Genomic DNA, 72,089 nt, shown 5'->3' with positions numbered 1-72,089 from the left:
GCTCCAAAAATGACAGACGTCAGCAACATCATTGATACAACTCCAGCGGTTAAATTGACAAAATGTAAAAATAATATTTAAAAATTAAGCGACAATCGCTTTTAGTGCCTAAAAAGATAAATATTCAAGTACTTAATTCGAGTTATCCACTAATTACCCACTGAAGCTAAGCAGGGTTGAGCCTGGTCAGGAACTCGATGGGAGACCTCCTGAGGAAAACTAAAGGCATATAGGTAATATACTATCAGTGAAATCGAAGAAAGAACAAGTGTGACAGCAATTTCAACAAAATCTGTCCAAAAAGAGTTCATTGCGGTGGTTTGAAACAGCATTCCAGCGCAAACTCTCAGGTGAACTTCGTACTGGGTGTAAAACATCTTCATACTGCCATTGGTCTACATCATTGTTTGGTGCTCCACCTACTACTACACCTATTTTGTCACCAACATCTTTTTTGTTTGATTTCTTTATTCAGTCAAGATCACTCAACATAAACACAATGGAGTGCAGAGTTGCCAAGCTGGTGCAAACTTAGTCTAATCTGTATGAACATACACAGACACATTTTCCAAGACCATGCCATTTGATTTTTTTAATTTATGCCTATAAATTATGATTGTAAAACATTAAAAACATACATTAACAGAGGATATCTGGTGCATATTATGGCCACATGTATCATGTTAGCATTAGAGCCATGAATGCAAAATATAAACGTCATGTTACACCTTTACTGCTTATATATAATTTTAAAACACCATTATGTTGTTAGAATGTGTCATGTAGTCAACAATAATACATTTGTCACATTGGTTAATGTTTTACATATACTTTGTTGTCAGGAGAGCCCCTACAAAAATCTAGAGTTGCTGCAAAATTACTGCAAACTGGCTGCAAATTCGCCACTCATTATTGTCACATTCAAATGAGCTTGTTATTTAGTTATTTGTTATTTGGCGTCAATGAAGAGTTTTTCGCAAAGCTCATTTGCATGTGAAAATGAATGAGTGATGAATATGCGGCAACAAGTTTATGGCAACTCTACTGTAGATTTTGTAAAGAAGTGTGCATCTTATATTTAAATTGGTGGCTCCAGTAGCGTAGACGTAGACCGAATGTTCCCAATCAGTATACTGTTGTTCAGCTGTTTTGACCTTTCTAGCTCTGATAGAAGAATGAAGAAGAATTGCTGTTCTATCAGGAAGACTTGCAGACTTGAGTGAGATTTACGTTGACATTTATTTGATGAATATAAAACAGAAAAGTAATGTCTCTCATTGGCGTAGGCCCTGTCTGGTTGTACTCAGAACATCATATCCTGCCCAAGATAGGAGGCAGGGGTGAGGATCCTACCCTTGTGCAGGACGGTACTCAACTTGGGGTGGTGGAGGTTGCTGTGTTAGCACACTGAAACAGCAATGTGATAGATTGTGAGCAGATTTATAAAGCAATGGCTTATATGTGATTGGCTGGGAATTACCCAGCTAATGGTGCGATGATGTACAGCTGCTAGTCTTCCCGCTAGAACTACGCTGCGCTTATTTTGAGAGTATTGCAGCCTAAAGGTTGCTGTTGGAAGAGGTGTTAGATGCATAGAAGGAGGCATAGGTCTATTTGTGCAGGAAAGAATGATAATGACTTAAGTTAAATACAACACATATTTAGTGATTATTGCAACTGGGTAAATGGGATTGCAGGTTGTTTGTGTGTAAATGTTCAGGACAAATTGTGAATTTAACCCTTAGTGTTAGTATACTGAAAAACTCTAAATAATTGTGAGAAATGTTTCAAATATTATGAGACACAAAAGCTAAAAATGTACAATAATTCATACATTTCATAAGAAACTCACTGTACTTATTGGATGTAAATTTCCAGTAAAACTGGAAAAACTTGAGGATTAAACAACAAGCTTGTCATGGTGATATGCATATTTCAAGTGTGCGCTCTTGTTACCTTATCAACAACCACTTTGTGAACGCTCCTTGCCAGTGCTCTGAAGTGTTGCACTAATTTGAGTGACCACAGGAAGTCCCGCCCCTCGTGTTTAACTTGATAGAATGCAGTATAATTGTAGTTACAAGAACAGCCCGTGGTTACCACACATCAGCTGCTGTGTCAACAGACCAGGCTTCCAGACTTCCGCTTTCTCAGAAATGTCATGTTCATGAAGCACGCTGACTGGTATTTACACCACTGAGGTGGACAATCGCACACACTGCCTCACAGAACAGTTCCACACAAAAATCCTGTATTACAGCTGTGGGGGTGGGGGCGGGGGGTGAGTGGTTACAATGACACCCGGGATGGAGAGGATTGATGACCTTGGTGTGCTCACATATTAAGTTTGTACATTTGTACAGAGATGATATCACCTCTAAAAAAAAAGACGACTAATAAAAGGACTGACCTTGAATCTGCCTCGTTGTCTCCTGACTCCTCCATCGCTCCAATCAAACCAGTTCACAGTATGTAATACATGTCTGCAAATTCTAGGCAAAGTGGGACTACTTTGAAGATGCTAAAATATAACACAGTTTTGCACTTACAATGAATTTTAACTGCAGTACTGATATAGTGCACTACAGTACAATTGCTGGACAGTGAAGTATCTGCATTCCACACTAGTTTAACTGCAGTACTTTGCAAAAGAATAGCATTTACAAAGTTTGACACATTGTTAATTTTTTTTAACATGATTAATGTAATTACCAATTTGACATTAGATTCTGGCATTCTATTCTATTCTGTGTGAGATCTATCTAAACACTAGTTGCAATGTAAAAGGGGGACCTTACACCCCACAAACATACACAGCATCAAAGTGATGGAGAAAGGACCTCTTAACAGTAATTTTTTTGTACACAACAAACACAGATGCAGCAAACTAAAGATTCACTCACACGACTCGGTGGAGTGACGTAGCCAGTGTTTCCTCGGCTCCTCGTTGCACTTTTGTTTTACCGGACTATTCAAATAAAGTATAATATTGAAGGCAGTATTAGCGCTAAAAGCAAAGCCCTATTTGGACAGTCATTGTTTTTAGAGTGATGTCTGTGTAACAAAATTTGTATGGCTCCTCTATGATAAAACTCATGCATTCGGATAACAATTCATTCAGAGTGGAAAAGTGAGCTCAGCAATCCCACGAACTAGGAAATTTGCTTCTCACGTGGTCAGTCGCATGTAATATTTGTAATATTTGTATTAGAGGTTGTAGAGTTTAGCTGACATGTTGGTTAGTTCACCCACTGGTCAGCATGTTGAGTTGGTGCCTAATAGTCAAGGATCACATTAATTCAGGTGCGGTTGTTCCATATAGTGACATCATGAGAAACATTCCTTAGTCCACAAACTGTGTTCTGTGTATTTTGTGACAATACATTTTCAAATATAGGCTATACAAATATATTTGGAATATTGCTAAAGTGTAAATAGAGTGAAAAAAGTGCTTTTTGCTCATGCTTTCGTTTCTCACATGCTGATCTCTCTCTCTCTCTCTCTCTCTCTCTCTCTCTCGAGCACACACTCAAATTTCTTTGTAAGGGAAGTCTTGTTTAACTGAGTAGATCTTCATACCATAGAGTTCCCACAAAATAATGCCATAGATGCCTTCTTCATCACTGCCAAACCACAGGATACATTTCCAGATTTTCTAAAGTATCCCAATACTGTTTTATGGTGTGAGAAACCACTCCAAACGATTCAGACCATTCGTAAACTGGTCGAATGACTCTGCCTGACTTGCCAGTCGGTTCAGGGCATTTTGCTTGTAGATCAATTCATTAAATAGAACTAACTCAAATGAGTGATTCATTCACAAATCTGACATCACTTGTTTGGATTCTACTCAGGCAACACAGCCCCCGCCCTTGTGATTTTATCAATGTTCTGGGGAGGGTGCCGCTACATGTTGTGGGAGCAGTTTGTTCATCACAGCTTCAAAACATGTTGAAATTGGTTTGGTAGACCAAGAAATGGTGCCATGGTTTGACAAAAAAGTATCTTTCTTTTGTGTTGCCTATAATAATAATAATAATAATAATAATAATAATATTAATAATAATAATAAAATCAATGCTTTTGGACAATTGAACATCATCATACTATCTGAATATTTCTATAATAAAAATAATAGGGTATTATGCTGAGAGCATGTTCTTTTTTTATTTTTACTATGATTATGTGTAGTAACATTTGTAGGAAATGCTAGCTGGCATTAGTTAGTGTGCAATGTTTAATGCTTGCTGTGTTGACAGCTTTGTTGATTATAATGGATGCAATCTAATTTTATTGTGTCCTTGCTCACTCTCAGCGTAGACAATGCAACTCTGAAAATGTTTTAATATAAAATATAAAAGGCATTTGAGACAACCACCCCAAGAGCAATTTTATGGGATCGATTTATGGGGTCTCATTTGCTTTGGGTATACATTGTGTCAGATGAATGTTTGTGTGTGTGTGTTTACTTAGCTATAATTTAGTGATAAATCTATTCCAAGAAGTTAGTTAGATCTGACAAAACCTGCCATTGAGGAGTTCGGGTTAGTCTGTAAACTTTATAATAAGCTTTACATAATAAATTGATGGAATGTCCTCATTTAAATGAAAACAAATACATTTGTGCTTGATAAGTATGTGTGTGTGTGTGTTTCATTACTGTAAATTGGAAAATAACTTGTACACATTGTTTTCCATTATTCTGGTAAGACACATAGAACCACACACATTCATAAGCACACATTCATCTGAGTAGAATGCTTTTTAACTTTTTCACACTTGTCAGTGCGTTGCAGTACCAGTAAACCAAACGTTAAGATTTCCTCTCATGGAAACCCTCTAAATGATATGAGGCTTGTCTTGAGTGGTCTCAGTATCCCTGCCTTGATGCTTTCACGTTCTGAATCAATCTGCAGACCAAAAAAAAAAGACCCTGAGAGCTTGTACTGTACTACAGACCACACACACACTCTCGGTCTGTATCATTTCCACAAATGCGGTCAGGTTTCTTTTCCATTGTGTGAGTGTGTGAATTAAGTGTTTATTTTTTACTTCAGGTCTCTCTGTGCCACTATAATATTTCATCTACTGTAACTTCCTATCAGTTTTCCTGGAATCACACACAAGGCAAGCAACAGGTGTTTCAAATTGCTGCACTTCAGAATTTAAGCAGGGCATAAACAACCACAAACAGCATAAAGTCAGTCCAGTGAACACAAAGCCACAAAACAAACATGAGGGATATATTCTTACCTCTTACCAGGATTGAGATGTTAAGAGGGCATGCAAGGACAGGGGCAAATGAATGAAAGATGGTTTCCCAGAAGAACAGCACTGGTAAAGCTACATTAAAACTGTAACATTAAGCTGTAAGCTACTCATAATTTGAAGTAGTTCATCAACCACAGTCAAGCAACTATTTAAAAAAGTAGTTATGGACACTAAGCTGCAAAAAGAAAAGCTAACTAGATTGAAGTTATTGAAGGGGGCAATATCTTTTTAAATACATATATAACAATCAGATTATGTCATTTTGTTTTGCAGTTAGAGAGTGCAACAGTTGACTTTCTGAAATGTATGTATAGGTGCCCAAATTACCACACTTTTACAGCAGTACTGAAAATGTCTAGGTTACGGATGTAACCTCCGTTCCCTGATGGAGGGAACGAGACGTTGTGTCAAAGAAGCGAAACTAGGGTTCTCTCTTGAGTGCCGAATATACCTTTGATCTATAAAAAAGGCCAATGAGAAATTGGCAGACAGAATTTGCATGTCCCGCCCCCGGACATACGGGTATAAAGGCGGGGAAATATGTCTGTTTCATTCAGGATTTTTCTGAGGAGCCGACAATGGTCCGGCCGCAACAGTGGCTCGTTCCCTCCATCAGGGAACGGAGGTTACATCCGTAACCTAGACGTTCCCTGTCTGTCGCTCACTTCGACGTTGTGTCGAAGAAGCGACACTAGGGGTCCAATTTAAATCACACCATGCGCTGAGCCATGTACGTGTACTGCTGACACAGGAGCGGGCAGGTATTTAACGTACCAAAGCGACCAGCTGTATCAGGCTGCACGTACCCTTCCCCCCCATAAAGTCGTCGAAAGCCTTCTGGTTCTTTACCCTTGACAGGGTAACAAGGCGACGCTGCCAAGTCTGGGAACAGGCCGAGACTAGCTGGGCCTCTTTTCTCTCTATGTATCTCGCATAGAGTCAATGGCTGGGGCCCTTAAACGCATCGGGGAAGGAGGTCTTACCCAGTTTCCTATTCTTTCAGGGGGAAAGACCCTGCGGAGACCACATCTGCCCAGAGAGGGTGAGGTAAGAGTGGTGACATACACCACATGGGCTTTTAGGTCACATGTGGGAAGTGGCGCGGTGGTAGATCTCGCCTCTTCGGAGGGAGGAGTTGCTACAGACACGGCGACCGGGGGGCAGTGGGAACTGCCAAAGGGAGATGCGGGTCTGCTCATAAGGGGACTGTACCATGGAAAATACACACCAGGGGGAAGTCCACGTAGGAGCCCTGACCTGTGAAGCACCTATTCCAGTACAGGGTAGATTTGAGTACCCGCAGTGGATTGGGTCAGCAAATTCCTCCGCTGAATTGCGGCACGGCCTGGGTGCGATAGGCCAATGAAATGGCGTCCACCACCCATAGGGAGAGCCTCTGTTTGGAGACAGCGTTCCCTTTCCGCTGTCCACCAAAGCAAACAAAGAGCTGCTCAGAACGCCTAAAGCGCTGCGTGCAGTCCAAGTAGGTACACAAAGCACGTACTGGACGCAGCAACGAAGGGCCTGGGTCTGCCCCTCCCGGGACAGCGTAGTACTGTAAACTGCAGGAATACTGCATTCAAATTACCACACTTGTACTGCAGTACTGAAAACTGCAGGAATACTGCATTCAAATTATCACACTTGAACTGCAGAACTGAAAACTGCAGGAATACCACAGTTCTCCTGTTGTTCTCTAGCACTCTGCACTCCTACACTTATTATATTTTCTGTACTTCCACAATGCGGGTTATTAATAATCAGCAATTTATTGACATCCAATTTATAAAAAGGTTTAAAAGCTTTTAAAGTTGTGGCTGGCCATTAAGACACCTGAGCATCAGCAACACAATATTTCAAATTAAACATTCACTAACAAATATAAAAGTATAAAATAAACATTAAAAAGTTAAAACATGAAAAAGTTAAACATTAAAAGTTAAACATAAAAAAGTTAAAGGCATCCTTTTTCCCAAATGATCAGAGCAAGTGGCATGAACATGTGATACAGTACATGCAGTGCACATTATAGTACATGACCTCTACATACTAAAGTACTGTACTGTAAAGAACACCCATCATTGGCAATATTGTTTAAAATATTTAATTGCATGATTTTTTATATTTAATCACAGAATTTGAAAATGCTGAAACATTACTCTATAGTATATACGTCTTATTTGTCAAGATGTATATTAATATGCATGTGAAGAAATGTTGGAAATGATTCACAATAATAAAGTTACCTTCCCGCTCCACCACACTGAGTGAGAGGTCTTACGTAGAAGAAAAATTTAAAAAAGGGGTTGCGCTAACCTAACTTTTCCCGATATTTTCCACATTATCTCTACTGTATGTGATATATGTGGGGCTTTTCTCTCCCTCCCTTGACAGAGTGTGTGTGTGTTTGAGTCTGTGTGTTTGAGTGTGTGCTGGAGAGAGAGAGAGAGAGAGAGAGAGAGAGAGAGAGAGAGAGAGAGAGAGAGAGAGCTCAACTGATTATGCGCTCTCATGATGATGAATACTTTATGAATGCAAAGTTTATATATATATGATTATGTAAAAATTGTGGTTAATAGCCAATTTCCCATTCAAGAACACTTCCTATAATCCTGAAGAGAACTCAACCAATCAGAGAAAGCGCTGCAAAAGCATTGCAAATGCTATAAATGAATTATTTTACATAAGATATAACATTTTTTAGTTTTTTTTAGTTATAACTTCAAATGTATCATTGTTGTCATTTCTTTTGGTCATTTTATTTTATTTTGAGTTTAATTGCAAAGTGCAGTTTTATTTATATTTTATAAGTGCATTTCTGACATTGCTCAATTTTAACATCCCCACCCCACCACCCATAATAAACTTAAATATATTGTTTTTATACTCATATTCAATTACTATTTTTCATATTTCTTTTGTAATTAAATTTACTTTCGGTCAATAAAGTACTCTACTTTTTAGTGCATTATAGCACAAATCAATAGAAAGGTTGTGATGTTGTTGGAGCTGGTTGGTTCAGATTGAAAACTGTTTTAAATACCTGAAAATTGGGAAAAAGAATGGCTTCTATTAGAGTAATTGGATTAAACTTGAACATTTAAACATTTATGATTTTATTTATGATTTATATGATCAAAAACACTGTGAGAAAGTGCAGTATTTCATTTTAATATTTCCCTTTTAAAGAGAAGTAAAATACAATTGTGGCGAGCAGGGCGTGGCCAAGCGGCATCTGGGCAGAGCCCTGGTCACCACATAGTGTAACAATTCAAAGATAGAAAGGAGAAAGCTGGGATCTGCTTGACAACATATAGACATTTATTTCTTAAACATAATAGAAAACAACTTCACACACTGCTTCCCCGCAGACATGCCGAACACACACGCAGTTTAATGTGTCTCCTCTCCTTAAATACTCCCACCGCCCCTCACTGGAACGCAAGACCGGTGTGGCACACAGGTGGAACTCATTCGCCACTTATCTTCCCAGCCTCGCTCTGCCCCAACCATAAGGGGTTCAGTGCAGCGACTCAGTGATACATTTTGAACTGTTTCCCAGAAATGAACTATACAACAAACCGATTCACTAAAATGAATCAAACTTCCCAATATAACAGTACTTCTGTCAAAAAGACTCGCAGACTTGAGTGAAATTTAAGATTACATTTATTTGATGAATATAAAACTGATAATTGTCTCTCTTTGGCGTAGGCCCTGTCTGGCGGCCCGAAGAAGTTGTACTCGGAACGTCATATCCTGCCCGAGATAGGAGGCAGGTGTGAAGAGCCTACCCCTGTGCAGGACGGGACTCAACTTGCGGTGGTGGGGTGTGGAGGTTGCAGTGTTAGCACACTGAAACAGCAATGTGATAGATTGTGAGCAGACTTATAAAGCAATGGCTTACATGTGATTGGCTGGAAATTACCCAGCTAATGGTGCGATGATGTACAGCTGCTAGTCTTCCCACTAGAACTATGCTGCGCTTACATATACAGAGAGAGACATTCGGGTTGTGTCACGTTACACTGAGTAGTGTCACTGCTGTTATTTAGTTCCTTCCCAATGCAGAGGAAGACATTCATAATGGTGTGAGAGAGTACAGCTGTTAAAGACAGTCAAGACCGGCTGTGAGTGAATGTAAAAGTGAGGTAGTGAAGCAGGTTTCTCTCTCTGCAATGATTCAAAGAAGTGATCAATACTACTGAGAAGAGTGACTTATTTGTGTTATGATGAAACCCTTCCGATGATCACAATCCGTGCTCACCTAATTGAGTCATAGAGTTACGTAATGTTTCTTTGTTCTCAATTCATTTATTTGTCATTTACATAAAGAGTTGTTCCATATACTTTAATACTGTAAGGGTCAATGATGTGTGCTCTTTTACTGTCAAGATCTATAATAAATAAATAAAAAATGCAGTTCACACAAAACAATGACTTGAATACACCTCTTCTATGATTTTTCTTTTTAATTTTTTTTCATCTCAGACAATCACATTTGTCAATGACCCATAAGTAATATTTGAGATATATTAATAAGTACAACCGCATGATCCACCGTTTTCCTGAACGTGGAAATATTCCACGATTCGACTGTTTTCAGTTTCCGGTCTCCAGAGTTTTCACTCACATCTGAGCATATTCTTAGCGGGTATTGTAACGTGTAAGGCATTACATTTATAAAAATTGAAAAAAAAAAAACAATTGGGCTGTATATTGCCAATACTTCATAGAGTTGAGATGACCATTTTTATTGACAGTTCCTCACATGTGTATGTAGATAACATGAAGCAATGTTCCGAGGTTAGTTACTGATGTTATGTTATGACAGCAACAACAGAAGCCAGATCAGCCTGAAATACATTTTTACTCCAAAAAAAAAACAAAAACACATATGGTTGTTGTTCTCTGTCTGGATCAATTGTTTCAGTAGTTTCTACATTGCACATTGAGACAAGAAACAGAAATAAAATCATCATGGCACCACCCAGTGATCGCTCAGGAAAACTGTGGATCCAACGGTTAGTAGTAATGGACATTTCAGACACAATATTGACCGTTATTTAATTTATTTTTATTGTCTTTTGTCAGTCACACTCTGAGTAAAACATTTGCTATGAGACAGAACTCTCTGACAGGAAATGACAGAGGCCTGACCACATACTAACACTTACACACTCACCGATATATCATCACACTTCAATAAAGCGGGCCGATCTTTAGAGGAAATGTGAACCGGTGTCAAAGGGGTTTTAATCTGTGTTGGTACAAGTAAATAAAACTGATGTAGTTAAGACAAGTGTGAGGAAGATGATAGTGTATGGGAAAAGAAAAGATGTGTGTTCATGAGTGTTTAGATGCACATGTTTAGAAGAAATGTGTTTCATGTCTTACCAGACTGACCTTACAGTGAAATCGGAAACAGTAGGTTGACTTTTCTTTGCTGAAATCGGTCTGTGCTTACTGAAATGTGAAATGTCCACAGAGGGGCGCCAGAAACTAGTTGTTTTCAGCTATACTGACTGTAAACGGTGAAGAGGAATGCATATTTTATAAACTGAGCCCCCAACAGAAACCCCAAACTTAAACCCAGTAAAAAAGTAATGTTAGAGGGACAAATGTGTTGAAAAAAAAATTATCTATTGGAAATTCCCTTTAATTACGGGGTTCAGGCCCCCAGAACCAACCCATAATTCAAAGCATGAGAATTGGTTTTCTTAGCATTACCATGCAGCATTATTGCACAGGAACATATACAGCCCACTTACTGCAGTAGTTTCACCCACACATCATATGTCGGACTCTGTAGGCGTTGAGTACCCCTGCACAAAAACAACACTTGTCAAAATGACACTCTCCTGACAGTCATATCAGTCATTCTGTGTTCGTGTAACCCTTTACCTGGAAATACTTTTAACCCATCTGCCATTGAAAGCTTCTCTGAAGACTTCAAATAAATTCAAAGGCTTTCCCACAGATTTTATCAGCCTCTTATCACGGTCGCTCAAACTGAACTAGTGACTTTGTTATAGAGAAATAGTTTCGAACAAACTTACTCCCACACATAGAAACTCTAAAACTCACCTTTCAAACATACCCAAGTACAGTACGCGCGCACACACACACACACACACACACACACACACACACACACACACACACATACACACACACACACACACACATACACACACACACACACACACACACACACCTTTCCAGTTGTGCTCCATTCAGAGGAACATAGATACGTCATTCATTATCTGTTCATATTGGCCCTTTTCCCTGGAAACGGCTACTGATATTTATGTTCTTTTTTTCATTGCTCTTCCCATCTGGAGATAAAGCCTCCAATTCAAAGCTATCAGTGTGTATTTAAATCAATTTGAATAATTCCATTGAATTGAAGACATTCAAATTGTTACCCAATTATTACACAGTGTGAAATACACGCTGTGATCCAATGTAAAACAGTAAAACACAAGATAAGCATTTGTGATGGGCAAGTCTGTGTGATGGGGGGCTGTTGAGGAAGGCTCTGGATGTGTTTGACATGGTCACACTGCATTTATATATGATTGTCACTCCTCTTTTGAGTCTAGCTCTATTCACACAGAGTTTTGTTTATATTGGGAGTGACAACTGCATTCTACAACCCAATTCACTCTCGATAAATTCAGGTTGCGACAACCAAATCTTCAGTAATTGCACCGAACTGAACAAGTTGTTAATGTAGTGGCGTCCTTACTTGATTATATTGTTTAAAAGCAAAAAAAGGTTTGTATCATGGTAGTAAACTATTCAGGGCAAACTTTTATAAAGGTGAATGGTAGACCACCACAGCAAATATTATTTTTGGGTTGCCAATCGCTCCAACAACAAAAGAAAACATTCAAAGTTTCCACAACTTTCTCAAGACAAAACAAGATTGGTGGATTGCGGCAGTCAGAAGAGAGAAAGATCTCATATTTGCTGTCATTCCCTCAGCAGCTGTATTAGAAACCTCATAGCAGCTGTGTTTGAGGTCTGCAATCTGACAGGACCTGAGAATAATATTTTCAAGTATAACTTTGGGTTTGTAATTAATGAGAAAATAATCCAGCTTACCTAACTTGTTTCGCATATGCACACTCACTCACAGGCACACACAAACAGATGTGTTTTGGTGTGTCTGCTGTATTTTTCCATTATTTTCCTATTTAAACAGGCGCTGGATGGACGTCTTTGACTGTTGCACCGCGTCTTGCTGTTTCTTCAGCATCTTGCGAAGTACTGGCACATTTTTTAGATACCGTCTCAATTTAAAAAGAACTACAAGTTTCAAAAACACATGTCGAGACACAAGTAGCAGTTCAATTTGTTTTGTTTCGCTAGCTTTTCTTAGCGCAGCTGTCAAAAATATTTGACATTCTGAACAAGTTCAGGCTGCAAATAGGACTTCATGTTTGGGTTTCATTTTAACGCCCAAGCAGATCTCTAAGCTGTGGTAATGAGATTTTTAAATTCCAAGGTAATATAATACAAAGTATAATGTTATAAATCAACGCTAATTGATTAAAAAGTAAAAAATAGTGCAAGATTTATGCCGCATATTAATCTATCAAAAGGTTCCATGAAAGAGGAGTCTCAGCGAGTATTGATACTGACTATCACACCTAGAGTCACGAGTTCGAATCCAGGGTGTGCTGAGTGACTCCAGCCAGGTCTCCTAAGCAACCAAATTAGCCTGGTTGCTAGGAAGGATAGATTCACATGGGGTAACCTCCTCGTGTTCGCGATTAGTGGTAAGTTGTGTGTGGATCGTGGAGAGTAGCATGAGTCTCCACATGCTGTGAGTCTCCACGGTGTCATGCACAACGAGTCACTTGATAAGATGCGCAGATTGATGGTCTCAGAAGTGGAGGCAACTGAGACTTGTCCTCCGCCACCCGGATTGAGGTGAGAAACCGCACCACCATGAGGACCTACTAAGTAGTGGGAATTGGGCATTCCAAATTGGGGAGAAAAAGGGTCCATGAACAAAAACAAAACATAGTGCTTCTGTCAAGAATGTTTACTATCAATTGCTAGATTATCTTTAGAATAAAATATCTTTGGTTATTCATGGCTTTGGCTCCTAACAATTAAAGTTAGGTCAAAAATAGCACACAACAAATGGGTTAAACTGTTGTCATGCATGTTATTTGTAAAGGCACCAACACTTAATCTATATATATATATATATATATATATATATATATATATATATATATATATATATATATATATATATATATATATATATATGTATTTCAGTGTCATAACAAAATGAATTAAGGAAATAATATCAAAAATTCTGAAGCATGAGTGCATTGACCAACAACTAAAAATAGTGCAGATATAAATAGGCCAATAATAGGGATATGTTCAATGATATGGAAAAAAAAAAAACAGTATTTGGACTCATAAGCCACTTTTTGTATTGTAAATTAATATATTGTAATATTTTTTAATTATCTGAATTATAATATAAATGTTATATTATAATTCTTAAAAAATTATTTATTTATCAATTAATTTGATTAATCGGTACATCATTTAATACATTTGATCAAAACATGTTATTGAGTGACAGCTTTTCATAATTTTTGGAGCTTGACAGCAGTGTTCACCATAAACTTTTGTTGAATGGAAAAGAGCTTCTTTTATGTTAAATAAATACAATAAAATCACAACATATGACGTTGAGGAAATAATGACAGAAGTTTCATTTTTGGGTGAACTCTTCCGCTGAAATTCCCGTTTGCATCAGTGTGTGATTTATTAATTTTTTATATGCTGAGAAACCAAAGCAGATAGGTTCCCCTGCCTATATGAAGAAAGCAGCCTTTAGACAAATGTGTAATCAATGGGAATAACTGCACTGTAGTGGCATGTAAAGTAAAAAAAAGACCCCCCCTTGTACTGTAACGGTACGTCTCTGTCGACATTTCAGAGTAGTCAAAGGCCATCTGCACTTACTGTACTCACTTTGAAAAACATAGCCTGTATGACTCACTTTCAGTACAGTTTGAATGCATGCATGCTTTGGCTTTGTGTGTTTACATCAGTGATTCTCAGCTGGTTTTGCTTCCGGACCCATATTTTACATTGGACATCAAATGAGGTCCCAACACAGTACCAAAATTTTTACTGATAAGGTAAACAAAACCTGGCCTTCAAATTAGCAATTGAAATGTATTAATATGACTATGAACTACATAAGCCCAATAAAATGCTAAATGACTAGCATAACATGGACAGAATAAGAAAATTGACTTCTATGTAAATGTCTCTTGAACTTTAATGGTTTGATTGCTCTCGACAGCCAAAATCCATTGTGTTTTACACAAACCATGTTTAACCTTGCCACAAGTGAACCCATACTTAATGTTGTTAATCTTATTGTTTTCTACCTTAGTTTAGTTCATGTTCCCTTTACAAAAGGCTTCACTACGATGTTGCGCTGCTAAGTGCTACGGGGAACAGCTTTAGCTGTGAGCCGAGCTGAATAAATGTGTGGAACACGTCAATGAACACTGACCGGAATTTATAGCCTCGGCTGATGTAATCATTAGATGCACCTGAGGCCAGGCTATAAATGGATACGTCACCAGGTGTCGTCAGAAACTCTTTTTTCAGAGCGTGTTTCTGTGTGTTTCACACACCCTGTCAAAACTTTCTTTCCTCTGTTAGGAGATAGATTCAGTTAGGCAGTGTGCAGTGAACGTTGTTCTATTTTTCTCTTCTGTTTAGAAAATATTATATATATATATATATATATTTCTAAAAAAAAAAAAAAAGAAAGAGAGAATGACTGAAAGCAAACGGTGCGTGTTCCCCTCTTCTTGCTCTATAGCTGAAGATGGCACACATCAGTTTTTGCTGTTTGTTTGGGGGTAGAGCACGCTGCTCTCACGTTGCAGCAGGGCGTGCTCGCCGCGCTTGCTTCTGGGAGTCAGCACTCACGAAAAGATCGTTCGTGGGGCTCGTGCATGGATTTGGCTGAGGAGCAAGAGACGGGTTGATCCCTTTCTCTCACTCTCTCCCCAAACCCAGCTGGTCCTTCACATGATCTCAAAGCGCGTTCCGACGCTTCTTCGGATCATGAGGTGGATCGCTATTCTCTTCCCGCCTCCGAGCTTTCCGTCCGCGATAAAAAATCTACGGATGAATTGCTCGATGTTGTTACACATGCGGTTGCCAGATTGGACTGGCCACGCGAAAAAGAGACCCCCAAACGCTCCAATTAGGGGATAGATTTTATCTTCCAGTCTAAGAAAGGGAACGCCTCAAGGGTCCCTTCCCTTTCTTTGATAACCTCCTTGAAGAGCTTTTTCGCTCATGAAGAACCCCTAAAAAAAAAAAAAAAATAATAAAAAAAAAAATATATATATATATATATATATATATATATATATATTTTCTTCCCGTGTTCACATACACTCGACGTCATTATATTCGACTATCGTGGGTGCTGAGGCACGGGGGTATTCAGTGATGCCGCCGGTCGAAGAGACGCTATGGGCTATCTCTGCCGGGCTCGACATCGTCACTTAAGAAGCTCTCTCTCCCTCAAAGCCTTGTAGGACAACCTCCACTTTAGTGGGAAGGGCTTATCAAGCAGCAGGTCAGGCTGGTGCTGCTCTGCACACTATGCTGTTTTTCAGGCATACCAGGCTGACCTCCTGGACGACCTGAGTGTGGGTTCTGCGCTGACGAGCAAGCCTCAGACCTACCTCGGTCCTGACTGAAGGGAGGCTCAAAAGCAAAGCGTGGCGAGTCGTGCTCCTCCTCCCAGGGATTGGGGACAGTCTCGCCACCCTTGCCAGCCCTCAGGACTATAAATTCTAGTAAGAGAAAACCCTGACGGTCTTGCGCCTAGATTAGGGGTAGCTCCCTCGGGACGGGCGCGTGCTTCACTTCACCCCTCCCGGTACCCCCTCGAAGCCCCTCCATTCCCGCCACCTCTTGGTGTTTCGGGTTGCAGAGGCTTCCGTCAAAATTGGGTGTTTTCGCTGTTCCTGCATTTTATTCAGGACGCGAAACACCGACAACCCCTCAACAGGAAGTGTTAAAATATAATACCCATCTCAGAGATCCTGGCAGCGTGGAAACTTCTGCCGGATATATCCTTTTCTGTGGGTCTTATAAGGGCGTCTGGATTTAATTCTCTCGCCGATTTTAATTCTCTCGCTGCTGTTCTCACTACCGTAAACCGGATTTCTTTTTTGTAAAAAAAAAAACCTCTCAATTTCCTGGTTAAAGGGGCCATGGTATGTGTTCCCCTTCCAGAGAGAGAGTTAGGTTATTTCACTAAATACTTCCCATTTCCCATGGAGGGTGAGGGGTGGCGTCTGGCTTAGATCTTAAGCTTGAACTACCCGTGGGTGTTCAAGTCCAAGATGATCCCTGTCAAGACGGTCGTGTCTCAAGCCCTACAACTCGTTTGGCTGGTCACCATCGATCTTATGACGCACTTCTATACTTCATTTAGAAGTTCTGCCACAACATGGAAAGTTCCTGAGGTTCACTTCCGGGGGCGAAGTCTTCCAGGGTCAGGTTCTTTCACTCAGCCTAGACCTTTTTACCCGCACATTCACAATGCATGATGTAGCGCTGGCTCCTTGCAACTCCGGGGCATCTGCATTCTGAATTACGTAGATGACTGGCTGATCCTAGCGCAGTTCCAGGAACTGGCAGTTCAGCACAGGGACATCGTCTTAGCTCATCTGTTTCTCTGGGGTTGAGGCTCAACGCCAAGAAAAGCGTCCTCTCTCCCACTCAGAACACTGTCTATCGGGGCATCGTATGGAGTTCAATCACTATGCAGGCACAACTGTCTCCCGCTAGGATTGAGTCCATTCAGATCACCCTGAGCAAAGTCAGGCTAGGTTGCACTGTTATCAGTATCAACGATTTCCAGGTCTCAGGGCTGAACGCGTCCACGGTGATCCCTCTGGACCTTCTGCTCATGAGACCGTTTTTGTTGTGGCCAAAAGCCAGGGGATTTCTTCCAAGGGCCAAAACCCCTGGGCTAAATAGGGTTACGCGCCTCAGGCTTCGTTCCCTTTCTATGTGGTTCAGACCCCGGTTTTCTGCCTTGGGTCCCACTTTAGGTGCGTCTTGTTGTCGCAGACTGCTAACGACAGATGCCTCCCTGACGGGCGGGTAGCGGCCTTAAGTGGTCGTCCAGCTTAAGGGGATAGGAGGGTCGTCAGCTCGGTTGTCACAGTCACTGTCTCGGGTTGATGGCTGTATTTCTGGCCCTGAAATACCTCCTCCTGAGGCTGCCATGTCTTGGTGCTGGTGGACAATACAGCGGTAGCCTCTTACATAAATCATCAAGGAGACCCACGTTCTTGTCAGCTGTATTTCTGACACGTCAGATTCTCCTTTGGGCCCAGGGCAAGCTCCTGTCACTCAGGGCAATTTACATCCCTGGACGCCTAAATGTGGGAGCAGATTTGCTGTCCAGACAGAACATACCGAGGGGTGAGTGGAAACTCCACCCGAGGTAGTACAACACATTTGGGAGAGATTTTACAGAGCAGAAGTGGACCTCTTCAGCCTCTCAAGAGACTGCGCAATGTCCCTCTACTTCTCTCTGATTCACCCAGCCCCCTGGGTCTGGACGCGATGGCGCATACATGGCCCAGAATGTGTCGGTATGCTTTTCCCCGTTTTCTCTGCTCCCGGAGTCTTAGCCAGAGTTCAGCCAGCAAGGGTCTTGCCTCTTACTGATAGCGCCTCACTGGCCGAACAGGATTTGGTTCTCAGAAATTATATCTCTCCTCGACGGCTCGCCTTGGGCGATTCCGGACAGGAGGGACCTTCTGTCTCAGGCACAGGGGACGATATTTCATCCCCGGCCCGAATTGTGAAACCTTTCATGTCTGGCCCCTAAGGGTACCAAATGAGGTTCACAGGGTTTTCTCTTGAGATTATCGAGACCATTTCAAGTGCTAGGGCTCCCTCCACTTCGAACTTTATGGGTTAGATGCTTTGCTACTCCGGGCTCTTATGCCCTTGAGTCGACATCTCAGCTCATGCCTGAACAAGTTTGTGATGCGGCAGGCTGGTCCTCTCCGCACACATTCATCAAAATTGAATGGTTTAGATGTTTATGCTACTCCGGGCTCTTATGCCCTTGAGTCGACATCTGAAGCTCATGTCTGAGACCTCTCGCGTTTTTGTGAGTACATTGCACAACCGTAGGGGTCCGGACAGCCCCAAGTGCGGCGGCGTGGGTATTGCGTTCCCCGTAGCGCTTAGCAGCGCAACATCGTAGTGAAGCCTTTTGTAAAGGGACCGTCTCGGGTTACATGTGTAACCCTTGTTCCCTGAAAAAGGCGGAACGAGATGTTGCGCTGCTTTGCCGCACTGGGGCGTCCCAGGACTGCTCTTCAAAAAGAAGTATCTGACGACACCTGGTGACGTATCCATTTATAGCCTGGCCTCAGCTGCATCTAATGATTACATCAGCCGAGGCTATAAATTCCGGTCAATGTTCATTGACGTGTTCCACACATTTATTCAGCTCGGCTCACAGCTAAAGCTGTTCCCCATAGCGCTTAGCAGCGCAACATCTCGTTCCGCCTTTTTCAGGGAACAAGGGTTACACATGTAACCCGAGACGTTTTCCATGTTATTAATTTGGCTAGCTTCTTTTAGTTCCAAAATACTGTAGAGTTTGATTGGAAGCAGACACATGAGGGCGAGTAAATGATGAGAGAATAGTTTAGATAATACAAATGCAATAGCTGTAGACACAATGCATGTGGGCCGCAGTGAAAAACCAGCTGGCTAAAATCATAAAAAACACTAATCCAATAGAAAGACAATTGCAGCTTTAAAGAGCCCCATAGAGCGGATCGGCCATTAATCGAATCCCGGCCCACACGACTCCACATGCTGAAGTGTCCTTGGGCAAGACACTGAACCCCAAGTTGCTCCCAATGGCAGGCTAGCACCTTGCATAGCAGCTCTGCTGCCATTGATGTATGAATGTGTGTGCGAATGAGACGCAGTGTAAAACGCTTTGAATACTGTTAAGGCTTAAAAAGGTGCTATATAAGTGCAGACCATTTACCATAAAACAACATGTCTTGTGCTTTAGCAAAACTTGTACATCTGATTCTGTAGCTTAAATGTCAACAGACAGAAATTTAAGCCTTGAGTGCTAATAAGATGCGGTTCTGAGACCAGTGCAGACAGACAGAGCAATGGAGGTAAAGTCTTTCACTTATTAGGGAGCAAGGGAGCATCCTAATGCTTTCCTATGCAGCTAATGGCATTCACTGCAAACTTCTGGTCAAAAGTTAAGTTTCAAGCTGCAGATGATGTTTGCACCACTCAATATGTTATGCAGACAAGGGACAATGATAATCAGTACTTAGAGTCAGATTTTATAATGCTAAATTTGATTTAACATGGTTAGCAGGGATTGGACGGTGCTGGCCATTACTTGTATTATACATAATAAATGTAAAGTTGTAGTCCTGAATGCTGATGACCAATACACAATTCCAGCTGTGCTATAGCGAGTGTATCAAATGCTTTCTTGAAATCCAAAAATAAAATCAAACTTTAATTTTCAATAAATTCATTATAATCCAAAATATCCAATATGAATCTAATGTTATAATGAACAACCCTTCTCTTCATAAATCCTGATTGTGTTTCACTAATGATCATTCTTTCTTCAAACGGTTCGCAAAAGCATGAACATTTAGTTTATAATCACTGTTTAATAATGTAACAGGCCTAAGATTATTAATTAATTTGGAATATTTACCAGGTTTAGGACAATAATACCTTGCTTCATACTTTCCGGGAGTTTATACATTTACATTTATGCATTTGGCAGATGCTTTTATCCAAACCGACTTACAGTGCACTTATTACAGGGACAATCCCCACGGAGTAACCTGGAGTTAAGTGCCTTGCTCAAGGACACAATGGTGGTGGCTGTGGGAATCGAACCAGCAACCTTCTGCTTACCAGTTATGTGCTTTTGCCCACTATGCAACCACTTTATAATTACCTAAGTAATAGTCCTTGTATATATCTCCCCAGAAATAATAGTAAAAATGAGCTGTGAGACCAGGGCCTGGGGCTTTATCTAATGTTATTTTATCAACCGCATCATCAAGCTCATTTATCCACCTTTTTCCTTAATGCGAAAGAGGTCCACGATTAAACGGTTTTCAATTTCCAGTCTCCAGTGTTTTCGCTTGCATCGGTATATACTCTTAGAGGGTCGAGATGTCCATTTTTTTATAGAAAGTGCCTCACCTGAGTGTGTACATGACATGAAGAGACGATCTGAAGTGAGTTACATTGATATCATTAATTATTCTGAGTTGTTATGACAGCGGGGTGTGGTCAAGTGCCCGTCCGGAGAGAGAGAAAGCGGTAAGGGCACTTACACCTGAGCTAAATTATGACAAACACCTATCTCTAATTCCAGTGTGCACAGGTTAGATGTGATTGTGAAACTGAAGAGTTGTTATGAGACATTATTGTGAAGCTGTGAGCACTGTAGTGTGTTCAGTAAAAATCATTACCTGAGTGGAGCAACCCGCCTACCGTGTCCTCCTTCCCTTCCAACCTTTACAAACACTTAAATGGTTGTAGTTCTCTTATGGATCGCTTGTTTTGTCAGTTTTACTTGGTGTCTCGAGACCAGAAATAGAAAGCAGGCTATTAGAATCATCCTGGCCCTGCCCAGTGATTGCTCAGGAAAACTGTGGATACTTCAGTCCGCTTCACAAATCTATTTGAAGCTGTCTTCTATCTTGGGTATGTGTTTTTTGATAGACTAAAAAAGCAAAGACAATCTGTTGACAAATAACATGAAGAGTGTATGTTCCTATAAAACGAGAAAATCTGGATCTGTAGACACTTCCCATTAATAACAAGCATTTAATTGCATTCTGGATCTGGTGCCTCTTTTCTCATTTACAAAAGTAAACTGTATTTCAGTCGTCACCATCTATCCATCTAGCAGGTGATTGAACAAAAGCCCCCTTAGCTTTTTAAGGAACCAATCATCCAATTTCGACTGTAATTCAACCTATTTATCATTTAATCATTCATATTACAGTATAGATTTAGCTGTTTTTTCAAATTCCTTTCAAATTGTTTCAATGTTTTAAAGGATATTGGATAAATGCAGACTTTATATTTAATAACATTATCACTACAAATTCCATCATTAAGCAACAAAGAATTACATTTCCAATATGCTTTTGTAAATCTTATTATTTCATGAGGCATAAGAGTGAAAGAAATAACAAAATGATTTGTTAAAAGAGCTTCTCTAATGAACTGATTATTGACAATAATTGAAACGTAATAAGAGGTCAACCAGAAGTCTGTTCTAGACATAGAATTAAATGGTCTGCACTTATATAGTGCCTTTTTTAATCTTAGAGGTTACCAAAGCACTTTACACTGTGTCCCATTCACACACACACACACACACATACACACAAATGATGGCAGAGCTGCCATGCAAGGCGCTAACCTGCCATTGGGAGCAACTTGGGGTTCAGTGTCTTTCCCAATGACACTTCGGCATGTGGAGTCACGTGGGCTGGGAATCGAACGACCAACCCTGCAATTAGTGGCCGACCCGCTCTACCAACTGAGCCACAGCCGCACAGTACCATCCAGTTTAAACCATGAATAGTGTCTCTTTTCTGGATTATTTCTTCTCCAAATTATGTCTAGGCCTACAGTATTACAAAACTCAATCAAGACTATAATGGTAGCTTGTCTACTTGTGTCCAAATTCATCCGTTATGAAAATATTACTTTTGCCAGAAGCATTATTTAACAAAACAGCGACCCTTGCAGATCATGAGTTACCATAACTAAAAATTATTTTATCATTCCACTGAGTTCACCAAAACTGAACATCAGACTGGAATGCGTTTCTTGCTGAAAAATGACATTTTCTTTCTGACCCTTACAAAACAAAGAAGTTGCCTTGCATTTTACCTTATCCTTTAAACCTCTCGCATTTAACAAAATAAAACATAACTTATAATTTAAAAGAACATGAACTTAAAATGGCTTAATCAGATCAAGAGTCATTAACACAGAAACAATCTATTTTGAGAAACATCCCCATATAAACTCTTTCCTCATAGACACCCACTTAAGATTGTCTTTCTTCTTCAACTTTGTAAACCTTTCAAATTGTTGATATGTGCTGTCCATTGATTTAACCAAATGTGCCTTTTGCCCAGCCTTCCTTGCCTTATCGATTTGAGGCTAAATTGCATCTCGAGCTGCCTTGACTTCCTTTGTTATATCTTCTGCAAATTGGACAGCAAGTTCTAGACAGACCTGTGAGTTTTTCATAGCTTTCCAAATTAAATCCCTGTGAAGGCGCATGGTAAATTGCAGAATAACCTGCTGTGGATACTTTCCATCTCTTCTCGGCAAACGATGGCCAGAATCCACCGCGTCCTCTAGCTTAGGTGTCACTTCGGGGGCAAATTCTTGCCAGAAGATTTATGACGTCTTGCCTGGTATCTTTGTTTTCTTTTTCTTTTAGACCACTGTTGCCAAGATTCCAATGCCCTTTGTATTTGGTTAGATCATGGATGGACGCTTTCAGATCATTGATCTCCTAAGTGGCCATTGAGATTTGTTTCTCCAGCACTGAAACCCTTTTATGCACTCCTTCACCTCCGCAGCTCTAACCCCGCTTTTGAGATCGAAGCTATCATGGCAGCATTCTGTTTCATCTGGGAAGCCAAGTCTTCTAGTTCCTGGTCTTGAATGTCAAATCTCCTGGTAAGAACCTGAATCGCCTGCAGTAATGTAGCTTTGGAGACTTCTTCACCCGGGTTACCAACTCTCAACAACCAATGATGCCAGAAGCCGGTTATCAATGCTGTTATCTTTGTTGAATTTGACATTTTAGAAACATTTCTATATTTGGTAGTGGACTAAAATATTTACATTTTCCAAGCCATATGGGCTATGTTCTTTTAGTGAGTTTGTGAAATTGATTACCTGTCAGCACTGTACACATGGGAGAGGTGTAAGTGTACATTCTAGTCCACATGTTCGTTTTGAGCTCAGCACATAACGTAAACACCTTTCTTTCACATCATACATCATCATCACTGTCACACAAGAACTCTGTTTATCAGAACTGTGTTAATAGGATTCTGCGTGATGGCATGCTATTCTATTACTGTAACAACAGAGAGTGGTACATTATGTACCATTGATATTAACAATGTTTTTCGAAACACTCCTAGTGTTCCTGATTTGTGGTTTATATACTTTCCTGGTTTACAGCCTTCCAAAGCATTAGACAATCATACTACTACATCCCCCGCTTCAGACAATATAATGTGCGTGTGTGTGTGTGTGTGTGTGTGTGTGTGTATACATACGTATATATAAAGAATAAAGGCAATCCATTGTTTATTTAGCTGTTCTTTGTATGGAGCAATAGCAGCATGAGCTACTATAACAATGAGCTCACTCTTTACACAACAGGGTTAACCCTTTAACAAGGAAAAGGATCTGAGATGCATCAGTAATGAGGTAAGAGGAATGCTCTCAAAGTTGAGGTTTGGAATGGATAGTCTAAAAGATCAGGGGTTTAGATGAGATAAAATGATTTAAACCAAGTTAGGAGACTCGTCCACCTTAAACCTTTTGTACAGTGAACAAAAACAATGAAGACACTATCAAAATGAGTAGATTCCAGTCACGTCCTTCTCAACCAGTTCATTGGGAAAGAAATATAGTAAATAAAAAAGTATGTAGTATTGACCAAGAGCAAGTTTTGATTTTGAACAATAGGTTTGATAGATATATGTATATAAAAAGGTGAAAATATTTTATACTGTAGTTATGGAATGATACAGGCTACTGAAACTTAATTCAATTGGCAGTTTTCGGGAGTTCTGTTACGAAAGCTTCATCTGTCTAATGAAGAATTTGCATGACTTAGAGGGACATCTAGTGGCTCCATCAACCAAATGAAGTCAAACATCTACTTCACTCTGCTCCAAAGTAAGAATTTGACCCTGGATAGCTTAAAAAGCCTCCAGTTACCAACATGAGAAGACCAAAACAAACACAAAATGCTTGAGTCAATAAATAAGATTGTTGATGTCTGTACTTGTGCACACAAAGCCCTGATGCTCACACTGTAGATAGAAATAAAATTAAACGGATATTTCCACTGTAAATTAAAATCAACTTCTTTTGACCTTAAGATGTCTGGGCAATCTGGAATACTTGATTACGTTGTACAATTTTATATATTTATAAAATTTTTATATTTATATACCATAGGAATTTTATATTTTTGATGAGATCTTTTATTGATTCCATGTGGGAAATTGTGTAAAATTAATATTTAACACTAATAAAATAAGATAATGTTGTCCTTGTCAAGTTTAAATCCACTGCAATTACACTTTGTCAAGTCAAGTCAATTTTATTTGTATAGGGCCTTTCACGACACACATAATTTCAAAGCAGCTTTACAGAAGATCAGGCATTAACGGACGATAAAACTGTAATGTCTATAAAGTCGATGAATCATCATTGTGTAATTAGATACGATTGTTAATCGTGTTTAAAAATAAGTAATTAAATAATAATTGTATTAATAACCCCAGTGAGCAAGCTGAAGGCGACTGTGGCAAGGAACACAAAACTCCATAAGATGTTGATTAACTTTGAAATTGTGAAAGAACATGCACACCGACCTATACTTTAACAACCAATACAAATCAATGGCTGCATTTATACTGCATCATTATGACAAAACAAGCTTTCAGATCTGTGCATTTGACCTTGCAGTTTAAATCCAGCCATTTATTTACATAATAAATGCCCAGTGCCAATGTTCTTTCACATGTTCAACTCTAAAAGCCACTACAAGCCAGGACTTGCCCATTAAAGGCACCAGAGAGTGAAATATACACTCACCATCCACTTTATTAGGTACACCTGTACATCTACTTATTCATGCAATTATCTAATCAGTCAATCACGTGACAGCAGTGTAATGTATAAAATCATACATATATGGGTCAGGAGCTTCAGTCAATTTAGACATTAAGCATCAGAATGGGGAAAAATGTAATCTCAGTGATTTCAACCGTGGCAATATTGTTGGTGCCAGATGGGCTGGTTTGAGTATTTCTGGAACTACTGAACCCCTGGGATTTTCATACACAACAGTCTCTAGGAGGGGCTCGGGCGATCTCACCCCGGACCCTATGCTGCACTCCCATTAGATACGCCCCTGTATCTCACTCATTCATTATTCAATGTATTGTTCATTATAGAAGAGGTGTAGTCAAGTCACTGTCTGTATTAATTGCATTACAGTTTTTATTATTATTATTATTATTATTAGCTTTGGTACTATTTTCACAAGTGGTACATTTCCAAAACTCTTAGTTCTAATATCACAACAGATCATCAAAAATGATTTTTTTTTTCAAAAATGTCAGCACATTCTTAATTTACTTAGTACATTTTACGTTTACAAGTAACATTTTCACCACACCAAATAAATATTTCTTCTATCCAGTGGCAGGGCCGTGTTTTTTAATTTAGACTTTCAGAGTGATTCATGCCATTAAGAAAACACAATTTCACAATGAATAAGACACCCTATGCCTTTGGGCATGATACATTATGTCCCAGCTTACTAATAATATCAATTGACATTTTAAAAACACGTCCATGCACGAATGCCAGAACTTGAAACAACACTTAATGCTCAAGGAAGCCTAATTTTAACTGCAGCATGACTGTTTGTGGAATGAACGTCTACTGGTAGATAAAAAAAAAAATCATACTTTTTCATAAGAATCTACCAAGGAGGTCTGTAATACCTGGAAAACTCTATCTAATAATATTTGCAATTTAAATGTTGCTTGCAATACTTTTAGTTTCATCAGGGTACACGGTTATACTGCATTCCATTCAAGTTTGATGTGGGATATTCCTACTTTATATCTCCAACCATAAATGCACTCCATTCCCCGATATTCTGAACTGCAATGCTCCCATTAGCTTAGCATGGGTTTGGCTCACATTAGAGATGTCTCCTAGCAACCCAACTGATAAACAATGCTGCCCTGGGAATTCGCCACTGCATCTATATACACCTTTCATAATGGTATTAACATCAAACTTTTCGTTTGCTTCTGTTCTCGTTCAGTTTAATGCATTTGTTATCATTTGATCCAACTGATCTTAATGGTTAATCAATTAATAATTTGGTATATCTATAGATTTTCAACTGGTTTGACTATTTTATGTGTTTGTAAAATATCAACATCTACAGTAAATCACATTCAGAACAGGAAAACACAATGAATTTGATACAATATTGCAAATTTATATCATACCTAACCACTATTGTTTACAGTATGTACCATATGCATTCAGAGTGTGTGTATGAGCACTTACAATTTATCAACATAGAGCAGGATAGACTGCAAGGAAGAGGAACCAAACAATTAATTAATATACTGAGGCCAGTCAAAGAGTTCACAGAGGTGGGCAACAGAGTGAGGAAGAGGACAGGAACTGGTGAGTACAATGACATCTGGGCCATCAATATCCACTACGTGATTCAGTAACCAAAGGCCTAACTACTGAAACTAAAACAAATTACAGGACTGTGACAAATTCTCTCTCATTTGTAAGTCACTTTGGTTTCAATGAAAGCGTCTGCTAAATGACGTGATGAAATGAAAGTATTTACTCTCCCCAATCTGAAAATGTAACCTGTAAATTCATTCACACTGTGCTGTTAGTGTACGGAACAGTGTGGTACAGTAAATTACATTACAGTGTACATTAGTACAAGCGTTTTTTTTTGTAATTGTACAAGTATAACGAAAATAGTCTTCCACTGGCTGCATATTGCATAAGGATAATGCTTTCTGAATTTTCGAATTTAGGGTCAGGTTTTGATAAATATTGCATGGTCCCTTACAAGTATTGGTGTTAATGTGTGTCGCTGTATCCTTCGGCATATTGCGGCCCACTTTGGCATATCGCTGACCCACTGGGAAAAGTCCATGTTCTCCTGATGACCAGTCTGCCTCTGTGGACAATGAGTGACTGTGTTTTCTTTCACTCAAGTTCATTTAATTACCGCACCATCACTTATATGACACGCATGTTAACTGGCCAAAATACAATTAATCGTCAGCACAAAAACTTGTATTAAACAGTGTTCCTGTATAAAATAATTGGTAAGTGGAATTTGCATGCCACTCCCCCGGACATACGGGTATAAAAGGAGCTGGCTCACAACCACTCATTCAGATTTTTTCTTCAGAGACGAGTGGTTGTGCGTCAGCGAGCTGAATTCCACTGCTGGTCCATTCACCTCTAAATAAGAAGCGTATGCTGTTGGATTTACAGCGCATTCCAGCAGCTTTCTCTCCTTCTGTACGATCAGTGCAGAGTACACCCCTGGGCGCTTCAACAGCGCTAAAAGTGTATATATTCCTACAAAAGAGTGTATTTCCTCTTTTTCCTTCTACCTATGGGTACGAGGCCAGCCCGGCTGGCGCTGGAGGCGATTTGGTGACTCTAATGGGCACACACTTGTTTGCCCCCATCGATTTCCTAGATGAGACCAGATCGCCTCATGGTCAGCTCAACATCTCTTTCAGATGGATGAGCAGGATGAGTTCTCGATCACTGCATCAGAGAGTGCGCTGGCGATGTCGGACACCGAGGCCTGGACTGGGCTGCCAACTATGGGTCTGCCCACCCAGTCTGAGGCACACACAGACCTGACCGCCATGCTTCCCCAGGCTGTCGCGAGTGTCGTGCTGGAGTGGAACCCTCCACCATCCCCTGAGCCCTCGCAGCTGGAAGATTGGTTCCTGGATTCGGGGCGCAGCTCACCCGCACCCCCCCTAGTTCCTTTCTTCACAGAAGTGCACAACGTACTGACGAGGTTCTGGCCAGGACCATCGTCAGGACTCGGCTATGAGATTCAGTTCCCAGGAACCCTCCCCGGTTCAGTGGCGGCCACTTCACCTCGGTGGAGATTGCAACCCTTCTGCGCAAGAGCGTGATAGAGCCTGTCCATCTAGCAGAGATGAGGAAAGGGTTCTACGGCCCTTACTTCATCGTATCAATGAAAGGTGGTGGGTTCCAGCCAATCTTGGACCTGCGAGTTCAGAACTGGGCCTTGCATAGACTCCCATTCAAGATGCTGATGCAGAAATGCATTTTAGTGTGAGTCCAGCATCAAGATTGGTTCACGGCGGTTGACCTGAAGGATGCGTACTTCCATGTCTCGGTTCTACCTCGACACAGACCATTCCTACGGTTTTCTTTCGAGGGCCGGGCGTATCAGTACAAGGTCCTCCCCTTCGGCTTGTCCCTGTCGCCTCACATCTTCATGATAGTCGTGGAGGCAGCCCTTGCCCCATTAAGGGAAGTGGGTGTTCGCATCCTCAACTACCTCGATGACTGGCTGATTCTAGCTCACTCTCGAGACCTGTTGTGTGCACACAGGAACCTGGTGCTCAGGCACCTCAGCCGATTAGGGCTTCGGGTCAACTGGGAAAAGAGCAAGCTCTCCGAAGTGCAAAGCATCTCTTTGGAGTTAGACTCAGTCTTGATGAAAGTGCACCTCACGAGCGAGCGCAGTCGGTGCCTCACTGCCTGAAGTCATTTAGGCGGAGAACAGCGGTTCCATTGAAACACTTTCAGAGACTCCTGGGGAATATGGCATCCTCGGCAGTGGTCACACCACTCAGGTTGATGCATATGGGACCGCTTCAGCACTGACTTCAGACTTGAGTCCCGAGATGGGCATGGCTCCACGGCACACATCGCGTGGCCATCATGCAATCTGCCGACACTTCTTCAGCCCTTGGACAGACCTTGCTTTTCTGCAGGCAGGAGTTCCCCTACAGCAAGTGTCCAGGTGTGTCGTTGTTTTTACGACAAACGCTTCCAAGCTAGGCTGGGGTGCCGTGTGTAACGGGCACACAGCTGCCAGTTGCTGGATGGGACAGCGACTGTGTTGGCATATCAACTGCCTCTACAAGTGGTATGTCTCCATGGTAATGCGCTCAACAAGCCACGTAATAAGATTCGTGGGTTTACTGTCTTAGACGTGGAGGCAACTACACCACCACGAGAATTTAGAGTGCATTGGGAATTGAGCATTCCAAATTGGGGCAAAAAGGGGAGAAATAAAATGTCATGGCATTTAAATTAAAAATTAAAAATTGATCAATTGTCACACATTATACATACATTTCTGCATATACATGGTGAAATTATTTATTTTTCACATATCCCAGCTAAGCTGGGGTCAGAGTGCAGGGTCACCCATGATACAGCGCCCCTGGAGCAGATAGTTTCAAGGGCCTTGCTCAAGGACCACACAGTGGTGTCTTGGTGGTGTTGGGGCTTGAACCCCTGACCTTCTGGTCAGTAACCCAGAGCCTTAATCCCTGAGCCACCACTGCCCTAACTAACTATTGGTTTTCAATTAAATGTAATTAACTGATTAAGTCTATGAATTATTCAATATTTATCAATTCAAACAGTAGAAGTACACATTTGTACGTTTCTATGGGTGTCAGTATGTAAAATTATGATGTTTAGATGCTGGCAATATGTAAATATTGTACGTTTCAGTGTCTATGCGAAGATACTTTTGATAGAACCAAACTTTGCATAAGCATACATACAAATTCTCATGAGATCACATTGTGAATGTACAATAAACAGTCTTTTTGTATAATGTATGTTATTCCCAAGACCCAATATTAAATAAAAATAATTTATTTGACATACTAAACATCACTAACTGGATAATAGAATGCACAACCCTGATGTCCATGAAGCCATTTCTCTGTATTGCAAAATTTTTGGCTGCCTTTTTAAAACCATTTTTGTGAAGTAAAAACTTTTTCTGCAAGAGTAAAAGTTCAAACATGTACAGCGCATCCGGAAAGTATTCACAGTGCTTCACTTTCCCCACATTTAGTTATGTTACAGCCTTAAATTCATTATTTTCCTCAAAATTCTACAAACAATACCCCATAATGACAATGTGAAAGAAGTTTGTTTGAAATCTTTGCAAATTTATTAAAAATAAAAACACACACACACACACAAAAAATAAAAAATCACATGTCCATAAGTATTCACAGCCTTTGCCATGACACTCAAAATTGAGCTCAGGTGCATCCTGTTTCCACTGATCATCCTTGAGATGTTTCTACAACTTAGTTGATTGACCATGATTTGGAAAGGCACACACCTGTCTATATAAGGTGCCACAGTTGCATGTCAGAGCACAAACCAAGCCATGAAGTCCAAGGTATTGTCTGTAGACCTCTGAGACAGGATTATATCGAGTCACAGATCTGGGGAAGGGTACAGAACAATTTCTGCAGCATTGAAGGTCCCAATGAGCACAGTGGCCTCCATCATCCGTAAATGGAAGAAGTTTGGAACCACCAAGACTCTTCCTAGAGCTGGCCACCCTGCCAAACTGAGCGATCAGGGTAGAATGCTTCCCTACAGTGAAGCATGGTGGTGGCAGCATCATGCTGTGAGGATGTTTTTCAGCGGCAGGAACTGGGAGACATGTTAGGATTGAGGGAAAGATGGATGCAGCAATGTACAGAGACATCCTTGATGAAAACCTGCTCCAGAGCGCTCTGGACCTCAGACTGGGGCAAAGGTTCCAAGATAACAAAGGAGTGGCTACGGCACAACTCCATGAATGTCCTTGAGTGGCCCAGCCAGAGCCCAGACTTTAACCCGATTGAACATCTCTGGAGAGATCTTGATGAAAATGGCTGGTTTCCCCATCCAACCTGATGGAGCTTGAGAGGTCCTGCAAAGAAGAATGGGAGAAACTGCCCAAAAATAGGTGTGCCAAGCTATTTTTCAATCAATTGGTGCAAAAGGTGCTTCAACAAAGTATTGAGCAAAGGCTGTGAATACTTATGTACATGTGATATAATTTTTTTTTTTTATTAGATATTTTTTTTTCCTATACATTTGCAAAGATTTCACACAAACTACTTTCACTTTGTCATTATGGGGTATTGTTTGTAGAATTTTTAGGAAAATAATTTAAATTATTCCATTTTGGAATAAGGCTGTAACGTAACAAAATTTGACATAAAGTAAGCCTATCCCCCAAAGCATTGTTTTCATTTCCGTCTAAAAATAAAGTGAGGGCCGTATGTGAAAAACTTTTAAGAAATGCTATTAAGTCCTCACAAAATTTGAGGGGGGATCATCCACCAACTGTATTTTTAAATGACTTAACCTCTTTATAATATAAATCAAAAAAGAAAAAAAAAAAACATTCATTGGGAAGATACATAATTGAACATAACCACATAAAGACTCTCCACACTACCTTGCAATACTCTTCTTATAGAGGTGGAGATAACAAAGAGATGACAGTTGTACATTGATGAAGCACTCAGTGGTTAAAGTCCATATTAAGCATTCCGTCCCCATTTCAGAACAAGTATCAAGGAACATTGCATGAATAAACAATCCTATTGAGGATGAAGTAGGCCTTTACACTTTACAATACTCGGGTTGATGGTTGGTACTGCCCATGCATCCACAAACAGTTGCACCAAACTGTTACCCCGCCCCCACCCCTCCAGTAGATGGTGGAACGTACCAAAAAAACTTTTAATTTTTCGACATGGTATCTCACTGATCAGGATGGTCTAACATTGCAACTATATAGTTTAATTTGTTAAGCTGCTCTATAATTTTTGCAGGACCTCTCCACTTTGCAGCTAACTTGGCCATATATGCATTGTCAGCACAAGACAGAGGATGAGCTTGCACCCACACTAGATCCCCTGGTTGAAAGTACTCATGTCTCCTTCAACAGTTATAGTACTTCTCTTTACGGGTCTGAGCTCATACAATATTTTTTCTAACTCTTTCCAGGAGAGCTTGTGTGCCTTCAATAACATCATAAGCTTCTTTGTCCGGATCGGGAGGTTGTTATGCCAGCTATTCCAAAGGACCCTTGAGCTTATGTCCAAGTGCAATCTCAGCTGGAGTGTAGTATGTGCTTTCAAGCAGAGTTAATTGCAAAACGGAACTCGGAGATCCATCTGTCCCAGTGCCTATGATTCTCCTTGACAAATGAGGCGATCGTGGTCTAGAGAGTTTTGTAGATCCTTTCAGTAAAGTTAATCTGTGGATGGTATGACATGGTAAGTTTCTTGGTCACTCCCTATCTTTTATTGGTTGTGTTTATCATTTGGGAAGTGAATTGAGGATCACCAAGAAACCAAGTAAGCAGGTGTCCACCAGCGAGTAAAGATTTCTCTTCTGAGGATCTCAGATATTAGAAGAGCTTTTGCTGATCTTATTGGGAACAACTCAACCCACTTACTACAGTTGTGCACAATGACCAGCAGATACTCATTCTGTTTAAGGCTTTTTGGGAATGGGCCCATCAAATAAATACCAAGCATGTAGCCAGGCTCTACAACTGCCCGCTTAAGGAATAATCGTGGGCATATTGCAGAAACTGCTGCCTAAGAGGAGTCGGTACAACTACTTGCAGGGTCTGACGCTCATGCAAATTGGGTATACATCTAAACAGATAGCCATTATGTATGGTATAATGAATATGGTTAGGGTCTACAGGTTTAGTTTTAGCAGCATCCCACAAAGAATCAAGGAATGTATCAGACGTTTGATGCTCACCGATTTCTTCCCAACTAATGGGTAAGTCACCTCCCATTCCCTTGGCTTGGTACATCGCAATTTGAGCAGAGGACCGTTCTTCAGCAATACCTCGAGACAAGGCATCAGGTACAATATTACACCTTCCTTGACGATGGCGTACGACAAAATCAAAACCTTGCAGATGGATGGCCCACCTTGTAAGACAAGAAGTTGTTTGAGGATGATTGAAGACCCAATTGAGTGCAGAATTATCAGTGACTACTTCAAAATGTCACCCCTTTAGAAATTGTCAACTTTGGCTGACTCAGTTCTAATTCCTTCCCCAGAAATGACATGTCACAGAAAGGAAAGTGACCTTTTTAGAAAGCTGTAATTCTCTAAATTAAGATACAGTCAAGCCGCAAAGTGGCTTGTAGTATTTCCTTTTCTGACATAGTGGGTTTCAGTCTTAAACAAAGCTCTATACTGAAAGGCAAAGGTTCTAATGCTTTCATCCACTCTTTGTTTTCGTTCACGAATTCTCCTTTCCGCCTCAACTTCATGATCGTCAAAAAGGAATGAATGCAAAAAAAGATTTTAAACTGATCCCACGTTTTTGCCTGAGCTTTAACAGCTACCCACCAGTCTTCAGCAGTATGACTTTAAACTGATGGGAGTGATGCAAAAATATTGCTGTAGGGACCTGCAGTAAAGTCTGGATCAAGGCTCGGTATGGACTCATCATCTAACAAAAGACTGTTAAAAAGCAATGGAAAAAAGTTATAGTATTTTTACTTCCAGAACCAGACTGTTGAGCTCTATTTGTATACAACACATTAGCTGCTTATTTTGTGATAATGACTGGTTAACTGTACATTATGCTTTACTCATTGAAGACCAACGAATCAATAAATTCAAAAATGAAAATAATTGACAATTTATTTCATTATTGATTACTTGAGTTTGTGCTCTGTGCATTGAGCACCTGTGTCAGTGATGCGACTTTACACTAATGGAAAGATAATTTCCATGATAGAATATCATTTGAAAAATGGCAGTGTTGAGTTTCAGTGGAAAAAGAGAATGACACAAGTTGTCCAAAACATGGGAGCTTTTTATGATAGAAATTATAGAAATAGTTCACCGAAAAATTAAGAGTATAATAAAAGAAGTCCATGTCATGCATCTTATTTATAGTCTTTAAAGGGATATGATACAAAATCATTTTTCAGTGAAAATCTTAATGTTCACAAGCGCTATGAAGAAACTTGTTCACAGTGTCTTACATATTTAGGAGAGAACATGCATTGTTTTTACTTGTACTAACACATAAGCTGTGCGACCAAGCTTCTCTCATAGAGTTCAAAATCGTTCCTTGCAGACCTAATTATATAATACAATACATTTAACAAAAACTGAATATACATCTTTAAAAGAAACACATCTTATACATCTTTTATAAGGTTACACAGCTGTGACTTTAGTGATCAGAGGCATCATGCCTATTTTTGAGCCAAGAGGATTTTGAATGGATTATTTATGGATTATTTGTACCTAAATTAAATTAAAGGGGTCAAGCAATGAGGAATAAAATTGTCCTTGATATTTTGACATAAGAGGCATTTCTACTATAAAAACGTAAGAACTCAAAACTTAATCCCCAGTGCATTGAATGCATTTATTGAAACCAAGATGCCAAATTGCCTCAATCTCTAACTAGTTCAGTAAAATTGCGATGTTACAAAAAGTACTCTACAGTACATCATCGCACCCTTGGCCCGCGTATCATGACTGTTTGATAGTTTATGGTGCTGACACACTGTCTACACTGGGCTTGTCCGTTGACACGACGCAGCGGCTTGAGACTGTCTACACAGGGCACGTCGACACAAACTTTATAAACCATTTATTTGTGTTGTTGTTGGCGGTAGTAACGCTAGCGCATGCAGCACAAAATGGAATGGGAGATGCTTCCGTGGTAGATAACATCATTGATTATAATGACTCTATTGCTTTTGATATGACGTGCCTCTCTTGTCCGGTGTAGACAGGGTGTGTGTTAATAAATGTGCTTGAGATGAACGGTTTAATATATTTGGATACAATGTTTTGGATCTGTTATGTGTTGTTTATTCTCTTCCGATTGAATTTCAAATATGGCTGTACTTGAGGGGCAGCATGATGTTAGCCTGTCAGAACAGTGGGCGTTTACATTGAAGTTTAAAGTTGAACTGAGGCCAGAGACAGGGTGGAAAATGATCATATATTGCAAAATGATGACTGTTTCGGTGAGGAAAAAACAGTGGCCAGAGGTGGCTTTCATGGTTGACCCTGCGATCTGACCCCAGCTTAGTTGGGATATGTGAAAACAACTGCATTTCATTGGCTCTGTGACAATGTGCACAATGACAATAAAGTTGAATCTTAATCTAGTGGACTTCAGGGAAGATAATAAATCTACAGGTGAAATTTGAATATCGTGCAAAAGTTCATTAATTTCAGTAATTCAACTTAAAAGGTGAAACTAATATATTATATAGACTCATTACAAGCAAAGTAAGATATTTCAAGCCTTTATTTGATATAATTTTGATGATTATGGCTTACAGCTTATGAAAACCCCAAATTCAAAATCTCAGAAAAATAGAATATTGTGAAAAGGTTCAGTATTGTAGGCTCAAAGTGTCACACTCTAATCAGCTAATTAATCCAAAACATGTGCAAAGGGTTCCTGAGCCTTTAAATGGTCTCTCAGTCTGGTTCAGTTGAATTCACAATCATGGGGAAGACTGCTGACCTGACAGTTGTGCAGAAAACCATCATTGACACCCTCCACAAGGAGGGAAAGCCTCAAAAGGTAATTGCAAAAGAAGTTGGATGTTCTCAAAGTGCTGTATCAAAGCACATTAATAGAAAGTTAAGTGGAAGGGAAAAGTGTGGAAGAAAAAGGTACACAAGCAGCAGGGATGACCGTAGCCTGGACAGGTTTGTCAGGAAAAGGCCATTCAAATGTGTGGGGGAGCTTCACAAGGAGTGGACTGAGGCTGGAGTTACTGCATCAAGAGCCACCACACACAGACGGGTCCTGGACATGGGCTTCAAATGTCAAACGTCTTACCTGGGCTAAAGAAAAAAAGAACTGGTCTGTTGCTCAGTGGTCCAAAGTCCTCTTTTCTGATGAGAGCAAATTTTGCATCTCATTTGGAAACCAAGGTCCAAGAGTCTGGAGGAAGAATGGAGATGCACACAATTCAAGATGCTTGAAGTCCAGTGTGAAGTTTCCACAGTCTGTGTTGGTTTGGGGAGCCATGTCATCGGCTGGTGTTGGTCCACTGTGCTTTATTAAGTCCAGAGTCAACGCAGCCGTCTACCGGGACATTTTAGAGCACTTCATGCTTCCTTCAGCAGACAAGCTTTATGGAGATGCTGACTTCATTTTCCAGCAGGACTTGGCACCTGCCCACACTGCCAAAAGTACCAAAACCTGGTTCAATGACCATGGTATTACTGTGCTTGATTGGTCAGCAAACTCGCCTGACCTGAACCCCATAGAGAATCTATGGGGCATTGCCAAGAGAAAGATGAGAGACATGAGACCAAACAATGCAGAAGAGCTGAAGGCCGCTATTGAAGCATCTTGTTCTTCCATAACACCTCAGCAGTGCCACAGGCTGATAGCATCCATGCCACGCCGCATTGAGGCAGTAATTAATGCAAAAGGGGCCCAAACCAAGTACTGAGTACATATGCATGATTATACTTTTCAGAGGGCCGACATTTCTGTATTTAAAATCCTTTTTTTTATTGATTTCATGTAATATTCTAATTTTCTGAGATGCTGAATTTGGGGTTTTCATAAGCTGTAAGCCATAATCATCAAAATTATATCAAATAAAGGCTTGAAATATCTTACTTTGCTTGTAATGAGTCTATATAATATATTAGTTTCACCTTTTAAGTTGAATTACTGAAATTAATTAACTTTTGCACGATATTCTAATTTTTCGAGTTTCACCTGTATATATAGCATTTCATGACCCCCTTAAAGGATTAATGTATGTACAAACAAATACCTGTGGAAGAAATCTAATGAATTTGCAGTTAATTATTTTACAATTTTAATTCCTTAACTTGCAAGAGCTACTTATGACAGAGCGTTTCCGGTAGTCAATTAAAAGGAAGGTAAGTCATACTATTGCTGTTTAGTTACAATGGCGAATCCATCATGGCGGACAAAACGAAATGCAGGTGAAGGTTTTAGTCATAGGTTAAAGTTTGAATCTGCGATTAAAATAAAATGGTGCAACACAACTCAAATTAAAATAATAGATGGCTCAACAAAGCCTGGATTAGCTCTAAACTCTGTTTAATTTAATCCTTGTTGTTGTAACCCACCCTTAGAGTTATGAATTTAATGAGAGTAGTTCTGTCCAAACAGGAACAGAATTGGGCCTAGTGTGAAATTGAAAAAGGAAAACATTTTACTAAACCAACAAGCCTTTCCATTACAGTGGTTTTACTACAGGTACAGAGCGTTCTTGGGCATGGCACGAAGTGCTTAAAACATCCAGAACTATCAGTTTTATTACTTCAAACTCACATTTGCTGAAAGAGTTTACTGCTCTACTTACATCTCTACCAGGACCTGAAAATCAAGATGTTTTTAGCACTCAGCAGTTACACACTTATGTATAGCAGTCAAACAACTAGCTTCATTGTATTGTTACCTTGTGTATTGATGTGTTTTGGGGAGGTGGAGCTTTTTTAAAAGTTTTATGGGGGGTATCTTGAGGCTCATCATCTGATGAGTACAATTTCTATCTAAGAACAAAAGCAGGACATTACTGGGTAATAACACTTCCCTTTTTGTCAACTTAAAGGGAAATTTTACCTAAAAATAAAAACGATGTCATTTACTCAACCTAATGTTGCTCCAAACACTTATGTTTTGCAACAGGGGCATACTCCAAAAAGTATTAAACTAATTATGGTCTTTATATTACTTAGTAATTCTATGCTATCAATTTTTAAGTCTTCTGATGCCATACAGTAGCTTTATGTGAGGAAAAGACCATAATGTAAGTCTTTAAAAAACACTTCTTTTTAAATCTGGCGTGCTGCTTTCTTTGCATCCTGCAGGAAGAAGAGCACAAGTGATGGCACATAAGAAACCAAATGTACTTTGTTTCCAAGTGTGAATGTGATGTGAAAGGTCGTGTATTAGTGACTTTACCATGTGTTTTATTAATGTTTATTTACAGTGTAATTTACTCTGCTTACCTGACTCGTGCAGAATTCTGGCCTGATGTTTGGTCCACCCTTTCTCTGGCTGTGATGCCTCCATCATCCTGACTCTCTTCAGCAACTGAGTGGCCACTGGAGTACCATGATTTTGATACAGGTCCAATTGTCCCTTTCCCACAAACTCCACTATCAGGTACATGTCAACTACAAATTAAAGTGCAGGCTGACTTGAATTAGTTTCATTTTTACAGGGTTGCTGTAATGTGTCACATAACCAGAGCAATTTGATGCCAGTTTGCGGCTCTTAAAGATGAGGTATGTGGGGTTAGGGTGGGGTTGGTGTTTGGGGAGGGATATTAGTGGGGGTTAAAAGTTAAATGTTGATTCGGTGTGTATGTGTTTTTTCTTTGAATCAATAAAAAAAAAAAACAGATGAGGTATCTCACAAAGCTCAATAAAAGGAAGCAAGTCAAATTTGGCATATAAACAACCACATGTAATGCATTTAATATTTGAAGTCATATTTTAGTCCTTTACTAATAATATTGTTGTGGCTTTTGACCAGTGGGTAAAACAAGAGTTTGAATTGAGTACCATTATGAAATTGTAGGTGTTTATGTTACATGAAATTATTGTTAAATGAATGTAAAATAAGAAACAAATGTTTATTATATTATTTTCCCCACAATTGCCTAAACAAATGCAATTTTTATCAGTCATATAGCTACAATAGCTGTAGATATGGGTCATATACTGGGGACGTGGTTTAGTTTCCGGAAAGCAGGTCCGTTCACTTCTGGGTTCCTGATTAGAGGCGACACACAACAGACTTCATACATTTTATTATATAATGGTGTGTGTGTGTGTGTGTGTGTGTGTGTGTGTGTGTGTGTGTGTGTGTGTGTGTGTGTGTGTGTGTGTGTGTGTGTTTGTGTGTGTTTATCATAGATTGTTTTCAGATTGATATTAATATGTCCAGGGAGAAGAGTAGAGGAGAGAGTACGCATCCATTGGGTGCCAGTAAATGTGACCAATGTTACTGAATATTACTGTTCATGAAGTGTACATATAAGAAAATGAAGTGTGAATTATAATAAAATATAGAAAGATTTGTTGTCAGAATGCACTGAATGCATAATGTCGGATTTCATCATCAAAGTCTCCAAGCCAGTTTACGGCCATGTTAGACATTGTTTCGCTAAACTTGATGGCTTCCCCTGGAGGAGGAACTCTGATATAGCCCCATTTACACCTAGCATGTGTTTCATATCCAGATAGTATCTGGATATTCTTTAGCTGGATTGTTTTTACATCTTGCCGTCAAATACATCTCACTGTGTTAGGATAAAGAGCCGAGGCTGTGGTGATTGAAAATTATCTTTTAGCAAATTTTATGATATTTGTCTCACGTTCTGCACTTTTTCAGTGCTAAATATGCTTCCCATCTGACTTACCAAAACAAAGGTTTAATTTATGGCTGGAGATACTTTCAAGGAAATTGTGAGTAAAACCAATGTCGTTCGAGCAAGTCAGTCCACTATCGGCCATCTTTGGAATATTCTCAGGAGGCTATTTCCAGCCAAACCAGTGCAGCTCCTATCTACTTGAATGGAGAAAGATCAAAATCTCAAAAATAGTTGGTCAAGATTACAATCAAAGAACATATTTCAAATCAATATTCAATAATATTGGAATCATAAATTGTGCTTCATCTCATATTATGCTAAAAAAGCAATTTTCCCAGCTTGTAAGAGTTGATTGACAGGTGATGTCTGTATCTAAAAGGTGATTGGCTCTTTTACCTGTGAGGCGGAACTTCCTTTCTACATCTGTTGACCATTGGGCACTCAGAGCTCCTTGGTTGAGCGTTCCAATTTCTCCCATTTATTTAAATAGAAGTGACCGTCTCTGACCTATAATCGTTTGCTTTCAAGAGACTTAACACGTTCGGTTCACACTTCCTTTCTGATAATATAATAATAAAAATAAAATATGTAAAAGATAACAACTATATTTCAACAAAGGCTTTCATATTCAAAGTGTTTTTCTGTATTTATGTTTTTTCTTTTTGCCACCATAATATTCTTCCCTTAACTTCAGGGTGTTGAGAGCTCAATCTCTTTTTAATTGAGCGTCCGATAGTCACAATATTTGAGAGCTTCACAGAAAGGAGCATTTACTTATTTGATTATTGAGTAAACAGGTCAATTATTTAATTATCACCATTTATAATCAAATATAAATAATTAAGAAATATATGAAGTGTTCATGTTATTCACTCTTGAACAGATTGTAAAAGTAAACTCACAGAAACACACACACCTTCAGACCACAGTTAAACCACAATGCATGATTGAAAATTAGAAGCATGTCATACGTTTGGGGATTTTAAATGTCCATCATTCTAATAAGATACATTCAATGTATCTGTCAACATAAACAGATTTGTAATAAACCTTTAAGGATACAGGAAATGAGACAAATATGAGTGCATGCTGGGTATTAAGGCCTCTCAGGAGGTTTACACAACAGCACACAGTTTCATTTATGGGACGAGGATTACAGAGCCATTGTTATCCTCTTTAGGAGTTTATAGCCACTTTTCCAACATCATCCTTAATGTTTACCATTGCAGAATTGTGTTAAAGTTGACACGAATAAATGCAGCATTAGCAAAACAGATACAAATCATTGCTATTTCACATGGGCAAAAAATCAAAAGAAAGAAAGTGAAAGAAAAATTTATTGTTAAAATGTCAGATTTTAACAGGTGTCATCGTGGGTACTCTTTGTCTGTCCATAAGTCTGTAGCAGGTTGCCTGTGATTGTGTGGTCAGAACTCAGTGTTCCCACAATGAATTGACATCCACACTGAGGCCATCACCCATCAGTGTGCCTCCCTGATCTCCACGCAGGTACTTGCCATTTTGAGCCTTGATGGCGACCCGCCCATTCTCCACAAACTCAAAGACAAAATCCTCAGGTTTGTCCCCATCTGTGCACACCAGACCGCTGCTGGTAACATACCAGAATTTTCCATTTCCACCTATAAATAGAAATAAACTTATCTCATAAATGATGTAGAGCGTAGTCCCTTACCAGGGAAAAATCAGTATGTATGGCACATTCAGGGAACTAAGACTATGTGAGTAACCAAGATGTTCTCTTTCAAGCAGGTAACTTCAATGCTGCAACAGAAGCTTACACTATGGGAGCCATATACCAAAACACCATAGCTCTGATTAGCATGGGTGTAAAGTAACGAATTACAAATACTCATGTTAAAATAATCAACAAGTTTTTCCCAAGAATTGATTTTTTTTTAATTGTTTACTTTTACTTGAGTATATTTAAAGTGCACTTTTAATGCGCTATTTTCCCCACCGTCTGTGTTTGCTACTCCCTGTCCTGATTTTATTTTAATCTATCAACATGATGGACAGTCTCCTGACTCCCATCAAATCAAATCACACACTTGAACAGCAGCTGCAGATTTTGCGCCATCTGTTCAAGCACAGTTCACCTTAATATTTCGGCTGCACCTGAAAGGGATTTTCGCAGTGAAAAAGGCCAGTTGCATGATCGTGTCATGTGAGTTTAACTTGCTCAAGCCAGATATCAGCATTAATCCTGCCTCTAATTATAAGAAACGTATTGAGGTAAATTTGATATTTCTGCTTACTAGATTTGGTGTGTCTATAACATAGCCTATAATTTAACTCTCTATCACTGAGATTATTGGGCTGCTGTGAGAGATTAATGCAATGTTATCAATATGGCTGGGCAATAAAATGATCTAGGTGTTTTTCAGAAAAAAGAGAGATGACCTCGATATCGATGATAAACTTTGGAGTAATTTTCTATATTTAGCCTATGTTCAACATCTAGAACAGGGCTGTTCATTACATCGAACGTGATGGCAAGACAGCCACTGGTTGGTTGATCTACTGTAGATAAAATATAAAAGATTGACTTTTATTTCCTGACGTCTGTAGCTGCACTGTTTGATTGACAGGCACTAATGTTTGAGCAATGCGGTTTGAGCCTAAACCATCAAATACACTTTATAATTCTGCCAATGCCTGTCTTGGTGAGGATTTAATGTAAACGCAGTAGGTTTGGTCTGATAAAAATCGTATTTGCATCAAAATGTCAGAATTGAAGTGTACATGTAACTGAATTGAGCAGTGTCTAGCAGGCTGTGTCACATAAAGGTTATTAATCAAACAACACTAACAAGGAAATGAGAAAACCACTCATTACTTTTGGGTACCCAATAACTTGAGTAGCTTTAAAAGTATTAATGTAATACAACAAATGTAATAATAATATTTTAAAAACACAACTATTTCTGGGCTTAAAAGATACAAGAACTAAATCAATGTTGAACATTGTATCACAAAAGACAATGTGGCCCCCCATGTGCTACTTAAAAGAAATAGTTCACACAAAAATTCTCATAATTTACTCACCCTCATGCCATCTGTCTATGAATTTCTTTCTTCAGAACACAAATGAAGATTTTTAGAAGAATATTTCAGCTCTGTAGGTCCATACAATACAAGTGTATGAAATGTGCCAAACAAGTGCCAAAATTTTGACACTACAAAAAGCACATAAATGTAGCAAAAAAGTAATCCATTTGACTCCAGTGGTTTCATCCATGTCTTCAGAAGAGATATAATAGGTTTGGTTGAGAAAAAGATCAATTTTCAAGTCCATTTGAAACCTTTACAAATCATTTCTTTTGTACCAATGCTTTGGACATGTATCAAACAGTTATGAAACGTTTCTAAATGTTTCACTGTTATGCTAGTGGGCGTTGATCACACAGTCAAACCATGAATCAGTGTTTAATACATAATGTAACCGTTCAGCAATAACTTAACAGACTGATTGAAACAAGAGTTGCTGATTTGAATTGACATATTAATTTCCCTTTCGATCACCTTGAGTTTGAGTTTAAAAGAAAGAAATTTGAGAGAAAGACACGTAATGTAACAGTCTGGCTATGGGGGCACAGTGGTCTAATATACCAGAAATAGTAGACCATCCAGGCAACTTTGGGACACTCATTTCCACATACTATGATTTGGACAACCTAATTCTAATCTTGGGTACTGTTTAAGGTGGATAAGGTCCAGATTCGGATGCAGGGAGTGAATCATTTTCCAAAGAACTTTTAATTGACTAATTCAAATAAACGGTTTAGAAAATCTGTGTCGATGCGTCCAGTGTACACAGCCTCAAGTAACCATTACAAACTTGTGCAGGTGCAACCAATCACATTTCAGATCACATACCTGGCTAATTGGCCCCCACCTGACATCAACTGTAGTGTTTTTGATAACTTCTGATATTTCATGAGGATTCCAATACTAGTAGTGCACGTGCAACGGTAGCCAGCTGGTACGTGCTGTGCAGTATGTGTAAACCTACTACCCTGGCCTCAAGAAGTGCACTGGGGCGGCTGTGGCTCAGTTGGTAGAGCGGTTCGGCCACTAATCGCAGGGTTGGTTGTTAAAATCCTGGCCCACATGACTCCACATGCCAAAGTGTTCTTGGGCAAGACACTGAACCCAAGTTGCTCCCAATGGCAGACTAGCTCCTTGCACCTTGCATGGCAGCTCTACCTACATGTGGGTGTATGAATGTGTGTGTGAATGGGTGAATGAGTCACAGTGTAAAGCGCTTTGAATACTTTTAAGGTTAAAAAAGCCACTATATAAGTGCAGACCATTTACCACTAGAGACTGTGGCTTTTAGCCTTCTCATTAGAGTGCCCGCCTCCCATATCGGAGACGCCGATTCGAATCTCGTTCAGAGGGGGTCGAGCACATGTTGATGAATTCAAGAATTCACCATGGTTGGAAAGGTGCTTTAAAAAGGGCTCTGGCATAACATTGGGGGAGAAGAGTAAAAAAAAATTCTAAGGCTTTAATCATTCCGGTACCATTCAGAGCATTATTAAGAAGTGGAAAGCACATGGCCCCACCAAAACCTTGCCTAGATCAGCCCGTCCTCCAAACTGGATGACTGTGCCAGGAGGTTATTGATCAGGGAAGCTATCCAAGGCCAAAAAGCAAATTTGAAGGATTTACAAAAATAGAGAAATCATGGCAAATTTGCTGCAAACTTGCTGCAAATATGCCACAGATCATTTTCACATGCATGTGAGCTTTGCAGCAAACTTGCGTCAAATTGTCCATTGCTGCCAAAGGTTTGCCGGAGGTTCACCACTACCATCGAAGAGATGTAAATTTCTGTCAAACATTTGCAGCAAATCTCAAATTCATTTGCATGTGAAAATATCAAGTGGCAAATTTTCTGCATTCTGCGGCTAGATTGCATTTTTGGGTAAGGGTTTTGGCTGAGACTGATCAGTCTGTGAATGTGACAACAATCTCCCAAGCTTTACACAAAGCTGGCCTGTATGGCAAAATGGCAAGAAAGATGCCTCCTCTGAAAAAGTGCCACACCAAATCTCCTTTGCACTTTGCAGGGAAAAAAATTCAATAAACACTTGGAGGATTCTGATTCCATGTGGAAAAAGGTTATATAGTCAGATGAGACAAAATTAAAAACATTTGGACTGGACAAAATCAAACAGCACACCAGAAAACTGGGCTGGGCAATTGGTCAGGATACAAGTGAAAATGTACACCTGCCATGTACACCTAAATTCTTGAGGAATATATGTTGGCCTTCTGCTGGACAACTGAAGATGGGTAGGTAGTTCAACTTTCAGCACTTCAATGACCCTAAACACACTGCCAAAAAACAATGCAGTGGCTTAAGCATAGGAAGGTCAAAGAGTGGCCAAGTCAAAGCCCTGAAATTAATCCCATCGAAAAGCTGTGGATGGATTTGATTAGAGCAGTCGCTGCTCAGGTCGCAATTTGACTAAATTTGGGCAATTCTGCAAGGACGAATGCGCAAATAATGCCCAATATTGGTGCACAAAGCTAGTAGAGAGACATATCCAAACAGACTGATGGCTGTCATCAAAGTAAAAGGTGGCTCTACGAAGTATTAAAGGGGTATGTTCACTTTTTAAACCCTGTTATTCTAGTTTTATACATTTTTGGAACTGTTGCTTTTTGTTTAAAACATAAACAAACTGTGGTTGGTTGCTGTACATGTTATTTAAATGATACCTGTCTAAGCGTTAGAAGTCTAAATTCTTGGACAGAATTAACTGCAGTGAGGACTTCATGAAGACTTCTTGAGACAACAGCTGTGTCCGAAATCGTTCACTTTTTCCTATATAGTGAATGGCAGTGGGTGCACTATATCTCAGCAGTGAGTAAAAGAAATGAGTGAGTAAATTCGGACGCTGACGTATACACAGAGCATCAGAGCTCTGGGGCTGTTGCAGAAACAACGTCCCATATAAACTTTTAAAATACTTGGGCCTTACTTGTTATTTTTATTTAATAATATATTAATACAGTAAATCTTCATTCTGTTTGTCATTTTTAATATATATGTTAATATAAAGAGTAAACACATTTGATGATATGTACATTATTGCATTTATTTGTTATACTTTAGTATCTTTAAACTCCAATACAAGCTGGGTAGCACTGCGGGGTCAGAGCACCCTCATCCGCCATAAACAGCACCCCAACGGTCAACAACTTTGAGGTGGCAGCACATGGTGAACTACTTTGGGGGCGTTGGAATAACATACCAAGGTACGAGCAGGTAAGTTTCGTTACACGGACAACTGGCCAGGTGTATCGCTTGTGCATAGCGCCTTTCCTCTCCAAGGTAGTTGAAGCCGATGCGTGTTCCTGACTTGTGAACCCTAGATGCTCGTCCTCCTAGCCCTCTGACTCACAAATTCAGCGGAGGAATCCGTAGTCAGTCCCAGTACGTGTGCTAACAGGCCCTGTACTGGGGTAAGTGCTCCACGGGTCTCGGCTACCCTAGTGGCCTCCTGTGTGTGTTTTCCACGATACGGTCTCCCTTCTCGGTTTCGGTAGACCCGCATCTCCCTTGGCAGAGTCTCATCTGCCCAGCTGCTGTGCTTGTAGAAAACTCCCCCCCACGAAGGGTCGGACCTACCACCACACCGCTCCCATGTGTGGCCCGGTGGGCCCATATGACATATCCCACTTTCATACCCTCCCCCCAAGAAGGGCGGGGTGTGGCCTATGCGGGGTCTTTTCCCCCTAAAAGAATAGGAACGGAAAATAATGCCTTCCCTGGCGCATTTTATGAGCATTTAAGGCCCCAGCCGATTCTAATTTCTAAGTGGAGAGAAAGACTTGGAGAGAAAAGGCCGCAGCCACGGCCTGCTCCCATAATGGACACGTCTCCTTCCCCCACCTCAGGGCTATGGGGAAGCACCTAACATTTTTAGGGTGTCTGGAGAGGCTCCGTGCAGCCCGAATGCATCTGTTCTTATGCTCGTAGTAGCTTGCCAATACCTGCATCGGCAGTTCACGTGACCATTCAGCCTTTGTGGTGTTTCATATTGGGACCCCTAGTGTCACTATTCGACACAATGTCGAAGTGAGTGACAGAAGGGGAACATCTCGGTTACTGTCTTAACCTTCTTTCCCTGATGGAGGGAACGAGACTTTGTGTCCCTCTTGCCACAGGCAGAACTGTACCGCTGAAATGTTGAGGACCTTATCTCAGCTCCTCAGTGCAAGACCTGACTGAATCCGCATTCCGATCTCCCTTTTATACCCATATGTCGGGGGGGAGTGGCATGTAAATTAAACTCACCAATTGCTCATTGGCCTTTTTTCAAAGATCTGAAGGTGGATCGAGTCTGAATAGGGCTCAAGATGCAGCGTTATTCATTTGGAGTTCAAAGTGGTGTGAATCATGTGAATTGAACTTCATGATTGCTATAGTGTAGTAGTCAGCCACACCCTGTCATATGATTAATATTGTAGAGGATGAGGGTTTAAGAGATTTAATGTGCATCGCAATAAATATACAACCTGTGAGAAGTTCTGTCAGTTTCTTGCAGTTCAAGTGTGGTTATTTGGATGCGATACTCCTGCAGTCTCCAGTAATGCAGTTCAAGTGTGGTAATTTGGATACTATATTCCTGCAGTCTCCAGTACTGCTGTACAAGTGTGGTAATTTGGATGCGGTATTCCTGCAGTCTCCAGTACTGCTGTACAAGTGTTGTAATTTGGATGCGGTATTCCTGCAGTCTCCAGTAATGCAGTTCAAGTGTGGTAATTTGGATACTATATTCCTGCAGTCTCCAGTACTGCTGTACAAGTGTGGTAATTTGGATGCGGTATTCCTGCAGTCTCCAGTACTGCTGTACAAGTGTTGTAATTTGGATGCGGTATTCCTGCAGTCTCCAGTACTGCTGTACAAGTGTGGTAATTTGGATGCGGTATTCCTGCAGTCTCCAGTACTGCTGTACAAGTGTGGTAATTTGGATGCAGTATTCCTGCAGTTTCCAGTAATGCAGTACAAGTGTGGTAATTTGAATGCAATATTCCTGCAGTTTCCAGTAATGCAGTTCAAATGTGGTAATTTGGATGCGGTATTCCTGCAGTCTCCAGTACTGCTGTACAAGTATGGTAATTTGGATGCAGTATTCCTGCAGTCTCCAGTACTGCTGTACAAGTGTGGTAATTTGGATGCAGTATTCCTGCAGTTCCCAGTACTTCAGTAATACTGTGCCCAATTTATCACACTTGCAATACAGATAAAAATCTGCAGTTATGTTTTTTAAGGGATACTTTCAAGAAACACCTGAAGATGCAGATCTTCAGTGAACACTTTAATAATCCATAAACAAACAAAGCTATTCTGGTACTAAATGCATGGTCCACATTCATTATTAAGTTTTCATGACTAATAACAATTTGTCTCCACAATTATTCTTTGATTAACTTAATAAACAATACTTTCTCCTTTCCCAGTGTAATGTGCAGAGACAACAATAAGCAGATATTCATATATTGATATCCCCAGATAGTTTCACAGCTGTAGCTTTGTGGATCTGTTTGTTTAACCAATGCAAGACATTGGGAGTATTTAGAATAACTGACTGAACACAATCATTACTCTTGCAATTCGGTTTGGTGATACTAAAGGCACCTAAGTTGTAAAGTGGTAAACTTGTAACTATGACATTGTAGTGTTGTTTTTGTGCGCTCATGTCATACATATGTAAAAAAAAAAAAAATGCTTCAACATGACATAAGGAAATAATTAAAGCAATGGCTCACTTTTTATCTGGTATGCTCCATCGCTGAATACTAATGAGAAGATGTCATAAACAGAGCGATTGGCATCCAGTGTGTTGGAGCTTTTGTGGTGACACACGAAGCCATTCTCTCCGCGCAAGACCAGGATAGGACGATTAATCAGCTTTAACACAAACTTCTCATCCTCCCCTGCAGAAAAGACAACAGAGCATTAATCTGACTCATGCTAAATGGGTACCATTAGTGACACTTGAGGAAAATAATTTGCAAAAGAATAGAAAAGTAAAATGATCGCTTTGCACTCACCTAAAGTATCACTGACAGCAGCAAGCTGCCCATTTTTCTTTGTGCAGACATATTTTCCATTACTTGCCCTAAAAGCGACACTCCGACCCAGCCACTCAAAGTCAAACATGGTATTTTCCTCTCTATTGATTACAAGAACACACATTGCATCTATACCAAGGATTTTTAATATATCATTGTTAAATAATTTGACTTTGAAAATGTAGGAGACAACTAGTGAAAGTGCTTCTATTTTGTTTTTTTATTATTATTAATATTAAATACAACTGTATATTTATTTCATTAACATAATAGTAAAAAGATGACTTGATATTTAAAATAAACCCAGAAACATTAATTTCAGAATTTCCTGCATGCATGTGAACTGGCATAGATAAAACGATGATGATATGACTTGAGAATTTTATAAAGATCATCTTGAGTACTTCAATGGAAGTAAGGAAATCTGACCTTTTGCACAAAGGAGTTAAAATGATCAATGTCTCAAATTCACTCACATTTGATTAGTAACTTTGAAATAGTACAGAATCTATTTCTTCTTCATTCAACAATATATTTTGTTTTAATTTGTCAAACTCCTAAAACTGTTTATTTCCAGTTTTGGATAAATAAATAAAAAATCCATGATTTTAAATGTGGTCTCAGGCTTTTGAGCCCCGCTGTATTTCTTTCTCCATTTCTCTCCATATCATATATATATATTTTTAGAATAATTGTATTTTATTATGAACATTTTGACCAGCAGATTTTTTATTTTATTTTGTTATGTAGATTGAAGGATGAACTGCTTACGGTTCTGTGGCCGTGGACAGAATGCCTCCGTGTGTAACGAGTGTCCAGTAATTTCCACCATAGGTTCTGAACATACACTTCTTACTGTCTTTGTCAATCTCCATCAGAAACGTCTCTGTGTCTGTCTCATCATCCTGATTTGCAGAGATGCTAATGCCTAGAAAGACAAGACATCTGTCATAGCAAATAAAACCATCTTAAGCTGGTCTAAGGTGGTTTATCTTGGTCTTGCTGGTCTTCCGGCCTGGTCAAGATGGTGTTCTTCTAGTTCAGCAGTTCAAGAATCTGGTTTTCCAGCCTGACAAACTAAAAAGTGTTCAAACCCCTCTTAAAACAGTCAGCAGATCAGCCTGGCGAAGCTGCAAGACCAGCAAACAATTTTTGGCTGGTATAAGCTTTTGTTTTTCTCATTTTTATCCCTTAAAAAAATCAAGAGTTCTGGAAAACTTGCTGCAAACTTGCAAATTCAAGTTGGTCAGAACTCTTGAATTTTATCTTGACATCACAAAATAGTGTCCAGAATATTGCTCTTGTTGTGTACAGTAAAACTTGCTTGTAGCAATAGCAATATATCATTTCTCAGCAAATTGTTCTTTAGAGTGGGTTCTTTTCAATGAAACGGTCGATCCAGATCACATATTGGTCTGAATGATTCATTAGCAAATTGAAACGAGTTTGAATATTTTTTTAAATATTCTTATCCAGTAGGTCTACCATTACAAACAACTGCAAAGGTCATGAAAATGATCAGAACCCTTCAAATGAACCCTGATTTATACACTATTACCACCTGATCCAGGTTTAGCTCTACCTGTGGTGCAACGCTCCTGTTCAGAGTCTCGCTTAACTAGTAATTGCTCCTTTTGTCTTTGTCACATTCTCTGAATCTGTGGTTTAAATAACATTAGCATCAATCAGATGTCTATTCCAACTAGTCAAAGTGGCCAGACTGTGTGAGCTAAGATTCAAATGAGATACTTTGGAAATATCCTTCAACCGTCTTTAGCTGGAGTAATCCCGAACACTCACCTCACCACCCTCAGGATTATTTGCCTGCGGTCTTAATTCCTTGAGTGGTGAAATGCAGTTCTGCATGTCGTGGCCTAACAAACAGCCTTTGATGCCTTGCTCTAGCCAACACATGTTTTTTTTTTTTTGGTCTCACCCAGTTTTTCCATCCTCCCGCAACCCATTCATCTGTTTAAAACAATTATAAAATAAAAACATGTTAAAATAATTTTTGTTGAAATTAAAAAACTAACAACATTAACTGCATTTTCTTTCAACTTCATGTCAAACTTTTACTCAGTAGTTACCCCCCCCCCCCACCCCCCCACCCACACCTCCACAAGGATATGCTTGAGAACCACTGCTATAGACCAACATTATAGTAATCTATTACATAAAGCAAGTAGATTATTGCATGATAAACAAATAAGAGTTTGTTATAAAACAGCACATTGAGTCTTCACGCTCATAGCTGAAAGTGCAATTGTGGGAGTTTTGAAAGCTGCTCTTTTAAGTATAAATTGCCAGCCTCCTCTTTACGTCAATGTCAATGCAATGAGGATGACTCTCTATGAGAGATGTTGATCCCTGAATCTTGAGAGATGAATCCAATTTTGAATCCAGAGTGGTGTAGGTTTCATGTGAGTCACCTCAATGTTCATCACAAAATCATTGAATTTGCTTGCATGTTAGAAGTTGTTAATATAAGCAGTGAATGGCTAGAAAACTCTGCAGATATGGGAGATTATTCACAGAATTTCACATCCATCCCTTGCAATGTTGTTTATTAAATATTTTGGCTAACTTTTTTCAGCAGCCATCAATACTGTAGTACTCTCAACTCAGTTAAACACATTTTACCATGTTTAAATCCATTTAGCAGAATAGCACATATTTCCCAATATAATCAGTGCAGAAAATGCCAAAAGAAAGTCTGCTGACTCATCAGGAGCCCTGTGGCGTTCAATGGTTTACTGGCATCTCGTAATTAATTATTTTCCATATTGCTTTTGTGGACTTCTAGAGGTCCCAACAAACGTCTTCAGCACCTGTGAAGCCACACAACTCCTGTAGAATCCTTGTGATCAATGTCAAGCCAAGGCTTTGGCAATTAAGTTAGTGCAAAGGACATATTTGTCTGAAATCATTTGTAGCTGCTTTAAACTGATATATGAAGAGATGTGATCCAATTAGTTTGATTGCTTCCCACTGAGGTTGTGATGTTGTAGCAGGCCATATCTTTGCACTTTTAAAAATTTGTGTTATTTTTGAATTTCTCAAACTTATACATTATTTTTCCATGTGGTCAGACTTGAGAAAAGCTACATCGCCACTAATATAGGTGAGGTGAGGTGACTTAGCGATCAAACCTTAAATGCAGTTAAAGGTATTACCCCAATTTCAGTCATGACATTTTCCTTAATACATAGTATTCTATCCTGTTTCCTGTATTTCAGTGCAAAATCTGTCTAGATGTCCTGTAATGCGTTTTCATAATGTGGGCATTTGTGTTCAAGTTCCAATGGTTTGTACTAGTTTGTTGATAAAAATCATCAAACATAAGGAGAGGAGATTGTTTGAGATAGCCAGTATGTTCGATTGCATATAACCTATTAAAGTTAACAGTAATTTCTTACATCCTAACATTAGATCACCAGAAAACTGGTGAAGTTTTCAGAAATCACCAGAATTTCCATGCTGGTCAAAGCTGGTTAGCACTGGTTTGGTGCTGGTCTAGCTGATGGTTTTCACCTGCAAATTTGCTGGTTAACCAATGTGGTCTTTCTAGTCAAAGTGGTTGACCTTGGAAATCTTGCTGATTAAGCTAGTTAAGAAGCCAGCACACCGGCATCCAAAAACAAGATATGCTGGTGACCATCGATATGGTCTTTTTAAAAGGGTTTTTATTAGTTTTGAGCCACGCAGCATGGCCAGGCGCCCCCTGTATTTTCCTTGTATTTTAACTTCTGACACCCCTCACTCTCCCCGGCCCAACAAATAATTGTCAACCCTAAAGATCAAAATGCCCCCCACAAAGGTTGCATCCTAGGACTATGACATGTCAAACACATGCAGACTAAATGCAGAAGCATTGGTTACCTTGCCGAATTGACACATATCTTTTGTTGGCTGCCTGGAAAACAACTTGTGGGTAACTCTCTTCCAGATCAAAGAGCTCATCCTTCCCTGGCCTCGAACAGCGCCCAGACTTCAGGGTACCTGTGGGTCCTGTTGGGGTCAGGTACTTCCCCTCACAGTCCTTGAAAGCCAACTTGCCAGACTTGAGCTCCAGGGTAAAACTGATGTTAGGCCCATTGTCAATCACCAGCTTGCCATCGTTGCTGAGAAAGCGGTTGTCACAGGTCTTCAGACTGTATTTCCCATCCAGGTAGACCAAGGTGACCAGGGAATCCACACCCCAAGGTATGTTGCTGTCCATGCAGAGCTCGTCAACTTCGGTGGACAGGTGAGCATAGCGTTTTCGAGCTACACTAAGCAGGCTAGCTTGAGGGTGAAGTGCAAGATGCATGGACCACAGCTCAAACTCCCCGATGGTCTGGGCAAAACAGGACAGGTATTCTGCAGAGCCTCCAAAATAACGCAAGTATGGCTCGGACTGCAAAGCCCAGCGTCCATCTGACTGGATCACAATAAAAAAACGGCAGTCAGTGTCTGGCACTTCCGCCTCGCAGCTTACCTTGCCATCTTTATCTGAGGCCAGATATCGTCCAAGGTGACTGCGCAAGAAAACCACCTGGCTGTCCTGGTCATGCTCCAGGGTCCAGATCTGCTTCTTCTTCATGCTGGTTCCAGATGCATTTACCTTGTAGCCAAATGCCTCTGCGGTGAGGTAACGATTTCCGTGATTTATAAGTCCAAACTGAAGCTTTAGAGCTGTGTTTACTCCATTCGTAGACATTTTGACTATTCAGTAGTCAAGGATCCCTGAAGGATTTTATAGCAGAATAAAAATGGTAAAAAGGTTAAAATGCTTGACTATAAGAAACTATGCCCTGAAGAAATGAGAATCTCACCTCAGCTGCTACTAAAAGGTCATTTGAAGTTCATATAGTCCTGTAATTTGAATGTTCCCTTGTGACATAACTCCACTTGAACTTGTTGTCCCCAAGTTTCTTTCTTTTGAATTATTTTGCATAAGACCAACAGTCACACCAAGTTACCTTTACCTACTTCTTGGTATTCACATAGGTGACTGCACAGGATTAAATTTAGCAGGACTCGGCAGCTAAATCCAACAAGCTGGTGACATCACACAGTAAGTCCCTGACTCCACCCCTTCATCCCCTCACAGATTTATCTTGCATCTCTCTCTCTCTCTCTCTCTCTCTCAACCCAACCACCCCACCCTTGTCTCTCTCTCTTTTTCTCCTAAATCCTTACACATATTTTGACTTGTTTTTCCTGGAGCGTCCCTTCCCATTATATCTTGATATGTTTAGCAGATGTGCAGTTAGATAAAGATTTTGTTTCTCCTTTAAATGGCATTGTCACAGCCTTGAGGAGATTTTCAAATGTTGCTTATTTGACACTCCTAATTTGTCAGTCAAATGTGCGTTTTGTAGCCCTTAGCTAGTATAATAATGACAAATTACTTCTCTCATAGCACCTGCTATTCTCTGCCCCTATAAGGGCATTACTGACCTCACACAATCAGGTTTCAGGCATTTCTGCAAATTGCCATCCCATTACTCTTATTTTAAAATATTTAGGTGGAACTCCCAAGTTTAAGCGATGAAAGTTTTAGAAATGCTACATAAATTATAACCCTTAAAAAATTATGTCTTTGGCCTCTCCAAACTCACTGGTTCTGTCCTCCTCAACCATACCCAATAAATACAGTGTTCCTGTAGCTCAACTGGCAGCATGGCACTAACAACAACAAAGTTTGATTCCCGGGGAGCGCACATGTTGAAAACATATGTCCTCTGAATGCACTATATAAGTCACAGATTTGGCATAATCTGTTGAATTGGCATTCAATTATTTGTAGTTAAAAATTTGTTAAAATATTTTCAAATATTAACAGACATTAATTACAAAATGTTTTATATTTAGCTGTGTCCCACATTGTGTGCATCCCTGTTACTGCATGATTAATACATTTTGTATTTAACTTTGATGTTAATTATTTGTAATGAGTGTTTAATGTAAGAAAGTTTTTGTTTTGTTTTTGCAAACCTGCTTGCATCCCTATTACACATTTGTTTGTATTGTGGTTTTATTATAAACCTTTGACCTTTCAGTAATGTTTTTTATTCTTATTATTATATTCATATTTATGACATTTTTATTTGCTAGAAAAAAATTGAAATCACTCAAATCAGTGTTTTGTAATTAGCCTGAATTCAGCCATGTCCCATGTTTTGAAAAGTTTGCAAAAATTGTGAACCGCATACAGAATAAATGTAAAACAGCATATACAGTATTCAATTAGACCACCTTGGAAATATGTTCCATGCCATGTCACAACCATGCCTCAGTCTGCTCCATGCCATGTTACAGCCATGCCCCTGTCTGCTCCATGCCATGTCACAGCCACGCCCCAGTCTGCTCCATGCCATGTCACAGCCACACCTGAGCCTGCTCCATGCCATGTCACAGCCAAGCTTCAGTCTGCTCCATGCAATACCTCAGGCTCACCTCTGGTAAACGAACCAATGCCCAAGCCTGCCACAGTCAACGAGCCAACACCCATGTCTGCCACGGCCAACGAACCAGCATTGCAAGCGTCGTCCATCCCAGAGCCAGCGTTGCAAACCTCATCAGTTCCAGACCCATCTCTCACTGGGCTACTGAGTTGGAATTGTTTCCCGCCCTTGTGCCCACCCTGAGTTCTCCTGATCGAGCCGGTTCCCCCCAAGCCACCGGCTCGATCATCACACTCTGAGATATCCCAGACAGGGTGGAGGGCAGGCCGGGTCATGATTATACACACCAAGTCCCTTATCAGGCTAATCAAGCCTCCGAGCGGGATAAAGACGGGCTTTAAGGTTTGGCGGCAGGCGGGGGTGATGATCAAACGGTGCGTGCCACGGCACCATGCTTGTCTCGTGACTCAAGTCTGCGGCCAGTGCTGAAGCGGTCTCATATGCATCAACCCCAGCGGCGTGACTGCCGCAGAGGATGTCATATGCCCCAGAAGCTTGTAAAGGTTTTAAAGGGAGTTTGCTCGTTGGCGAGGCGGGCTGACATTGAGACTGAGTCTATCTCCATGCCAAGAAAAGAGATGCTCTGAACCGGGGCGAGCTTGCTCTTTTCCCAGTTGACCTGAAGCCCCTTAACGGCTGAGGTGCCTGAGCACCTGGTCTCTGTGAGCGCATATGAAGACACGAAGGGACAGAGACATGCCGTGTACTGGAACACCTGGCCGTCGAACACGAACCGTAGAAAGGGTCGGTGTCGAGGCAGAATTGAGACTTGGAAGTACGCGTCCTTCAGGTCTACCGCTGCGAACCTATCTAGATGCCGAACGCAAGTTTTAAATGTGTTCTTGCGTGAGCATTTTTGAATGGGAGTTTATGCAAAGCCTGGTTGAAAAACTCCTAAGTTCAAGATCGGTCGTAAGCTGCCGCGCTTCCTTGGGTACGATGAAGTAAGGGCTGTAGGGACCCTTCTTCATCTCGGTTGGAGGGACAGGCTCTGCAGGGATTTCCACACGCAGGGATTTGGCGTATTTGCCGTGTACTGTGGTAAAGCAGATGCCCACGAAGGGGGCGGAGGCCTGGAAGACTGAATTGCGTAACTGTGTCAGATGGTCCTGACCAGCCAGCGTGACGGATTGGTCAGTGAAAGACACGCATCCAAGCTCCGTGCTGGGGTCGCTAGGGGGCTTTTGACGTACACGGAGGGGCTTTGCAGTGGGGCGAGGACGTGTCCCGAGGCTCTAGTGCTGACAAAAGGACTCGAAGCACTTACCTTGCTTGAGTTAGTGACTGAGGAGAATGTCCTGCTTAGCGGTGTCCTCTGGACTTGTCAGAACCGAACAGTCGGGGAACAGTCGTGGGGTTGAGGGCAAAGGGTCCGCGTCCAGCATGCCAGGACTGTTGAGGTGTGGCGGCAGAGTGCCGTGAGAAGAGCATCTGCGGGCCAGGTGACCCAGAAAGAGGAAATTGCTTTGTTAGTGAAAAACGTGCAAAAAAGAAAAGGAAGTTTAACTGAAGGTCCTCTTCCCGGCCCTCCACCGGGGGACGGAGTGGTCTGTTTACCATCTCCGGAGCAAACGTCTCGATCTCTGGGTCGTCCGTCTCTGGAATGCTTGGGAGCCTTCCGGGTCCTCGAAGGCGAGGTCCGTGAGAAGGGGGGCGTGTGCTTCCTGCAGGGTGCTTGACGCTGGGACTGAGAGCTGGTTCCACTCTTGGTTGAGGCGGAGCAGCACGTTTTTTTTTTAAGCCGCAGGAGGACGCCCTCGGCGAGCAGACGGGGCATGGCCCCTGGCGGCAGGTTTGCGGATCTGTGAAATTGCCTCCGCCTGCTTCTTCACCGTTGAGGACTGCTGGGCGGAGTCGTCAACGGTGCCGCCAAATGGACGGAGCTGGGAGACGGGGGCGTTCGAGAAGGCGCCTGTATTTCGACCAGGTCCAGTCCATAGGTTGCATTTCTGGACCACAGGGGTGGCCATCACACGTTCGAGTGCTGGGGCTGCTGACCTTCATGCCCCGGGGGGGGGGCACAATCGGTCTTTGAGCGTAGTTCCTGCAGCACATCAAAAACAGGACTACCCATGTGCAAGTTTGAAGTGCCTTGGCCTGGTGTTGGTTGCAGGAGGGGCCGTGGCATGCAAGGCAGAAGCGGTCTGGGACCAATCCACCGTCGAGGGTAGTGAGGAGCGAGGAAGCCAGTTCCGGGCAATAAAAGGTGCCCTTTTATGGCTTACTCAACTCGTCATACACGTCCAGGAAAAAAGGAACAGGGGGGGCGCGGCTGTGAGCAGCGAACATGCCATGAGTAGCCGTGAGGGGGGGGCGGTATTTTCCGGTCCAACCTCGCGCACACGGTACCCAGGAAAGCATAGCGGAGCTCTGTGCATCAGGCTCAGACTGGGCTCGCAGACCCGAAGGTGGCGGCCCAGACGAGTCATCAGCATCAGACGCTGCTGTAACGCTCTCCGATGCAGCGGCAATGTCGTCATCCATTTCCGGGAGCTCAAGGGACCGGCAGGCCAGCCACGAAGCGGGCCGCACTCATCCTGAGCTCAGACGGGAGCAAGCAAGCGTGCCAGGGAGGCAGGTGGTTCACGGGGATTTACCCGGCGAACGTAGCCCGTCATTATCCCCAAATCATCTCCATCGCCCACGGCGCCTGCCTCAATCCCGTAGGAAAGAGGCGAGGCACGGGGGGCGGCTGAAGTGGCTTTCTCTCATGACAAAAGAAAGCCGCGACCGCAATGCTGCCACAGCTATGTTCTCGCACTGAGAACATAACCCATTGGAGAGAAATTGCTCATCCCGAGCTCGGACGGATGCCAGCAAGCGTGCTGGGGAGGCAGGTGGTTTGAGGGGATTTACCCAGCGAATAGAGCCCGTCATTGTCCCCTCGCCGTAATGCGCCGTAGAATCCAACAGCATGCAGAGCGTCAGAGGAATACAGGAACAGGTTTGACTCATAGAAAACAGCATGCACAACCATCGGCTCCGAAGACAATTTCGGAATGAACTCATAGTATTTCCTCGTCTTTATACCCGTATGTCCTGGGGCGGGGTATGCAAATACTAGCTGCCAACTTCTCGTTGGCCTTTATTCATAGATCAGAGGTATATTTGGTACTCAAGAGAAACCCCTGGTGTCGCTTCTCCAACACAACGTCGAAGAGAGCGACAGACGGGGAATGTTGATTACCAAAATTTATTTAGACTCATTCCTCCTTTTCTGTAAAAAAAAAAGCAAATATCTGGGTTCCAGTTAGGCCCATATAAAGGAAGTTAATGGGGGCCAATTTTTGAATGTTAAAATGTTTCAAATGTTTCAAAAGTATAGCCACAAGACATGAACAATATGTGTTTAAACATTATTTTAGTGCAATAAAATCACTTATTACACAGCTCTCTAGAATGCTCGATTCTGATTGGACAATGGCACCATCCAGTGGTCAGATATTGCTCTGTAACTATCGCACATCTGGGGATTTAGATATATCAAGTCAAGTCAAGTTTATTTGTATAGCGCCTTTCTCAACACACATCGTTTCAAAGCAGCTTTACAGAAGATCAGCATTAACAGACGATAAAACTGTTATGTCTATAATATCGATGAATCATCATTGTGCAATTTATATAAAACACGATTCTTAATCGTGTTTAAAAATAATTAAATAATAATTGTATTAATAACCCCAGTGAGCAAGCTGTAGGTGACTGTGGCAAGGAACACAAAACTCCATAAGATGTAGATTAATGGATAAAAATAACCTTGGGAGAAACCAGACTCATTGTGGGGGCCAGTTCCCCTCTGGCTAACATTATGAATGTAATGCAAATATTACTTGTGTATAGTTAAAATCATGGTTTAAAATTATTAAAGGTTAAGGGTCAGTGTTTAAACACAGTTTGAACTGTAAGATTAATGACCACAGTCTTTGAAGTCCATCCTGGATTAACTGCAGAAGTTCACATAGATGCAATTGTCCTAGTTAATTGGCTGATGAAGCCTTTTGTTGGCAATGGTTAGTCTATGCATTCCATTTCAAGATCGTAGTCCATCAATAGACCGAGGTGATGCAGGTTGGAGTTGGCATCAGTTCATCCTCTGAAGTCCATCATAATAGACTGAAGTGACAAAATTTGTACTAATTTCAGTGAATTTAATTTGAGTTTCAGATTATCTTAAAATCCATTTGATTTAAAGGTTTACGCTTAAATGATTGAAATTAGTTTTGTAGACAGATATACTGTAAATTTGCCAACATATGAATTTCTTTACAATAATACAATTTTAATTTGAAAGAAATAAAATTCAAACCATACATTCATTTGTGCTATTTCATGGTCGTGTATGTATGCTTACCAGGAAAATGACATGTATTTATCAAGAGCACAACTATACACCATGTTAGGTAGTGACACATTGCATGTTACAAAAAATTACTTCATAATCCAATTACAGTAACTTTTTCTGGACTATATGATTATATTTTTGAGGCCTGAGTGTTTAAATGACTGCAGACACACAAACGCATGCTGACTCACTGTTGTATTGCAGAAATTACACAGATTTTAAGCACTGTCTACACAATGACATGAATGTTTTGGAGCCATGACGGCTGCAATATGTAACTTTCAAGAGTGCACTGAAAATATGGCAAATGCTTTATTTCCCCAGTCACCACTCAACATGCCTGAAATCCTTGTTCGGTTTTACAAATGCCACCTTTGCATACTTTGCAGCTCAACTATGACGGAGCATTCTAGCCAAAACTGGACAGAAAATATCCACGCCTGGCCAAGATACAGAGTGTTTTTGTGGCCTTTTTTAATTGATCTACAACCTCAAGCTAATGTAATAGCTAATACTAATTGATGTGTTGCACATGAAAGAAGACAATGTTAGCACCCATTCATTCAAATTTTAAGAGGAAAGTGGATAATTTAGGGATTTTTTACACTATTTTGTCTTCCTAGTTTAAAATCAACATCGAGTCAACAGCACAGGATGTGACATTTCCCTGTTCAATGTATCATCTGTCTGGACATCAGTGTCTCATAATTATTCATGAGACTGTGTGGCTTTATTCAATGAGAACACGCTATCTCATGATTATTCATGACACCAGATGACATTCTCGAAAGACGAAAGCTTCAAATAAGTGTGTTCGATTTTGAATTTTTTGAGTCGACTCGGATTCCCGACCCCAGCCGTTGGACGTGAGTTAGTGGTTGTGTGTCAAATACTCTTGGAACTGGGCTGGAATTGAAAAGATCATTCTCCATACAGGTTGTAACGCAGGGAAAAAGTCAAGAGAGCTGGATCTAGGTGCAGCAAAGGATTTTAATGAAAATTAACAAAAACAAATGACTGGTAAACACAGGAACAAAATAAAACATCCACGATGGGAAACAAAAAACACAAACAGGCAAAAACATCCACAAAGGGCACGGGCAAAACACGGTAGGTCTAGATACATTCAAATACATACATTCAACAACTGACCAAGAACAAGCAACCAACAGGGCATAATATACAAAAAGACTAATGAGTAGACGAAACACAGGTGAGGACAATGGAAGCCAGCTGGCAGTGATGAGGGCAGGGAATTATGGGAAGATTAGTCCATGGGGAACAGATGACAGAGGCAAAACACAGGGCAGACAACAGTGAATCGTGACAGAGGTGCAAAGAAAGTGAAAACACATTTACATTGATGTGCTCATTTAAAAATAGAGGCCCACCCCCACGCTGTAAACTGTTGTGTCAAAAGATGTAACACAGCTAATACAGACAGTAATCATGTTAACGCTACAAAATTCTATGTTACAGTGAACTAAATATTATTTTGCAAAAGTGATGCAAAAGCTTGTTTTCCCAGTCAGTCAATGATTTCCAAGGCACCACGACAACATGTCTATATTTTAGGTGTAATGTCCCTTTAAGATTGAGTTAAAACTGTTAGATTTTGCATTTAGAAAGGACTTATATAATTAATAATTAAAGAAAAAGTCACAGTATTATTAAAATATGTTTTAATAAAATCTATCTTTAAATAACTTTTGTAATCAAAAGGTCTAAAAATGTAAGTGAATTTGTAGCAGTTCAGTGACTAATGCCCCATTGACAGTGTAGATGAGGTTCTTTTGAAACCAAAAGATTCATTGGTATTCCGAATGCCCAACATATACAGAGAAAATTTAGTACAATTTTGTGAACTCAGCCACAGCCTAGCAACTACAAAAGCATACAAACCAGTGATTAGACACAAAATGTTTCTCATTGTGGTTTGTCTGGCTCTCGGCATTCCGTAGCCTCTTTTTGGTGTGTATACTGGAAAAAGTTTCAGACCGTTTTGACAATTTAGGATATATTGTTTCTTTCTTTTTATTGCTGCCAAACTGGAAATTTACAAAAAGAAAGACATTCCAGAAAATGCACATTGCTTTTATCCTTTCAAAGCTTTACAAGCCATATTGGTCACTGAAATAACGTAACTGTACGTACCTTTGCGGTGAATGCAGTTGACTAACTTTGGTATATTAAGCTACTGAATGATTGATGTACCATGATATTAACAGAGTACTCCAATATATGCTTTAAAGAATACCATGATATTAGTATGGTACCATCTTTTTTATTTGTTAGTTGGATGGATGTTTCTCTGCGGGTTATGGGTTGTTATTCATCACATATCATAATTGTATTTCAACGCTATTGAACATGGTTTCTGGCTCTCACGCTTAAGCATAACCGTATATGATATTAGTGAGACAGTAGGCAGATATTTTAGCTAGCTTGCAAATAGTTGTTCATTTTCAATATAGGCGGTGGCTACAGATGACAGCACAATCACAGCAAAGTGCTTCTCCACTCAATCAAATAAGGTTGAGCACTGGCAAACATTCAGACACAAGCAACGCGGCCTGGGGGGCATTTAGATAAGCATTTATATAAGATGCACAAATCATGTAAAAATGTAACTAATGTGACAATAAAATGTGTTACCAATGACTTCATGCCTCATTATAGAATTTACATGAGATCAGTAAAAGTTGTTTTAACCACTGGATGATGATGATGATGATATTAAGTCATATATATGGAGTAGATAATATGTCATTTGTCTTTTTACATTCTGAAGTCATGGAGTTGATGAGCTAACATGATATATGTGGCCATAATATGCTCTGTTATTGTAATTTATGATGACACTGATACTACTGCAAAGACGGGTGTATAAAAGATTGTTAATAGGTAGAATAAAGACCACCAGTATTCTATTAATAAAACACTCACAGTGGCTACAATTTATCCAGAAATGACGATTCCATTTTTTTTTACACCCTTGGATGAATGTGCGAATAAAGCCGCATTTTGTTTTTGGTAAAAAGTTTCCAATATAATTTTTACGTGACCTTCATATAACAAAAAGGAAAAGAAGTTTCAATCTACTTCCTCAAAGTCATCACTCTTCATCTCATTACAGCTGATCACTGATCAGTGATCATTTTCTCTCATCTAATTTCATCCTGAGATGCTTTTTAAACAGTATTGATGGAGTTCCCATATATATATCTGGACACTTGTTTACTGCTTCCTTCACTTTTCAATCCAAAACACAAATTGAAATTAAAATTGAGCAGGTTACATTAAGAAAATCAGATTTTCTACACAATTTATATCTCTCTATAAAATATATTGAAGACAAACATGAATTCAGTCAAGTGTGTCCAGACTTTTGACTGGTAGAGTCATTTGATTGAGACTGACATTTCTCTGGCCTCTCCTACCATGTTGCATGAGCTTGTTGTATTAATTTTCAGTGAAAGATACATGTGATGCTACCTTAGAATTTGGACAATATAAGGTGTCTTAGGTGGCAGCATAATTCATTATTAATTCAGTAATCTTTTGGAACAGCCTATCCCCATCTCTCTTCTGACATGAATAGAAAAGCTCGTTCCTTTTGCTGATCATTGATCCACCTGAGCAGAAATACTCCATGTGGACTGGTGGCTCCATTCTGGCGTCTCTCTCCACCTTGTGGATCTGTGGATCTGCACGTCATGTCCTGCAGTTGTCCCCCTTCTAAAAACAGACTCTCTCATAACAACACACTGTTCTACTTTTCAGACAAACAAATTGTCTTTTTTCACAAAAATCTTTTTATTTCACACTTTTTTATTTCAGGATAATTAATGTCCAAATTGTTTACTTAGCTGTCTCTGAATATTACGCTGAGATACAAGAAAGCATTTTAACAGAAAAAAAAATAAAATACACATAAGCTTTAATATATGACTACAGATGTTGGATATTTTATGAACATAAACTGAAGCTAGAAATCATCTTATAAATATATAATAGGTAATTATAGGTTATAATATTCAGAATATATAATGTCCTCAAGTGCCTTATTGCTTTTGTTAAATTGTTACTTTATAATAAACATACCAATCCTTTACATTAAGTTGATCTGGGAACAAAAACATATTTTTACACTATCCTTTAAATTAACAATGAAATGCAATTTCTTGTGTTTTCTGAATGACGTGACAAAATGAAGTGAAATGACATGTTGCCATGCTGTACTCTTAACTTAATATATATATACATACATAATGTTGCAGTGCAGGCTTGCAGTAAGATTCTGTGAGCTGCTGCGCTCTGGCTGTGGCTGCTGTTGACACTGGAGGACTGAAGAGTGAAGCACCAGTAGATGGCAGTGCTTCTGCTTACATCTGCTTCATTTCTCAAGTGACCACTTGGGGGGAGTGCAGCCTGCAGATACTTTTGATTTATAACAAAAGCCACAAAATGAATAATTTCATAAAATAAAAAAAGAAGGTGAATTTGATATGAATGGTGAAAGGATTTAGAGCAGGAGAACTAAAAAGTCAATTCAACTCTGGCATATATATATTTTCTGTACTGATATATTTCCTGAAACAGGATGTTGGTGCAGAAGCAGCAGCAAAGAAGGGCTTGGCACTGTTTTAAAGTGTTAACTCCCCCCAAATGGTTTAGCTGGTCATTCATCTGGTCTCTCAGTCTGACCAGCTGACAGGTTCCTAAAGCACTATAAACATCAAACTGCCAGCTTTGTTGCCATCCAAGTCCATTTATTAAAATGTATATATTAATAAAATAATTATTAATTGCATTAATTTATTAGGAGTGATTCATTCTAAATATATTAATTTCTTTATTTATCAATACAACTGATAAAACATTATTTTATGAGTTAATATGAGTCAAAGAAAGCTGCAATGAAATATTTCGCCTAATAAAAAGACGGGCTGAGGTGAATCAGTGAATCGATTATTTGAAAAGATTTACAATTGTACAAATTGAATTGAGGAAACAGTTCAGCTTCTGTATAGCTACCGTTACTTCCCAAAACCGATGAGGGTAATCTTGTCGAGCTCGACTGACCAATAGACATTAAATAAAAGCATTCGGATAGGTTAGAGCAAATATGAAATACATTAATGACAAATGACTTTGAAGCACACAGAATTGCACAGAACTTCACTAATTGACAAATTGGGATGAAAATGCAAACTTGCACATCCTGGCATTGCAGTAAAAGTAGTGTCGATGCACATCCTCACTAATTGAAACCACTAAACTTTTTGATGTGAAATTACAAAGCGAACTATAATGGAATGAATATTACCTGTCAAATAATAAAAATGGGAATATATATATATATGTTTTTTTTTTATTAATTTTTTTTTATATGACAATTTTGGAACTGAACTTTGGAAGGTGAATATTTATTATAAAATTTTTAATGATAACATTTTATGCTAAATGTTTTCAGTTGAAATATTCACAGCTTAAACTTTCAACCATATGAAACTGCATCCCGCCAAAAAGCAAGCACTGTAATGTGTTTATTTTTCAATGAGAGCAAATCAGCATGGTTTTTTTTTTTTCAAAGATATATGTCATTTATATACTTTCATAAATCAGACAGTTAACTTCCAACAGTCAGCGCACACTGAAACCATGAAGACTAACTCAGTTTAGTATGCAAGTATCATTGTACTCCCAAAACCATAATTGTTCTGTTCACTTTTTTGATAACATCAAAGAAGCAGGACTTTAAGTGTAACTGCATTACAACCTGTTCTGCAGTACAACAACTAACTGCACCTTCATCCACACATCCAGACAGACTGCTGACAGCACACATGCTTTGAGTTACTGCTGTGTCACAAGCGCTCTCTAGAGTCATGTAGTAAATGTCACTGGCTGGTGAAATGATATCAAATTTAACTTTTATTTATTTACTCATCAGGCACTAAACATCACAATCATGTAAGGCAATATAAAATGATATCTCTTTGCCATTATATTGATATATGATTGATACTATATCAGTGTATTGATTTACATACAATTTTAATTTTAATAAATTTTTCAATCAATATAAAAATTTGATTCAGAAGTTGAATGGAAAAATCTAAATTAATTTGTGAATTACAAATGCACTTTAAAAAACTAATATTAAGTTATGAATGAACAAAACGGAAAAAAGGGTGCCCATTGGTGAGCATTTAACTTATATGTTATAAATGCTTAATAAATACACTTATTCACACTTATATTAATCAAAAACATAAAATTCCCTAATTCATGATTTATGTTACAATGCAACAAAAACAGACTATTATAGTGAGAATAAAATGAGGGATTATGTCGATTTGTGTTTATATTCATGACTGTAATGTTTTTACTCAACTTGTGTTGTCACTTGATTGTCAAGTTGATGTCAAAAGAATGGTGTTACTCCGAGTGCTGTCCCAACTTACCCTGTCCTTGTTACATAAAGTCCTCTGCAAATCACTTTTCAGCTCTTCATGCTCATTCACAGCAGATATCATATAATAAAACCCAAAAAGCATTAAACCATATCAAACATTATCTACATAGGTTGCTTTCTTGAAAAGGGGTACAAATGTGTGATAAATTAGCTCACTATTTGGCAAGTATTGCATGAAACTCATCGTATTGATTTAACCACACATCAATAATTCATATCATGTTTGTAAATTAGTTATTAGTCATTAATTAACCCCTTTATAAAGCCTTAATAAAGGCAACATGAAAGTGTTTACTTAACAATCAGTTTCCATTAGTTAAAATTAGTTAAATATATCAGTTAACAGAACTAAAAATGAACAATACTTTATCAGCATTTATTAAACTTGGTTTAATAAATTTTTTAAAGTCAAAATTTGTATTTGATAACATTAGTTAATGCACTATGAATTTACATGAAATAACAATGAACAATTGTATTTTTGTAAACTAATGTTAACAAAGATTAATAAATGCTATAAAATATATTGTTCATTGTTAGTTTATGATATATAATTCCATTAAGTAAGGAATAATTGACGACGGACCATTGAATTGTTTAAAAATAATGCATTGCCAACTCGGGTGTACATTGTTTTTCAACAATTCAACAGGCCGGAGTCAATTATTCCGCTTATAACATGGTTAGCACACCTTAAGACATTGTTTAGGGTTTTATCTGAAGACATCTTCTTGTTTTCGTCCCTAAAACGCTGTTATGAGAGCAACTATTTTCTTCCGCCACGGATTCAGCGGCTTGCTTTAAAACAGTCTGAGCCTTCATTGCTAATTTAAATGTCCCGTTAGAACTAACAACGGAGGCTTGCGCTGCTTTACTGCAGCACTTGTTAAAGTAACATTTTAGTGCGTTTGTGTGTGTGTGTTTGGGGGGGTTGTTTCCCACATATATTTCGGATAATATAGAAACTGTTGTAATGACCAAGTGTATCTGAGACTCTGATAAAGCTCAATCATTCATTGCTAATTCGAAATTGTCACGTTAAAACTAGCAAAGGAAGCTTGCGCTGCTTTACTCGAGGTAACGCTTTTGTGCGTATGTGTGCGTGTGTGCGTGTGTGTGTGTGCGTGCGTGCGTGAGTTTTTTTTGAGGGATTGAAAGAGAAAAACTGAGAAAATTTGATATCTCGCTTCTGGGATTACCTTTTTTTGTTGCAGCTCTCGTCAGAAGTAACATCGATTCAAAATTGCCAAGATGTTGCCATATTCCCGTTGGAAAACATTTTTCATCCCCACTGAAATGTAAAGGCTCTTTTTAACTGAAACGTAAATAAATGTATGATATTTTAGACATTGCTTTGACGTTCTTAACTGATTTACTTTAACCAATGACTTTGTTTTAATTGTTTATTTGTTGTGGATGCCTGTAGGGTTCTTTGAAATAACTGAAATAATTTGGCGAAGTGATATGGAACTGTTATGTGGTCAAGACCTGGAATTGCTTTATGCCCGTGCGTTTACTTGAAAAATAATTGCACACCTTAGAACGTCCGTGAACCAATAAGAATCAGGCATTCAACAGACCAGTGGTATAACTAACGTTAATTAATGTTATTGTAAAGTGTTACCCAAATATTATTCATGTCTACAGTATTTTTAAAATTCTATTTTGAATCCTAGATTATCATTGTGGACTTTTGATGCCCAGAATATATTCACACTTTTCCTTTAAGTCTGTTATTAATCACAGAACAATAGTGTTTGATTTCCACTGGTCTTTATAGCTTCACTGTGCAAGGTTCCTTGATAAAAACAACAATATTTCCTGAAGTTGAAAGTATCTCTTTGTCATAGGCAAACATTTTGGAAAAAACACATTTAACAAAATCACTGCACTCTCATAGACATCTGATTATATTTATGTTTAGTAAGTGAGAAATATGAACACACTTATCAAGGATTCCAAAAATATGGAAAATATTTAATGTTAATGAGATTTGAGATTTCACAATTTTTTACGAAAAACTATTTATACTTATGATTGTCAATCGAATGCAATGATTTTATCAAATCAATGACATACTGTAATATGCTGATTCATTATTAGAACTAATTGCACTTATCAATATTAAAAATATTTGTAAATATAATGCATTTATTATTTTAAGACATTACATTATTGTGACAGATGATGCATATATATATATAACACAAAAAGTGGCTTTAGAAGATTTTATGTCTATATCATTGAAGTCTTTAACTGGGCTGCAGTTCACAGCGATGCATTTTGCATTTGAGTTTGTACTGAGTTCGTTGATCCATCTATGGGAGACTTGTGCTGGTTCCACAGGACATGTTTGCATTGGTTTATGTGCACCAGGGCTGGACTGGTAAACTTTTGGGCCGATCAGCTCAACTTATCGGGGGGACTGGCCACGAAACGTTCTGAATGCTTTTTTAAGGAAAAATGAGGCAGCACTGAGGTGCCATTATGCAGAACGGAACAAAAACGCTGCCGCGATATGCAGAAAAGGACAGCGAACACCCCGCTCAACAATTGGGCCAGTTGCCATATAAAATCCCGGGCCGATTTCTCTTCCCAGTCCAGACCTAATGTGCACATGCATAAGACGGACGCTTCTCGAGCCAGAAATGCTTTTAGGACAATGTTTCGAGTTGAAACACCGACATTCTGTTGATTTTGAACAGCTGCCGGTTTGTTGTCTGAAACCACGCTGACTGCCCCTTGTTGACTGTGGCTTGCAAAGTTTAACTTTTTACTGACAGCCCAGAGTGTCTTTGAACTAAGATCAGTTAGTTTAAATGAAATGAAATTAAGCATAGAGTATAGCAAAGATAAAACACACAGTCCACGCATAAGGACGCAGGATCGCACAAGGATAGCAAAAGAAGTCTTACAGGTAAAAGAGCCAATCACACGACATCATCACCTGTATGTGAACTCAAGAATGTTTATGGACATTGGTTGGGCCAGCCTGAAAAAATAGCTGCTTGATTTTTGTATGATCTGTGCTAAAACAAATTCAGATCCCATTGTTGTCAGATTTGACTGCTGATTTCAAATGTTATTTTTTTAGATATACTTTTGTCAAACCGTTTTTGAGATTTTGGTCTTTTCCCATTCAAGTAGAAAAGAGCTGTACTTAAAATAGCTGCATGTACAATTCCAAGTTGGCCACATAGTGGAAGTGACTTGCCTTGGGTATTTGGCACACCTACACCGTTACTGCAGCCTGGCCGTGCTGTGTCACGCTCCATCTGCTCTAATAGCGGCTCCTTGTTAGTCATTAAAACAAACCACTGTAAATGTCACCTGCTCAAAGCTCTAAAGCTGCACACGCACCAGCAATTCACATATCTCTGTTTCCTATTTGTACTTCACAAACTGCTGGCTGTTTCTTCCACTATGGGCACAATAAGAAATTAAACTCGCTTAAAACACGTTTTAAATATTATTTGTCCAATTGTGGATATGCATGCAGAACAGGAGAATTCAGCATTTATATTTCATAACCAGTGGTGGACAGTAACGAATAAATGTAATTCGTTACTGTACTTAAGTAGCTTTTTTTGTGTATCTGTACTTTACTGAAGTATTTAAATTTGGGGAGACTTTTACTTTAACTCCACTACATTTCAAAGTCAAATATCTTACTTTTTACTCTACTACATTTTCAAAAATCAGTCGTTCCTTTTTATTTATGAGTGGATAAAAACGTAACTGGTCAAACGAGCCACCAAATCACAGTAGCCTACAGCACTCGCGCTTTGTTTTGAACTTGCCTTGGCGACATCTACAAAGCGCGAACCAGGGGTGTGTTTCCCAAAAGCATCGTTAGCCAACTATGGTCGCAAGTTCCGTCGTTATCATCATAGTTCAACGAGTCTGTGTTTCCCGAAACCATCGTTTGAACGAACATTCGCAAACAGCATCGCAGAGTTGTGTGGTTGAAACGACAGCTCTCGACCTGTGGTTAGAAGCAGAGTTTCTTGATATTATAACATGTGGGCTTAATAAATTATTATCTTGAGCCAAATAAGCAAGATGACATTCAGTACAATCAGTATCTTTTATTTAGAAGACATACTGTTACGATTGAGGACGGGGGCTGACAAAGGTTGAGGATCCAAAAGCAGGTTTATTGATAAACAGGCAAAACAGGAGCAAACAAAACAACCACGATTGGTAAAAATGAAAGCAAAACACAAAAATGCAGGAACACTGGAACTAGGAACATGGGCATGGAAGCGAACATCAACAACATTCAACAAACGACCAGGTAATGGAGGAACGGGCAGGGTTATATACACACAAGGCAGGATGATTACAAACAAGACACAGGTGAGAACAATGACAGTGAACACGAACGCTAACAAGGAGACTATGGAGTTAAATAATGGACAAAAGTGAAAACTAAGGAGCAAGGTGAAACACGACAGGGTAATACATGACATAGCCCCCCCTCAAAGGATCGGATCCCAGACGATCCTAAAAACAAACAAACAAAAAAAAAAAGAATCGTCCAAGGAATGAGGGGGGACTGGCAGACCACGGAGAGCACAAGGGGACACCAGACAATCCAGGGGGGGACAAGGGGCAGACAGACAGTCCAAGGGGAGCACAAGACGGGGACTGGGTCAGGTGGCCTGGGAGCTGGCCACAGGACAGGGACAGGTTCAGGGGGTCTGGGAGGCGGCCAAAGGACAGGGACTGGTTCTGGGGGCCTGGGAGCTGGCCACAGGGCCTGGGAGGCTCTGGAGGCGGAGACCTGGAAGGCTCTGGAGGCGGAGCCGATGGAGGTGGTACCGTAGGAGGCTCTAGAGGCGGAGACCTGGAAGGCCCTGGAGGCGGAGCCGATGGAGGTGGCACTGTAGGAGGCTCTAGAGGCGGAGCCGATGGAGGTGGCGCCATAGGAGGCTCTAGAGGCGGAGACCTGGAAGGCTCTGGAGGCGGAGCCGTAGGAGGCTCTGGAGGCTCAGAGGCCTCAGGGGGCGAAGCCGTGGGAGGCTCAGGAGGCAGAGCCGAGGGAGGAGGAACCATGGAAAGCTCGGGAGGCTCAGGGGGTGGAGCCGTGGGAGGCTCAGGAGGCAGAGCAGAGGGAGGCTCGAGAGGCGGAGCCCTGGAAATCTCGGGAGGAGGAGCCCTGGCAGACTCGAGAGACTTGAGAGATGGAGCCCTGGGAGGTGGAGCCCTAGGAGGCTTGGGAGGAGGAGCCCTGGGAGGCTCGGGAGACTTGAGGGGCGGAGCCCTGGGAGGCTCGAGAGGCTTGAGGGGCAGAGCCCTGGGAGGCTTGAGAGGCGGAGCCCTGGGAATCTCGGGAGGAGGAGCCCTGGGAGGCTCGGGAGGCGGAGCCCTGGGAAGCTCGGGAGACTTGAGAGGCGGAGCCCTGGGAAGCTCGGGAACCTCGGGAGGCGGAGCTCTGGGAAGCTCGGGAGGCAGAGCTCTGGCTCACTGACATCGGAGGGTACAGGCGCTGGCTCGGGGATGGTCGAGGGCTCAGGCTCGCTCACCGTGACATGCGTGGGCTCTGGCTCGCTCACAGTGACATGCGTGGGCTCTGGCTCGCAGACCGTAGAAGGCGTGAACTGGGGAGCGGAAGCCTTTCTTCTCCTCCTCCTCCGGGCGGACGAAGCTGGCAGCATTGGCTCCTTGATCACGGCAGGCATGAAGGTTGGTTCGCTGGCAGATGTGAAGGGACGAACCAAGGGCGAATGGAGGGTTACCACTTTGGGAGGAGCTACGGGGTTCTCCTCGACGATGTCCACGGTGAACGAGGAACCGCAGGCCAGTAGGGTCTCCTCCACGAACGCGCGGAGCCTCCAGCCGCGTGTTGCCGGTGGCAACCGCTCCTTGAGCGCACTGTTCAGGTTAGCCCGGAAAAATACGACCAGGGAGGGATCAGGGAAGTCGGAGGCACTCGCAATTGCGAGAAAATCGTGGATGTGCTCCTCGACCGGACGATCTCCCTGCATCAGGCTGAGAAGATTACAGTTGGCCTGTAAAACCGCTGGATCCATGTTTGGTCG

At 40.2% G+C, this 72,089-nt stretch overlaps 1 protein-coding gene across 2 annotated transcripts; it reads right to left on the bottom strand.

The window, feature by feature from the left end:
* Window positions 1–40,479: 40,479 nt before the first annotated feature.
* LOC127648018 (fascin-2-like) lies at window positions 40,480–53,745 on the bottom strand. 2 transcript variants are annotated; one of them, XM_052132579.1, is made up of 6 exons: window positions 53,308–53,745; window positions 52,653–53,193; window positions 49,545–49,701; window positions 48,753–48,874; window positions 48,468–48,635; window positions 40,480–41,299 (listed from the first exon to the last, which is right to left on the bottom strand). In XM_052132579.1, exons 1-6 carry the CDS (start codon window positions 53,470–53,472, stop codon window positions 41,094–41,096), a joined length of 1,359 nt encoding a protein of 452 aa, XP_051988539.1. In that variant the 5' UTR covers window positions 53,473–53,745; the 3' UTR covers window positions 40,480–41,093. The 2 variants fall into 2 exon arrangements, with proteins under 2 accessions (XP_051988539.1, XP_051988537.1); XM_052132577.1 differs by having other exon boundaries at window positions 52,653–53,745.
* Window positions 53,746–72,089: the final 18,344 nt, after the last annotated feature.

Source organism: Xyrauchen texanus, chromosome 8 (genome assembly GCF_025860055.1).
Source record: "Xyrauchen texanus isolate HMW12.3.18 chromosome 8, RBS_HiC_50CHRs, whole genome shotgun sequence".
Taxonomy (NCBI): Eukaryota; Metazoa; Chordata; class Actinopteri; order Cypriniformes; family Catostomidae; genus Xyrauchen; species Xyrauchen texanus.
The sequence above is the reverse complement of the archived record's forward strand: the minus strand, read 5'-3'. Positions and strand labels throughout refer to the sequence as shown.

Excerpts from the sequence above, each read along its gene's own strand:
- LOC127648018 (XM_052132577.1), bottom strand. The coding sequence starts at position 53,472 with ATGTCTACGAATGGAGTAAACACAGCTCTAAAGCTTCAGTTTGGACTT. Across the intron at positions 48,875-49,544 it reads CTGTCCACGGCCACAGAACC|AGAGGAAAATACCATGTTTG; the intron begins GTAAGCAGTTCA and ends TGTAATCAATAG. Across the intron at positions 41,300-48,467 it reads TGGAGCATACCAGATAAAAA|GTGGAAATGGAAAATTCTGG; the intron begins GTGAGCCATTGC and ends TTCTATTTATAG.